Here is a 72,089-nt window from a genome sequence, read left to right on the forward strand (position 1 = left end):
ATTCAACTCTCAGATTTCATATCCAAAGGCATATACCTATTTGTCCCACAGCGTTACCTCTCCCTTTCATCAGATACATAATTACTTGTTGCGTCACTGTCTAGCTGCACTTGATTAGAGACCTAGAAATGAGAAGATCTGTATCCCATTATCTATCCCCTGGTCCACCTACTCATCTTCAAGCAATTTCAATTGCAATGGACTTTAGTAAAGGAAATTCTATCTTTTCTATGTATATGTTAGATTTACTGTAACTAGGTAACTGGTGTATTGGTTTATTTCAATCTTCTCAGTTGGGTTCCATGTGAGGGGGCTGGAACACAATTAAAGCGAGCTCTAAAGATGAATGGCTTTTGTGCAGGAGTGGAGAAAGTTTCTTCACCCATTTGGGGTCTATCTGCTGTGTGCGTCAGACAAGTTTGAAAGCCCTTTTTCATGTTTTATCAGTATAGCTTACCTTTGTTATGAACAGTTGCTCGAAAAGACTCAGTTAACTGACTTTGTTTCAAAGAATTGCATAAATATATTGAAAGCTGCGCTCAGAATCACCAGTGCTCTGTCTTGAGCAACCATTTAAAAAGATCTGGACCATGATGACTCAAGCAGTAATGGTGAATGTGACTGTAGAACTTTCAGTGTTTAATAATATAATGTTGAAAGGTCTCCAGACAGATTTAGTATTGGAAAGGAATATATAAACAGATGGAATAATGCACCCTGTTTTACTCTAGTCAGTGTATTATAGGCTAATATGTTCTAATGACTTATAAAATGATTCCCTTCTGTGCTTGCTCCTGAGCTACCAGGTTATTTTGAGTTTGCAATCTTCCTGGACTCTGGAGATAGTTCCCTCAGCTTTCATTGGGCCAAAAACAAAGTGATGGCAACAAATATATTGTGCTTTAATCCAGTGCCAGTCCTTCTCTCCTCTCCGCTAAGCAGTTGTGTACATGCTAAAATAGCTACACACTGTCCTTAATTTTACAACTTCAGTGCACCCTAGACATTCAAGGCACAACCATAAAAGCAGCATCTGTCCTACGGGGTAGTTGGCCAAACTTCCTTGATGATTTGTATGGTACGGCAGATGCCACCCCTTTAGTTTCATTCAAGGGATCTAGTTATCCTGTGAAGAGTGGGAGATTCATGAAACTCCATGACATTAATGGGGAACCGTGGACTCTAAATCTCTCTGCCAGCAATGGAAGAACCCACCTCAATGTACTACTAATATACATGACTAGAGAAAACCTTGCCATTTAAATAGACTAATTAGTTAAGTTTAATAGCCCATAGTTTCATATTTCTGAATTGTTAGGAATTTCAACAGGATTAGAAAGGTGAGGAAATGGGTTAGTATTACATTACTTAAGATTATATGGCAAATAGCGTTTTCACACCAGATTTGAGACATTTGTACTAAATTTTGAGCGTGAGCTGAAATTGTCATTCTATAAAGACCGCTCTCCAGATAGGCTAATTTGTCTACATGTGTTCCATTTTAGGGCTTGATTTTAACTTTTGGATGATTCCCGCGAATGCCAAAGACAGGGTAGGAAATCCATTATATATCTACAAGAGCGACTGAAATGGAAAATTCCCAAAGAAACCCTATTAGAGTTTTTTTCCATCAAACCACCATTACAGACTTCTTATGCTTTTCTTAATTATACATTGATATTAACTGGACTGTTGCATGATTTAAATCTGGCTCTTAATCTCAGCTATTCTGTGCCGCTGTAGTTTTTATGACATCCAACTAACAACTGCTTTATGCACTAATCTATCTAGAAAACCACCTTAATATTTTTTGGTCTTTTTTTAGAAGAAAAAAGACCCCAAGAATTAAATGAAAGCTTTTGGGTTCAGCCATTAGCAATTTTCTGCTTAGTATTTGAAAAATTGCTTATTTTAATTGCTTCACAAAAGAAAAAGATATCAAAGCTGCTGTTCTCTATTTCCAAACTTTGTAATTATTTCATACAGTCATTTGAAATGGCTTAAAAGTATTTTCATTGAAATGTAGATTTCTTCCATTTCAAATGTACTTTTATTCTCCAGTGTTTCTTTTCCTTTCTTTTGGTTACTTTTTCTCTGGTCTCCACGACAGCCAACCTTCAGCCTCTGGAACCAAAAGCAGAGAGATCCATGTCTGTGTTCACACACGCATGTATATCCCCATTGTTTAAATGCATCATCTCCATCAGAAGTCCATCCTCTTCATGCTCTAAGGACTGCAATAATGATATCTACCTCTTTTACAGCACTTTTCATCAGTCAATCTCAAAACTTTTTACCAAAGAGGTAAGTATCATTTATCCCCACTTTACAGATGTGGAAACTGAGGCACAGAGAGATTAAAGTGACTGGTCTAAGGTCAGCCAACGCACAAGTGGCAAAGCCAGGAATAGACCTCAGATCTGCTGAATCCCACTCCAGTGCTCTGTCCACTAGGGAACACTATCTCCCAAGTCACATTTCATTCCTACACTTCATATCTACTAGTTTTAGGGAGACCGTCATACCAGGTGATGAATAAAGACACAGAGCCAGAATCTCAACTGATGTGAATTGGCATCTGAAGTCAACAAAGCTCTGCCAATTAGCTCCATTATTATTTACTATTTCTATTGCGGTAGTGCCTAAGGACCCCAGCCAGGGATCAGGGCCCACCGGGCTAGGCACTGTACCAACAAATAAGACAGTCCCTGCCCCAGAAAACTCGCAAGCCCAAATTGTCAAAAATAGGAGCCTACAGTTAGTCTCTCCTAAATTCACATTTAGGTTTCTAAGAGTATAATTTTCATTAAGAGCATAAGTAACATTCACTTCAATGGATCAGGTGTGTGTACATAAATTAGATACAACAGTGGTCTCAGTAGTCACAGGCTCACCAGCCTAGTCATCCCCAGTGAAGGATCTGCCCCTAAAGTCTTTCCCTCTGGAATCTGCACCAGTTAACTGAGCCTTCAGATAAACCAAATAGTGGCTTCAAAAGCTTCAGATAAACCAAATAGTGGCTCCAAAAACAACAGTAAAAAGAATCCCCATGAAAGCCCCAGACACAAAGGAGAGACATTTTGCTGAGGATGCCATACGATTTTCTCTGTCTCAATCTGCTGTTGGCTTTCTCCTCAGCTGCATACCTACATCTGCCATATGCAAGGACAGATTTCCCACATTGACATTAAAGATATTTAAATCTCTAAGATTAGCCCCCAAACACACTTACTTGAACCTGGAAAAATGTGAAACTTGATGTTCATAGGCATCTATGACTCAAGAATAAATATCTTTCTAAGAGATATGAGCTAACAACTCCACCAGAAATTATGTGCTTGATGCAGAAATTATTGGGTGTATTTCTGTGTTCCAAGATATGCTGGAATTCAGACTAGATGATCATAATGGGGTCTTCTGGCCTTCAAATTTCTGAAACACATTATCTTTGGTTTCAATGCATGAAGATCACACTCTCCCCCATTTTACTCCAAGTTTCATGTTTAGAATGGATTCAATATCTCAGAGCCTAACTCGTTCTAAAATCTGCTGGGTATTTGGCCTGATCTTAATGTCAAAACCATAAGAATCTACCATGGGTGATGGTTTGGCTTAGGTTCATTTGAAAGATTTATGAACTTCAGTGAATATTTCACTGAACCTACACTGAGTTTGGGGTTTGTGATGAAATCTGGGGACAGGTGAGTTCCATGTGGTTTTAGGCAGTACAAACCCTGCATGTCTGAGTCTGTGAAGAAATTTACTAACTAAACCCTGCATTTGTGTTTCACTGAAGTTGACCATCAGTCACAAAGCCTTGGGGTCTTGTTGGACTCACCACTGATCCTGGATATCAAGGCAGCAACAGGGGCAAGAAATTATTTCCTCCTCCGATAGTTTGACAGGAAACTACACTACTTACTCTTAGATGAGGATCTGGCCACAATGATCTATGTGTTCATCATTTCTAGGCTGGGCCTTAGCAGTTCTCAGTATCCAGAGTTGAAGATGGAGGTTACTAAACTCACTTATGCAGAATGCAGCAGCTTTCCTCCTGAGCAGGAAAAGACAGAGAGAAAAAATCATATGATATTCAAATGGGCTGACGCCTGGTTACACCAGAGAGTGTCCTCTAGTGACAGCTGTGTTTCTCTGGGATGATGCACCTACAGTCGGCTAGACAAAACTCACAGGAGCCAGAGTTAAGGTGTTCTTGGTTTCTGTGTCCTCAGCTGTGGAACAAAAGTACTGGAAGGGATAAGACTGAATCCAAACAAAACATTCTCCATATTCAGGTTTTACAAAAGCTTTTTAGCAATAACCAAAGACAAGGAATGAGAACAGCAAAAATGAAAGAAAAAGAGAAAGAGGCAGGGGCAAAGCTTCCTAAGGAAGAGGCAGAGTTCCTATAGAAATCTCTTTGTAGAATTACTGTGTTTTGTGCTCCGGGTGCTACAATACTAGATACTACATCCTAGATATAACTAAATAGATTAACTTCTTGCCCACAACAAAAATTAATGCTCCCTTTCTTACCTTAAATGTCTTCAGAGATAGTTCCAGGACTTGTTGAGGATAGAGAGAGGAAGAAAGGGAGGCAGAATGTTTGGAAGCTTCTCAACAATGCAAATACCCTCAGGTCATGTTGGCCAGACTTCAGTGAATGCATCAAACCCTCTAGAAGTTAGAAAGGCTTTGAGTCTTGATACTAGATCTAGTTGTGTTGCTATCTCTACCTCCTACATACAACCTTGTCATTGTCTGGGCAGCCCTCTGTGTATTACCTGCAGACACACAAAGTGAAATCTGAGGCTCTTCATTGGAAGATTTAGATGGGTAGATAGAATGAATGTTAGCTGGGGCAAGAATAACCCTTCATGATACCCAGGATAGGACAAATCACATAGTCAAAGAAAGAAAGAATTATATTAGTAGTTTTGCTATTTCAAATAATGCATTTAAATATTTAAATAAGTCAAAACTACTTAATAAAGTTTGTTCCAAGTAGCAATAGTAATAACAGTTACTAGAGGGCTAAATTGTGCAACCTTAACTCACATTGAGTAGAACTGTGCTCCCAAGGAGTTCCATTGATTTCAACAGTACACATTAGTTATGCCATTTCTTGCTTCTTGATTTTGATGGGACAGCAAAGGTATGAGGCCAACATGAGTGCAGGTCTCACAATCTAGACTGGAATGACAGCTGCCAAAGAAGAGACTGTAATGCATGTAAGTTGTGTCCATATTATATGCTAAGATTTATTTTTTTTCATCTTTGTATTATTTCCTTGCAACATCCTAAGATATTCAAATAAAATGCAAGGAAATGTTTCAATGCACTGTAAAATACAAATAGCATAACAAAATTACTCAACCCATCAGAAGGTAGAGTTTGCATAACTAATGTGTATTATAGGATCCCTTACAAGTGAAATGCTAAATTCCAAGGGGCTGAACTGATAAAATATTTTGATGTATAAATGATGCAGCTGTTGCTATGATAACAATATATGCTTTATTGAATAGAACAAGAAATGGTCAAGCAAAGCGTTATGGCTGGGCTGGGGATTAAAGATAGACTTTGGCACTGGGGAAACTCCAACTTGAACATGAATCCACTTGCCCTGAAATTTTACTCTTGCTCTAATTGTGCCTAAATTTGGAGCTTTTTCCTTCAGAACCCAACTTTATTTCCCTCTTGATCCCAGAGTGAAATAATAATAATACTAAATAGTGAATAAATTATGTATTTGTCTTTGCAGTGAATCAAGCCCCAGCCATTGTGATAATTCCAAGACGGTGAGAACTCCCATCTGAAATCTTCTTTCGGTATAAAAATGAATCATTTCCTGCCACGTGAATATGCCTGTTTTACTTCAGTCCTTGCTTACCTTCTAGTCTTTAATTTTCTCCTTTCAATGGATTACTCATACCTGTTCCTTGGCTGAAGGTGGGGATTGGGCAACAAGAACTTGCACCTTATTGGCTGAAAATGGAAAGCAAGAGTATTTGTGATTCAAAAGCTGTTGCTATCACAGTGTTACAAACATATCATGCAAAGAGCAAATGCAAACTTCAAAGAGAGTCTCTCAGTCAGAAACAGCAAAGAGAAAAAGTGAAGGGGAGTCTTTCCGGCTCAGTCTGAGAATACAGGTTCATTCAAGCTAGACCAATTCCAGTTAATTAGGATCAGTGTTGGTTTGTGAGACTGTAGGAAAATTAACGGATGCGTCCTGGTTAGGCCCATCCTTTTCCAGTTCTCAGTACATTCAAGCAACAGAAGTGGATTCTCTTCAATATAAAAATACAAACATTGCATAGGTTTCTCATTGCTTCTATAATATATTACAAAGATTTTTATGTTGCTGTTTTCTTATCCCCCACCTTCTTCCTCAGTAAAGTAAAGGAACTTTGAATGCTGTTTAATGTCAACCCATTTGTATGGATACCTCATCTGGATTTTTGTTCTGTTATCCCTTGATCCCTTGTGACAATGCCTGATTGCGAACATCTAGACAAGGATGATATCAGCATTTCAAGGTATTTTTGACTGCAAGTTTTTTGTTGTTAAATGACTCAGGCATAGGCACTGGTGTATACAACATGAACGCACATCAAAGACATACACATTTCCATTGTATCTCCACTTCTCTCCCTTTCAATGGAGGGTAGGATGCAAGAGTGCTCCTCCTCCCCAATAACTGGTACTAAGTTGCTTTCCAGACTGTATTGCATTAAATGCATAACATACAAATAAGAGAACTGCACACTGGCAATTTGTGGTGTTTTTCTTTTCCTAAAGGTTAGACAACGAGAACAAAGCAGTGTCTTAAAGAAATTTTCAGTCTCCCTCCTGTGGACTCTCTTTGCATAGGGAGAATCTTTGGGCATCATAGCTGGCATCATAGCTGGCGGAGCTCTCTCTTCACAATGTATATGTCATAGAATCATCTAAATATAGGGCTGGAAGTGACCTAGAGAGGTCATCCCCTCTTGCTGCGGCAGGACCAAGTATACGTAGATCATCCCTGACAGGAGTTTGTCTAGCCTGTTCATAAATACCTCCAATGATGGGTATTACATAATCTCCCTTGGTAACCCTTTCCAGTACTCAACTATCCTTATAAACATTTTTCCTAATATCTAACCTAAATCTCCTTTGCTGCAGATTAAGCCAATTACTCTTTGTCCAACAGGTGTCATCTATGTTGGTGTCATGTACATGGTAGGGACCGAGAGAGCATATCCAGAGCACATTGTGCTTTAGTAATCCTGCCCAGCACAGTGACCCCTAGAAAGACGTTGTTTCTGGTGTACTTTAGAGTATCTCTGAGGCGGCTCTAAATTACTCCACAGGCTAATCTGACCTTGAGATGCCCTGAGGAAAGGTAAAATGGACTTAGATCCATCTTCTCCTTCCTTAGAAGTTTTTAAGGTCAGGCTTGACAAAGCCCTGGCTGGGATGATTTAGTTGGGGATTGGTCCTGCTTTGAGCAGGGGGTTGGACTAGATGACCTCCTGAGGTCCCTTCCAACCCTGATATTCTATGATTCTATGATTCTCCTGGTACCCATCACTCAAATCATGCCCCAAGCACAGCTTCATCAGACATAAGTAGAAGAATAATGGATATTTTGAGAACATCTTACATAGTCTTGCCTCTCCTCCCTATAAAACATTAAGCTTGTTTGGAAACTGGAGCACTGATTGCCATTATTTTTCAGGCATGAGGCCGTGTGTTGTAATGCAACGGCACATTGCTCATCTCATCCTGGGAAATGGGTACGGCACACCCTGCAGGGTCCCTGTGAACCTGTTAGAACACCTAGCTACTTACAATTCACTAGTTAGCTGTACTCTTAAGGTCTGCATGCTTTACAGACATGCCTCCTCGAGGAGATATGAGGGAACAGAATGGTGCCGAGAAGGGAACGCCAAAGGTAATGTAATGGATATTGCAGGTGGTTTTTAATTATCAGAAAATCAGGCTGGTTTTTAAGTGTTCTAGAGCGGCCACTGCAACATTGCTACAGCCAACTTCAGTGTTGCTTTAAGGCAGCTGCTACAAATAAGCGTTCACAATTGCAGATGTTTCCTCTTTTTTTTTCACTCCTTGCTTAACACGGGCTGGAAGTGTTTGTTTATTTATCTTAATGAAGTGTCTGTTCAGGGGACTGGATAGCCCAATGGCTTTGTAATGCAATATATTGCCTTTCATCTCTAGCTCACGAGTTCAAATCCAGCACAGCTGGTCAGGGTCCAAAGGCCATTACTATCCAGAGGCTGTTTGGTGACCAGTGTGAAATGACAGGTTTCAGCCGTGTTAGTCTGTAGCCGCAAAAAGAAAAGGAGGACTTGTGGCACCTTAGAGACTAACCAATTTATTTGAGCATGAGCTTTCGTGATGCATCCGATGAAGTGAGCTGTAGCTCACGAAAGCTTATGCTCAAATAAATGTGTTAGTCTCTAAGGTGCCACAAGTCCTCCTTTTCTTAGTGTGAAATGAGTTAGGCCAACTTTGTCTGTTTACTGATAGATAAGTGCCAGCTTCACCATAAAAAGTGACTCAGTTAGTACTAATGATCACCCATTTTTGACTTTCTTAGGAGCGAGGCTAAGGACATGGGTGGGCCATGAAGACGTAGCCACCCACTCATCCACAGTGATGAGTCTTGTTAGGTCAAGATTTGAGGCACATGGACAAAGAAGCTTGCACGCCCGCAAACCATGCTGTTCCTTTTCTCTTAATAGGGAATTTAAAATCAGAAGTTTGCAAACCGGGCTGGCTGATATTAGGCTCCTAAATCTATATTTAGACACCTAGATGTAAGTGGCCTGGTTTTCAAATGTGCAGAGCACCCATAAATGTCAATGAAGTCAGTGGGAGCTGAAGAGATGCAGCATCTGTGAACTTTTATTTGGGTGCTTTAAAAGGCACATTTAGCTCTTACGGTATCAAGTATTTCCAGCCAGGCTGGAAATGGAATATACATACTGATACAGTATATCATTCAGCCCTCATAGAGTTAATATGTTGGGAATTAGCTCGAATGCATCTCTTCAGGTGCTGATCAGGAAAACACTGCACGGGCTATTAAAATAGCTGCTTTTGGTAGGGTTGCAGGTCAGGGGTAGCTTACTCCCATATCCTCCCTTGTAGCCTGACCTGTGCACCACTCTTTTTAAGGTCAGGCCCTTAACATCAGGAACCTGTTAGAAAGAAAGATGGATCGTTTTTAAAGCTGTTGCCATTCTTAGGGTTAAGTTTGGAGAGGGGATAAGGCCCAATAAACTTTTATCAATTGAAAAATAAACCTTGCCTAAATTTGAATCACAAACTCATTCAAACCTGTGAGACCTGGCCAAAAAGTCAACAAGCTTGATCTTGCCCACAATGCAACAGCCACCAGGATTCGTTTCGAACCATGCTTTGCGGCCCTAACGGTAACATTCTCATCTGTTAGTTACAGTTTCATCTGTAATATCTTGATAAATGGGGTAAAATTGGTATACCTGTGTTAATTAAACAGGAGATAGCAGAGACAGCTTTCATTTCCGAAATTCTTTTGTGTAGATTATTTCCCAGGGCTTCACAGCTGGGGGAAAAATAACAAATCCAGATACATTATGCATAATTTTTCAGCCTAACTGATAAAGCTATTTTACTCATATAATGATCCATGATCTTTTTTGTATCATGGAATATTTAATTATTTTGCTGCCACATGGCAGTTTCCTTTACTCTGCTTTTCTCTGTGTGTGTGTGTGCGTGCGTGCATGTGTGCACTTTTGTAACAATGTTTTCCTGTTAATCACAAGGAAATGTGCACATGCATAAGTGCCAGGACTGGGGGGAAAAATGTTACAAGTTCATGAATTGTAATTTTCAAACTCTGTCTGCAGATTAGTATGTGTAAACATAAGTCTGCCCCTCTTCATTTTGGATAATTGGTCACAAATGCTACTTGACACTTTTCAAAGCAGACACTTTACATACTTCTGAATCATTGCTGAACTTTTTGGCAGGAATTCATTTGCTTTCTAACTCAGCCACTCATTCATGGTCCAATCCTGCCGTTCTTATTCCACCAATTTCAGTGCAGTGTTCTGACAGAGTAAAAGAAGCAAAAGCAGGCCCAGATCCTTAACTGGTGTAAGCCAGCATAGCTCCATTGGATTCCATGGGAGCTACATCAGTTTACACCAGCCTTTGCCAATACTCATTAACCAGGGGATTTTATTCTTAAACTTCTCTTTATATATTTAAACTTTCAGACTACACTGTATATATATTGTAGCATCATGGATATCTGAAGGAATGAGATGACACCACATTGTCAGAAAACACAACAAACAATCATTCATCTATAGCTATCACACAGCAATACCAGCATCCTCTAGAGCTAGCCACGGGTGGCCCTGTGTTTCAATTCTCATTCTCCCAGCCTCTCTTTCAAACCGCACCCATGTACAACTCAGCTTGTGGCAGAGGGGAAGCCCATTAATATATATAGACCTATATTCATGTGCGGATATAAAGTTTAAATTATTCCACATAATTTTGTGCTGTTAATCAGTCCATTCTTTGTGATGACATTCTGTGACTGCTGTGTGTTTACTTAACATGCACAGTTACTGTAAGAACTGAGCAGACTGCACAGCCCACTTAGAAGTGCTTGCCAGATCCCAGGGAGTGTTTCTGTGTGTAATTCCAGTGTTATTTTTAGGTAGGAGCATGGTCCCCTAAGAGTGTCACTGGGAACATTTTATTTTATCTGATGACTTATTTCAGTTTTATTCCAGCAGTCTCTGACCACAATAGTCTTCCATGCACATGCACATCCATTAACACTCAGTGTAAAATATGGGCTTTCCATTTATGGTATTTGTTTATTTTTCAGTGTATTAAGCATGCACCCATTGCACTTTTCAGGTTTTGAAGCAGGATTCATTATGGTGCAACACCACTACATTGCTTTCTTCATCCAGAAAATGGATAGAAAAGGAACAGATTGAGTTTAGTTTGAGAAGCAGGTGTAGGTTCAGGTGGAGACTTATTTGATCTGAAATGTCTTGCTCATCTCTAATATTAAACCTATTTGTTAGATGTAGCCTGGACAGTGCACTAATTTTTGCAGGAAGTATTTGGTTCATACTGTACCTTATCAAGACCCAACTTATATCCAGTCAATGGACCAACTTCTCCCTGAGCTTCACTGGGTTCACACTAAGGGCAGATGAGGGGAGGCGGCAAAGGTACATTTGTGCCACCCCGGTCTTTTGTGTCAGCTGGGAGCTGAATCATCACCTGTCACAAGTTATAGCAGTAGCTGGAATGACAGTTCCTTTGGCCTTGTATGCCTTGGTCCCACACCCGCCAGTCCCTGTCACAGTCCCTTCTCACCACCAGCCCAAACCTGAACACTCCCATCCTACAGTAGGGGAACAGATGATGTAAAGACTGCTAAACCAGCTTCATAATGCAGAGGGATTCTCCTATGTCAAGGGAACCCTTAACTGCCCTATTGGTGCAGCTTGACACTGGGCTTGTGTTGGAGCAGTGCAAAGGAGAACTTAGGGTAGGCCATGGATCTGTCCCCTTGACTTCAAAGGGACTGCATGGCAGAATTCAGCCATATTTTTATTACATGAGGGCTCACTAGTACTGTGTTTGTTAAGGATTTAGGTCCTAGGTCTTATAGAGTCCGACGTGAAGTAACACATGAAGCCCCATGTACAACTAGTCCTATGGCGCAACAACTGTTGCCAGGGCCAGGGATTTCCCTACACACACCCACACCCGAACTCCCTCATAGGTCAACAGTTCCAGTGTTGCCAGTTTAGTCATTTTCCAACTCTTCCCCCACCACCACCCCGAAATTCAAATAGCCCCTCTAATTTCAATTCCCTAGCCTGTGTGTGAGGACTCTGTATAAGCAGGGCTCTAACTGGCAAGAGAGGCGTCATATATAAAGTTAGCCTTCAAGCCCAAATCTTTGACTTAGAAGCATTTGAAATAGTTTGCCTAGTTTCAGGATAGAAGAGAGCAAGTACTGGCTGTGGTCTTCTAGGACTGTCACTGATAGAAATGTTGGTAATTACTCCCAAGGAGTAATAGTTGGTGTTATTAAGAAAAGAAAAGAAGAAAAGAAAAGAAAATTAAGTGTGGTAAAGGACTGCTTCACACTCTTAATCAACATATTTTCTGTGTCAGTGTGCATGCTTGCTAGATATGAGTGGCTCAGTAATGCCACAAGTGATGAAGGAGAACCCACAGCATGTCAGTGATTCTAGTGCCAAGTACATACAGGCCATGAGTCAAAGCCCAAAAAGGCCCGACTTAGCACTACATCACCATAAAGGGATATTTCCACACTCATGGTCATTAGGCTCCAAACTCTCACCAACTTTCATTGGGATTTGGATGACTAACTGCTCTTTGGGCCTTTAAAAAGTCCCCCATAAGCTTTGCTTCAGGGACTTGCAGCAAGAGTACAAATAACTCTTTGATCCTGATACAGTATAAACATTTTTTTTCTATCCGTATGCATTAACAAAATTTTCCCCTACCCTCAAAAAGAATGACAACAAAAATCCTTGCCTAGGCTAAAGATCTGACTTAAACCCACAAAAGAGCATTCAGAGTTAAGGATGATCCTCCATCTTGAACTCACAACATTGTGCCTCAAATAGGGCAGCCAGCAGGAGTACATAAGGTTACCCACTGATGTAAGCCATCTGTTGCAATGCCTCATGAATGCCGTTATTGAAAGTGAGTAAACTGTTGCTTCAATGGGCAAAAATTTTCTTGGTGTACTCATAGTGTTGTGGCCAAATTCCAGTGTTGGTAATTACATTCTGCCTAACTGCAGAATATGTGTGTGGGGAAGAAGGGGGAGATTCCTTCCTTTCTCACGATTCTAAATTGTAGTCTAGTGTGATATCCACTGTAAAACAGTTGTTGAGTTTTCCTGTATTTGTGAATCAAATGATCTGTGTACACGCAAAACTGTTTTTTTGAATCCAGCTGTGTAATCCAATTGTATTACTTAAAAGTGATCTGATTATTACAAGATGTCTATATTAAAAAGAACAAGTGAAATTTATCTCTAGTGCACTTCCATAGTCGTCTGTGGCATTACACCAGAGATAAAATGGGCCATCCATAGTAATAAGCATCATGACTTAGTTTTTTAAAATCACTGGCTAACTTGTATCTTGAATGATTGGATTCAAAAACTAGTAGGGTTGCAAGTAGGCCTTTTTGTTTACCTGTTATGCAAGAAATAAAACAATATTTAATTATGACAAATCAAACATCTGAATCTCTGAGTGTAGCGTATATTAATTTGCAGTACTAATGTAGTAAAGGCTAGATTAAAAAGCTTGGTTTATTTGGAAACGTACTTATTCCTAAAAGCACGTATCCAGATCATTTTTAAATTGGATCTCTTGTCCCCCAAGGGCCACATCACATAACTGGATGCCAATGAAATGTCTGCAAATGATAAAAACTAAAAAAACCACCATTTTCTTTTTGGTCCCTGGAGAGCTGGGAGAGGGGACAGCGAGAGAGAAGGTACCTGCAGTGGGCAGGGATTCTGTCTGCTAAAATTCATCATCAAATCTGTCCAGCCTCTGGGACTTCATTTGAGTGCCCCAAGTGTCCAGCTCAGAGGATGTGACATGAACTTTGGAAAGATGAAAGATATGAGGAACATTTAATATTCCAAAATGATAGGTTATTGCAGTCGGTGGATTAGGGATGAGACGACTGGGGAACCAGATTGGTGCACCTTTGGGTCAGTTCACTTCTCATGTCGTCAACATTTTGTTTAATTTAGGAGGAAACAGTTCTGAGCTGAGATAAAAACTACAAAAAAAAAAAATCACTAAATCACTAGACAGGCTAACATAACAATTTAATCTAGCCTGTGCTTCCCCTAGCTTTATACCTACGGACTGATTTCTTCTTCTTCTGTTTCTGACATCTATTTTTATTTTACTGGGCTAACCTTAACTTGGAAGCTTAAGGAGCTGAGTGGTTTCATTCTGGGTACAGTTAGCCAATATACAAGTTCATTTATGACCAACAATAATGGGTCTGATCTTGAAGTCACTAGAACTTCAGTGGGAACATTAGCAGGACAAATATTTGTATTATATGTGCTAAAGGATCAGTAATTAAATCTCTTGTTTTGGGGCATTAGGTGGTCATAGCGGATGTCACAAAGTGTTTTTCCCCCATGTTCAGCACTGGCCATGTGCATTATGAATATATTCTTCCTCTGGTGTATCGGGCACAGGACACTTGCTGGAGCCAGAATACTGAAATTAATGGACTTATAGTTCACCCTGTTGTATCAGATCAGTATTTAGCTAGTTCCAGTTCTGCATTTAGGGATTTATTCTTCCCTTACTGCTACTGTGAGGGGCAGGAAATATAAAGTTTAGACCAGGCCTGATTAAAATCATGGGCACCGAGCTCTTACCCTTAAAAAACCATTTTACACAATCAGTCTCGGAGCCCTGAGTCTCCTAATGAATATTTGGCTAGGTAAGAGAGCAAATTTAATATTCAGAACCTTGGCCTGTCTTGATTCATCCCCCATTGGTGGTGTGGGAACTACCCTTAGAGGGCAAATGGTATGTTTCAGTGATTAAACAGAATCAGCAGAAATAGTTTAAAATGCTAGTGGAGTGTCTGGAAAGGGACACAGGGCCAGATGTTTAAAGGTATTTAGGCACCTAAATATGAGGGTAAACACCTAGTAGGGTTTTCAAAAACACTTGGGTGCCTATCTCCATCTTTAGGTACCTAACTACCATTAAAATCTAGCCCATAGACTTTTGGAGGATGCAACATGATGTGGGTCACACAATAAAAGTATCCCAAGCTGCGGCCCAGGATGCTTCAAAGGAATGCTGTTTCAGGTCTGCTCTGATTTCTAATTAGATAATGAATGATGTAGGATTCTAAAGCCAACCTGGAATTTGTGTTAGCACTTTGCATGTATGAATGACAAAGGAACACTGATTTCATATTGATTTAAATGATCCAGCGAAAGAATGTTTAAACATCATGTGCTTGATGCCCAGCTATGCCAGAGCACCTGGAAATATCAACTTAATTCCAGATGTTCTGCCAATGACAAACTTCTTTATTTTACAGCCACACCACATGCACACACTCACCATGTGACTTCCAGTTCCACAAATAAGACTGAGCCGTTTCTGCTCCTGGTCCCTTGATAACTCTGATTTGCAAGTGCTGGAAAGAATTTTAATCTACATAGTTTTAAAAGAGAGGGGGCTTTTAAATATGCTGCAAACAATTTGTGATGGTCATCTCTAAAATGCAGTTCCATTATCCTTTTCCATTTGGAATGAATGAGGCTAATTAATTTCAGGCCATACTTGATGAGGTCAGCACCATGCGAAGGGTGCGTGCTAGACATTGCTAATCTCTTTCAGCTGAGAGTGATGAATTAAAGATGAAGCATGCCTTTGCAGGCCTAATTTAGAATGTATATCAAAAACCTACAGCAAATAATACTATACCCTACAACAAAGGAAAACTTGTTCTCTCAGGCTCCCATGTAGTGTTGATTTTAAAGCCATTTTCATTTCACTTTGGAATTCCAGCTGTGGATGGGTGAAACAGTTCAGAGAAATCAGGGTTTCTCAGCCTGCATGGACAAAGTGATGGTGGGGGGAAGAACTAGTCAGTGTTTGATCCTGTATGTATTGTGATTCTAACTGTATGCATTACATTTAGTAAAGCTGTCGGAGTCCTGCATTCCCCAAGTTAATAGTACCTGTGACATATTACCCCTGTGCACCAAAGGAGTTTTCCTAATATATTTTACAGTCTAAAGGGAAAGCAATAAATTTGTTAATGATGGTTCTTATCAATTTTTACTGGGTTTTCTATGTTGCCCCTGTTCTATAGGCATGGCATTTAATTTCTGTTGGGACAATAATAAAAATACACAAGCCTCCAGGCCAACAAAGAGCAAGATCTCTCCACTCTTACTCACATTGAGTAGTACCTTCCTTCTTGAATAGTCCCATTTGCTTACATCAGTAAGGGTAGCAGAATTTGGCCCAAAAGGTTGCTATGAAAGTCACTGTTAAACTAACCAGGCCCGATCCTCAGGCCGTCTAAATTGGTGCAGATCCATTTAATTCAATGTAGTTATGCTGATTTATGACTGACTCAGGTCTCATCCATGGCCAAGTCTTTCCATACTTAGGCAAAACTCAGACTGAAATCAACAGAAGTTTTGCCTGAGTAAGAGACTGCAGGATTTGGCCCCATATGCAGCAAGAAATTAGACATAATTGTCATTGCTGTAAAACAGATAATATGAAATGTAAATCTGTTCTCTGGAGGGAGAGGTTGAAAACAATAGACCTCCAGCTACCCCAGCACTGTGTTTCTTAGTACCTAGCGATTAGCTGAAATTCTTGACAGGTTATTGTAATGAATCAAAGTTCCCAACTGGTGGCCATAACCGGCTGCTGTCTTTGTATCCCAGTAGTCCTCATTAGAACAAAGCTGCTTCGAATTAAATCCAATCTACATGCCGAATCAATCTTTCAACCCTTTGATTGCTTCTGAAAATATTTATATTTCTTAATAATGCACATTTTGTCCCGCAGCCTGTGATTAAACCCAGACAAGGTCTAGAAAAGCCTAGAGTGTATATGGAAGGGGTTATTTGGGACAGGAAAGGAGAGATAAAGAACACAGGTTTTTCCCATTGTGGAACCATTAGAGTGTATAAATCTAGCAAATTTAGTTGTATAAGCATCAGAGTGGGTTGGTAATAAATACAGATTGGAGTATTATAGTAACCAAATGGAGTGTATGGATTATGTTCAGTAGTTCATAATTCTCCAATGCTGCACTCTAGCTAGCTTCTCACTGCACTGAACTTTATTAATATTCTCTTTGCATGTTTCCTGCTGAAAAGTTAAAGATTGCAATGATACTCTACATAATACCAACATATTTAAAGGATCTTCCCCTACAACTAATTTCAGGGAATGGTTTTTAAAGGGTTTAATTAGAAGAAACAGATGCTGTAAATCAGCTACTAACTCCATTAAAAGTCACCAATTTACACCAATTGTGGATCTGGCCTTAAGTTCATGAAAATCAGAATTTGAACATAAACAAGTAAACCACTATTACTACTTATCCAATTAATTTTGTAGGTGGTCAATGAGGGGCTCTGGGGTGGGAAACACAAAGGCTTTCCAGCTGCAGCCCATGGTAAACAGCATGTAATATGTTTAGTAAAAGGTGATGTAAACTACAGGTAAGATAAGGTGGCAGGGTAAAGATGGATATATTCCTTGGCTGAGAAGTTATTGAATGATTATTAAAATTTGCATAGCTAGGTCCTGATTCTGCATAATGGGAATTATGCCCTTGCTTGGGAACATAGATCAGATGAGGGAAAATTCCTTGGCATTCCTCCCTAAACATAAGTGACTCTTCTTAGCTATAATAATAATGAAAAGGTGCCAGAGGGAGCTGACTTTTTAGAAACATGTAAGAATAAATCAGCTGGGCAAAATTATTACTATCCCTGGGTAAAGAGAAGAAATTTCTCAGAACTGAATGAAAAATATATTGTTTAATTATAATAATCAAGATGGTAAAGGAAGATCTAGTAGATTTGGTCCCTTTGCTGGTAAATTTTCATTATAGTTATTCAAGTCTTCAGTAAAGGATGGAAGCAAAAATTCTTGCTCAACATGCTTTTCAGTCAGTCAACACACATTTCATTGTATTAAGCTGCCATTTCCTAAATATGTTATTTATGATCATTACTTATCTTATTAATTATAATTATTATTTATTATTATTTATTTATTATATCATGAGTCTTGACCAATATTCGGCATTAAAATGTGGTTAGGATACATGGTCTTCCAAAGTAGGGGAACCTATGCATTATCACCAGGGGGGGCAAAAATCCTTGTGTCAGAGATATAGGACCTGATCCAAAGCCTGCTGAACTTAATAGAAAGACTCCCATTAACTTTAGTAGATTTTGGATCAGGCTTTTAGTAAAGATATTATATGATGAAGCTGATATTTTATGACTAACTTCTTCTGTTATTTGACAAGCCCAATTGTACACTGCATTTGGAGTTCATTATTGAAAAGAAGCCTTTTGTGTGAGAACTTTAAAATATATCCTTTAGTGAAGAGACACACAAAACACAGAAAGTATTGTCTTCTGGGGTGCTTTTATTCAAGAGTTCCAGCCTAAAGGTGTATGCCTATTTTTAAAAGAAATTTTCTGATTGTAGATAACGGCTCAATTTGATTTAGTGTCGAATGATAGTGATGGGGTTGATAACTGAGCATTCATCGGTAATTCATCTTGTGCTAGTAGAAATTTACAGCAAAGCAGTGCTTTCCCAACACTGACAAGTCCTATTAATCTTCTTCAGACACATTTCAATAGGTGTCTCCATCTGTGCCCAACATCTAAACGCTCTGGCATCACTAGGGACTTTGAGACACCTTCATTTCAGGTTACGCTAGTAAAAATGTGATACTAGATTGCACTCTATTTTTTAACCTAATTCTCTCTTTTCATTCAATTAGCCTTTCTTGCCTGAATTTTTCAACTTATGTGTAATATCCTTTTTCCCAGAAAGAGCTCATATGGAGATTTTATTTCTTATAGAAACAAAATATACTATGTTGAGAGCAGCCAAAACCTTTAACTTTTAAAACAGCATAATACAGTTCACAGTTACTGTGGAACTAGAGATACTGGCTGCAAAAGTGTCTTCTGTATAGCATGCCCACAAGGCAAACTATATCTGTCATAATGCAACTCTTACAGGCATTATTAGGCCTGGATAGAGGAAGGACTGAAATTGAGTTTATTCTTTTTCCAGGTTACCAATTTTTTAAACAGTTCATTGCACACCACTTTGGTTTTGAAGTCCAATACAATCCCAAAAGCATCCATGTGTGCTCAGCTATGTATAGATCACCACCATATAACACACCTCTCTTTACATGTGCAGCTAATGCATGAACAAACATTGCGCAGTCAAATTAGAGCAGTAACATTTATGGGTGGATTATGCTCACTCTTCCTTGCTTGTTACTGAAAGAAAAGTAATTTGCAAACCACATGGACAAAGTATATGTAAAATGTATGTGAATTTCACCCCAGAAATGAACGTTGTTAGCTTCACTTTCAAACCTGCAATGACTTTGTTAGCAGAGACAGCATAACTTTAAAGATTATTTATTTCAAAAAACCGAGTCACTTACTCCACATGGACATTTCAGTTATGTTTTAAAAGAAAAGCTAGAGATGTTTTCCTAATTTTGATCTCTGAGTAGCTGCTTCATTTCCCACAAAAATCTTGTCGTGAACTTTCTCCTTAACGGATCCAAACAATGAGTAAAATGCATAAATATGTAGCAGCATTCTAGAACTAGGACAGAGTCTCAGACGTTGTTTCTTGCTTCTATGAAGTTCTCTAAAACCATCCTGTGAGTCATGTTATAGATCTAAATGACCTTATTGTAGGTGGCAAGTTTAAATGTGCCATATTAATAACTTGTTATCCAAGACAAATTAAGTCCTTATGTGTCAAAAGCACTCTGCTCTGGATTACCTACAAGACAAGTATTTATTGAATAAACGTTGGATCCAATTTCATTTTAATGTGACTGACTGTATGCTTCAGCCTTTTAGAATGAGATAAAAACACTCAAACCTATAACTCTGTTGCAACATTACACCTAACTTGTCTATTTCTATTATTGTCTCTTAAAGTGGGATATGGATAGGGTTTTTTGTTTTGTTTTGTTTTAAAGGTTTTATTATTATTATCATTCTGAAGAGCAAGGGGAGAGATAGAAAAAAGGCTGGCATTCAGCCTAAAGAGAAATCATTGAAACAAATTAATCCTATGCCGTTTAAATTGACATGGTAATCCATCATCAGCAAAGGCAAACTCTGAAAGCAATCTAGAATCTGCAGTGTTCTTTCACTGGCCCTGAGGCACAAAGACAGATAGTAAAAGAGGAGGAAAAAAAATCATAAAAGTTAGCAATGCCTTGGAAAAGAGAAGGGGGGGCTGGGGGAAAGAAACAGCTTTCACTTTTCCTCCTTCTAAATATCCAGTTCAGAAAAGAATCCTGATTAACCTTCAACAGTTGTTTACTAAGCTGAGTGTCAAGTCATCATCAGCTGCAAAGCAGGGAGTGTTTTTCATATAGTGTCCAGCCTTTATCAACTCTACCATGCAAAACTATACCAAACATCAACTTTGGCAATTCTCTCCATTTGTGCCTTATATCAGCTTAAATTTAGTTATTCCAAATGGACAAAACTGTGCTTTTTCTTCATAACATTGTACTGGCATCAAAATTTAATAGTCTTGATCTGTAAACAGTTGATGGAAAAGGCTTGTTTGATAATCTAGTCCCCACCCCTGTCTGTACAGGATTGTCCACTAAACTATATTTCCTTGGGCTTTGTCTAATCTAGTTTTAAATACCTCTAGTGATGGGACCTTTTGCATTTTTAACATTTAGAACACATGCTGCAAGGGAACAATTTAAAGGTCTCAGGCCTTGGAAGCCAGTTGTACTGAAGCCGCTACCATCATCATATAAAGTTATCTACCACTCAGCCAGAACTGAGCTATCTAAGAACAGCTTCTACTGCTCCTACTTTTCTTTTAAGCTAACAGATCCGTAACTTTTATCCAAAGCTTCTCCTCACTAACTGGGTCTAGCAATCCAAAGAGTAGAATGTTTGTTATTGAATTAATACTTTGGATTTTAGACAGTAAAATAACATAAAATAAAAGTAGAAAGCTCGGGAAGGAATAATACCTTAGAGTTAGAAACTGACATAGTATGAAGAAAAAGTCAGGCACCTTTGTGCCAAAGGCAAAGAGGTGAAAGGCTGGATAATCTGACCCATACCCAACATCTGCCCTATTTTAATTTAGCTGGGATAAAGTTTCTTGTTTATTATTAAGAAAACTTTATGTGGTAGAGAAGCCCATGAGCAATGTTATCAAATCTGTTTTATTGGTGTATGACATGCTGTACTATTGCGGGTGGGTTTTTTGGGTTTTGTTTTGGTTTTTTTTAGGGATCCCCTCCCATTCTAAAGCAACCCAGTTCTCAGGTTCTACTATTTGGATGACAATTTCATCTCCCTATGAAGCACTGCAACTGGATCTGAAACACATTGGGCAGGTTAACTGCTCAGTGTCGGTCAAAAGGATTCATTTTTAGGTGAAGAACTGTGCAAGGTTTAAAAGTGCCAAAATGACATTTGCAAGTCACTGTCAGAGATGTTTGCTGAATATAAGTGTAAAGAATGGCTGAAGTAAATAACTGTATTCTGCATAACACTAAATTGCTAGTGTCGAAAATGATCTCACTCGATTTATGAATTTATTTTCCCTCTTGTAGCAAGACTTCTTAGATTTAGTAACAAAATATACTATAATATAAAGGGGTAAATATAGGGACTGAAATGACTCCACTGACTTCAGCTACCTGGTCTGTGTCTGAAGGAGGCTGAATACTTAAGTATACCTAAGATTAGGATATGATTAAAACCATAAAATTTTTATAAGCACTAATATATTTAAAATCCAAAATAGGGTTATTTCATTATCAGATAATACTTAGATCAAATTAAATACTGTAGCTGGAAATAAAGTTGTATGTAATTGTTTGCTATTAAAACCTAAAACTGGTCCTAGTTTTTAAAATTTGTTCTTCCTGGCTCTTGATATAAGGCAAGCTTTTCACGAAAGGCCACACCTGCCATTTTTCACTGTTTTCTGGTATCCCCTTGCTTTAATGTTTTCAGTTTAGTTTAATTCTTTAACATGATAAAATCTCATTCAATTTATCTCAAACACAAAGGATTTTTTTATAAGACTGATTAATTCCTTATAAATAGAAATTAGACTTTCATACAAAACTAGCACCATTTAAAAAATGGTGTCTGCAAAAATAAGGGAGGAAATGTGAAGAAATGTATAACTAGATTGATAGGCAGTACAGAGAAGGATTTCACTATTGAGTAAAATAGCTCATCTTAATTCAGTTCAGAACACAGAGTCTAAAATATGCATTTAAAATATTTCCAAGAAAGCTTCAGCCTTTAAGAGGAGGGGAAGTTTTAATTAAGAGGCTATAAATAGGTAATTGATAAAAAAAATTTCCTAAATTCATGTCATGTGGTTCAGCTGTGGTTATGTGTGTACATCTGTCTGTCCCTGTCTAGGCTTATTGGATATTTCTGATAGCTGTATTTCTATTTATGTAATGCCTAATGCAGACCCTAAAATGTAGTAACTGCTTCCCTAAATAATCTGTTTCTGTTTAAAAAAAAAAAAAAAAAAAAAAACTAAAAGAACCTCAGAATGTTTATAAATAAAACTAAAGCTTTCCTTTTTTATATTTGATAATGTTATTTTAAAGCTGAATATTTAATAAGTATATGATTCTATACTGCCTAAGATTCTGCTAATTATTTTGGACTTGTCTCTTAAAAATCACAAGCCACAAGAAAGACTTCATTATTAGGTCAGTTGAAAGGAAGACAAGTAAAAATAGAAGGTAATGATTACTATTATTGGGGCGGTTTACATTTTTTTTTAAATTTTTGTTTAGCAGAGTGATGGATTAAAATCTAGTTATATTCTAAAATCAGAGTGTGTTAAATAGACAGGAACATATTACAGTTATCATTCATATTCTTTGCTATTCCAGTTATATTGTTAATTTGAAAATAACATAAAAGTACGCAGAGATCATATTTAAACATACTCACCAAAAATGTACCCACCTGCCTCAGCAGTTAAAAGATTTCTATCTTCATACTGGGAAAAAGCAAACAAGCAAATAAAAAAAACCCAATTCAAATGTATAGGTTAAGATTTGTATATGACAAATATTGTGTGAAATACATAGAAACCTGCAAACAATTTATTTGCTTAAAAAGTAGTTTGATAGCATTCAAAGATACAATTCAATATCATGTTAAAAGATTTAAGAACAGAGAATATGAAGCAAAAATGCAAATTTCTACAGTGTTATTCTGTGTGTGTAAATACGTATATCGGCATGTAGATACAATCTGAGAGTTATTAACTTTCAACATCAATGATTAATCTTGAATCAATACACTGCAACTACCTATTAATATATCAGCCAGGTGTGCTAGCAGGCAAATATACTTTGAGAATTATTTCTAGATTTCTTCTTTAAAAGTTATAATTTGACTATGGAGAGCAATCTAAAGCGATTGTTTTGGAGCTGGTAAATATACTTTTCTTTTTGCAATATCTGACATTTTTAGAATACTTCATTTACTCCACGTTTTAAAAGTAGGGAAAAAGAAAATTTGCAATGAAGTAAATCAAAAATATTGTTTTACCGAAGTGTGCATATATTTATAAGGTTTATGCATGGATGTTATATATGTATACGCAGGCAGGCAAAACAGTTTTCTTTCCATTTCCATTTTCCTTCGTACTAGAGAAAAAAGGAATAAGAAGGATCAGAGTTCTTAAACCTTGCAGCCACACTGAACCTCACACTACTGCAATCTCCTTTCTTCCCTAGCATCTCTCTCTCTCTCACACACACACACACACACACACCCTTTAGATTAGCGTAGTTAACCTTGGTTCTGTGCTGGAGCGGGAAGGGTTAATGAAACCAAGCTCTTTACGACCTCGAGGGTCAGACTCTTCCTATCTGCAATCTAAGGAATTAGGTAAAGAGGTTATAAGATTATAGTGGGAGGCGTTATAGGCCCTGCTGGCCTCACACCTGAACATATTGGTCTAATCCACTGGGATTCTTAAAAACCGCTTCAGCTATGGAAAACTGTTAATTAGTCTGTGTCTATCCTGGGGTTTCCTGTTGCATTAGTGATCCAACAGGGCAGTATGAACCCCGTAGCCTTAGTTTAGGGAGAAAATAGCGTTTGGATTAAGGGCACACAAAGGAATGAAAAGCCATTTTTTTCGGCCACTTCTTAGATATTAAGTAACCAGTTGCCTGTTCCTAGCTGTTGCTAACTCCAGTGCTTGTTCCCGGTAGCAAAATTAGCACTTGGAGAAGTGAAAAGCCATTTTCCCATCAGTTCTGCTCTGAGGCTCCTAGTTTAAGGTGCCTCCATCCTTCTCAGAAAATAGCATCATTCGAGCTGCTTCTAAAAACTTTCTCTCGGTCGTATTGACTTAGTTCTATTCAGTGACACCCTGTTTGGGTTTTTCCCCCAAAGAAAAGATATCCGCGGCAGCTAGTCCCTTTAATAGGGAGACAATAACACTTACTCTATGCAAAAATTCACCAGACTCTTTAAATAGTCTACCTTAGGGTTGATTGGCAGAGTCATTGTCGAGTTATAGCTTTGTATACTTTGCTACTTGCCATGACTGTCTGAAGCAGAGTTGTACATAACCTACCACCACACATCAACTGATATGATTGTACCTGAGACAGAATTGAATAGTCCTTTAAAAACTGCTGGGATTGAAGACCCTGCATTAGAATCCCCATCCGAATTAAAATACTCATACGTGTAGAGCAGAGTTTAATCATGTTGTCTTTTTCAGAAGTGCCATTCGTGGTTACCTTAGAAATGCAGTAATCTCTAGATTACAGACTAGACGAGCTGTTATTACAGTATAACGCGCTGTGGTTAAACACTAAAATCTATTTTATTCACCACGTTTATTTTAGGGGGTGGGAACAAAATCCCACCACTGAGATGAATTGGCTGTAGCTGCTGTTATTAAAGACATTCCTGCCTGACGGAGATAGATAACTGAAGTCCCTTCAACTTGATCTCAAAGTCTGACCATCATATACTCCAAGCCTCTCCTTTTTATTCTCGCTGTTATGTCTTTTGTCACCATTTTCTCAGTGTTTCAGTCATTGCTTTACATGTGGGTGGGGCAAACTTTTATGTCCTTCTCCTAGTTGTATTTTCCTTATAGAATTCCTATTCGCCTCCTATTTGTCTATTTCATGTGTGCTCCTGATTCCTCTGCCTAGCTGATAGGGATCATTTTAGAAATGTGGGTCTTATTCTTCCTACCTTCTTCGGGTTGATTGGGTATTATTTTTTCATTGGTTCTGCTACAATGGGTTCCTCCCTTTAATCTCCCGATATATTTTTCTTTTCTTTTCCCCATCCCGGTATAGCCAAATCCATGAAATTCACAGCCTCTCTCTACTGGGTCGCCTAATCACTTGATATCGATTTCCCTAACTCTTTTCATCCAGCTGAAGACACATCTTAAAACACTCCAAGCCAGAGTGTGCTCTTTGCTTTATACACACTAATAAAATGATTTACCCTTCTCTCTCTACTCTCCTCACAGGAGAAAATCGTTCAAGTCCCGGCTATTTGTGTGTGATCAGTAAATATTTAGTGTGGTGACATCTTCGGCTCCTCTCCTGATCAATACCCAGCCCAACAGGAGGTGGACTTTTGTCCGGGAGGAGACTTGCTGAGAGCTCCTTTAGATGAGTTCTTTGCCTCTCCTACAGTTATGTTATGATTTCTTCTTGAATGTACCCAGTAAAGAGAGAAATATAGGGTTTTAAATGGTCTGTTCTCAACCTGTTTACTTTGACATTAAACCACCTACGCATCACCATATCTCCCATCTCCCTGTAATGTCCTAAACTCTTTCCAACTGCAGCTGCAAAATGAATCTCGATCAAGCCACCAGACACACTCCATTTGCCATTCTGTACCCCCTCTTTTTTCTCTCTCCTCGCTTAACAATTCACTGTCGAGTGAGGGGGGGACGTGGGTGAGGGGTCTGTTTCCTCAGTCCCACTTGTGCAGGAATCAGGATGTCTCGCTGTAAGGGTTTCACTCCCTAGCAAAGTCATGCTCAGCGTCGTTCTTCGGAAGTGCCTGGGAATACAAGGTGCCTCAGGAACTTCACATCCATCCATACGCTTCTTCTCCTTGCAATCTGAGGCTATGTCCCCCCAACCCCCTTTAATAGATTAAAATGAGTCAGGGCTGGGATATGGAAACTGCCTTTAAAACAATTAACAACGGACTAGATATTAAACCCTATTTTCTATAACTACCCACGTTAGAGAGCTTTCTCTAAGGTACTAAAATGGCCAGAAAGAGGAGTTCATGAGTGCTTCTTCTGATCTGTTATTTCATCCCAGGGAAAGCCCGTGCCTGGAATGTGAAATATTTTCTGTTGTAAATGATTAAATCAGTATATAATATGTGTATGTTTATACTAGTGCAGAGATAGGTGTATGTGTATACACGTGTGTATAAAATATAATACATGAATACACAACCATATTTTAGATTTAGCATGTGTTTATATGATCCATATTTTATACACAGCTATATATTTCATTATATGTCTGTATTTAGTCATCTGTCTCTATATTAGCTGAATATTACTTGCATTTATATATATAATTGAAGTACCCTTACTGCACATATATAATTTACAGCTATATAGCCATGTTATATATATAGCCGTAATTATGCATGTGTACTACAATTAAATATTCTACTATACAAACAACTACATCCACATGTTAACTTTGTTTATAAAGCACTCTAACTAATGGCTTTTAACTAATTTATCCAGTGCCTTATTCAGGTAAACGAGACGACTGGGGGAGGAGGGGGAGGAATCCATATCAAAAGGTGTTACACCCTCTCTGCCGGAGGAACTTTGCACATCTTGTATAGAGCGATTATCTCCAGAATATATCTTTATACTAATGCATACTTAATTGGTCTGTCTTGACTGTCCATATAAAACAATTTAATTAGGGTGCTTTCTGCTTTGGAAAGAAGAAAAAAAAATCTGCCCAGCATTTATTGTATTTAGCACCAATACAGGCAGAAAATGTTGCACAAGGTTTTGGTTGAAAGAGCACCTATGTGACCATTGAAGGGCGTTGATCCGAAAAGACAGAGAGGACAAGTAAAATCGATTTGAAGCGACCCTCTCTGTCCCTTTCACACCATTCAGACACTCCATTCCTTCTAAGACAAAGACCTAGCGCCTTGGGAATGCTTGCAAAAAAAAAAAAAAAAAAAAAAAAAAAACCTCCAATCCCACAGGCAAAGGGAGCACTTTGAGAAATTCCTTGATATTGCTGTTATTTTAAAAAAAAAAAAAAAAAATGATCCACCCCAAGATATTCTTACCCGGCGTCTAACATTTCTTCTGCAGGAATGCCCCTGGAATGGGTGGAGGTAATTATGGCTATTAGTATTGCAAGTCTAGTTTCAACCTTGGTCTTTCGCAGGCTTTTAGGGTTAAAATAGCCCTCACCTCTGACCCCTGAAGAGCAGAGTTGTGGCTGTCGCTACAACTTGGGCCAAAGTTTTCAAACGCTGAGCTGCACAGCAGAGGGAAAACGTCTCCCTGGAATTATTTTTTATTTTAGATTTAAAACATCTTTAGCCGGTTTAATTAAATCCCCTCCATGCAGCACCTTGGAGGGGGGGCGGGAACGGGGTGTGTGGGGGGGGGGAGAATCCTTAAAGGTATAGTCCACAATCTCTCTCTCTCTTCCTTGTTTCCTTATGGGCAGTTTGTTTTCAAGCACGAAAATTGTTATCATAAAACTGAATTATTAGGTCATCCTTTCATCCTTGGATTGCAAGGATAAACCCGGGGGGAGGTTTAATTCTCCCGTCCTCTGCCCCCCTCCCTCCCAACCCTTGGGATTGATAGAAAAGGAACATTTGGGAAAGATGGTGTGTGGGGAGGGGGAGGCGTGGGCTAAGGGAGGAAATTACTTTACTACGTATCATATGCTTGTCAGCACACCTTAAGAATTCTCACCCGTAAGGGGTTTATTTTGCAGAGTGGGGAGGACTGCATGGGGGTGAGGGAAGTCTGAATGTCCCTCTGGCAATAATAAAAATTCATTCAACAGGGCTGTGTCTCCATCTCCCATGTACTGATCAGACTTCACAGGAGTGGAAACTTGTGTCGACAATAGTTAGGGTATTCATGAACAGTTAAAAGATTTCCCATTTTGGGCAATATTGTGCATTTATTCCTCCCCTCAGGCTGTGATGATAGTTGCCTTCATCGTTTTTTCATCCTTGTTTGAGGAGCTAAAACCCATTCGTAATTTTCATTAGCTCAGTAAACATGCAATTAACATTCAGAACTGTGGTGAACTTAATTCCTGTTTTAAGGCAAAGACAAGTAAGAGTGGAAGAAGGTTTGTTCCATTTGTCAAGTCTGACACACTTCTTACCATAACAGCTTCCTAAAATAAAAGATCTGTCTGTGTGTGTGTGTGTGTGTGTGTGTGTGTGTGTGTGTATGTGTGTGTGTGTGTGTGTGTCCCATTCTTTTCTTAAAACAAAAAGGAAGAAACAGGAATCCATTAAGTTTAAAACTGTACTAGACTGCCAAATGCAGCATAATGTATTCCAAATTGTCCCAAACTCTCCCTGAGCTAGCGTCTCGTTCATTAGGAAAGGAGGAAGGACTGTTTTTTTTTTGGGGGGGGGTAGAAAATGGGAGTAATCTCAGGTTTGCAACAGGAGCCTCAATTTTTAAAAAAAAAAAAATTAACAAAGTAAAACCGCGACGCCTCGCTTTGCATTTCTAAAGTTGCCATGTTTGTGAAGGGCTGTGGAAATGTCTTTCTAGGGGTTTTAATGAGCAACAGCGGGTTTTATAGATGGACTTGTTTTTTTTTTCCCCATTTTAAAATAACTATGTGGAGTAAGTCCTTCTAGCTGGGATTTCAGGGGCAGAGAGAGAGAGAGATTCCCTGGTTAGCTCCGATTCTTTTCCAGCTTGCTTTAGCATGTGCTTGCGTTCCCTACCGACCCTTCCCAGGACACTATCCCTTCACCACCCACCCCCCCACCCCCCAATTCCCTCTCTGTGCATGTGCTGATCGCTCGCCTGCAGCTGTTTGCGGTTTTTCTCTTGGCGGGTTTGAAATCGGGGGCATACATCCGACCACAACACTCACGAAGTTAGGAGATTTCACTCTTATTTATCTATATTGTTTCCGGCTGGACTGGGGGCGGGGGGGCTGTGGGGTTGTTGTTGTCCCCCCCCCCCTTTGTTTTGGTTTGGTTTTTAAGTCTCGGGTCTTTTCAGCTCCAAACAAGGTGTAGCAAGACGCTCTTCCTTCTAAGGAATGAGATGAGAGACAAGGATCACTCAAAGACATCTCTCCTACCTTGGGTTTGGGTGTTTTTTTTTTTTTTTTTTTTCCTCTCTTAAAGGCGAGGCGCACATTCCTAATAGCTATGTACAAAGCTCTCCCTCAAACCCTGTCTGGGCAAAGTTAGAGTGAGTGTTCAGTTGTTGTTTCCCCCCCCCCCAAGGCTGAACGCTAATAACACACGGAAATCACTTCCCTTTAGGTTGGGGGAGATCTATTCCCTTCACCTTCCTTCTTTCTCCCCCCACCCCCGAAGGCTGTAGCGTCCTTTTCTTTTATTTATTGATTTACTTTCTTTTTTTTATCAGTTTGCACAATCGCTTAGATAAACACCCAGAAGGAGATTCTCGTTAATTACCCAACGCACCTCTTTTCAGGGGGGCAAACAGCGGTTTTTTGGGTTTGTTTGTTTCACCTGCCAAACTAAAGGAGAGGTAGAAAAAGAAGATGCAAGCGATTTGGGACCTTGAACAAGGCAAATATGGTTTTGGTATGTTTACTTATAGTTTCTTCTTCTTTCTCACTCTTTTTTTTTTTTTAAATGTGTTGTGATCTTGTGTTTCTCTTAAGAAAACAATTGTTAGATAACTTGCGTATTAAACTAGCGTTTCTAAGGTTACGTGGGTTGCTCGAAAGGGGTGGCGGGGGGGGGGAGAGGGAAGAGACCCAGTGTCTGCAATTACAGCACCATCAGTTATCACGTCCTTTAGTAAAAATAAACAAAACGACCCCAAATCAGATTCAAAAGCTAATATACAAACGTGCATCAAAGTCATTTCAAACAAGAGTGAAGAACGAATAGCCCTTCTGTGAAAGGGTACTTGGTTATAGTAACTGACTAATTCTACTTTGTTATAGTAACTGACTATTAGGGATGGGGGGACTAAGTCTCTAACTTCAGTTCTAGGGATTCTGCACGGACTTTTGTAATCGTGTGAAGCTAGCAGCGTTTTTTATTAATTCTTATTATTACTATTATTATTTATTATTATTTTGAGAAAGGTCGGTGTTGAATATGTTAGCGCTGAGAACCCGTCTCTCCCACCAGAAACAATTTCGGTTTTAAGCAAGTACAATGAGAAGAAGCAGGAATATATACTCACCATCGAAAGGTGCGGTTGGCAGCTGGTCTGCAGCTTTAAGGCAAATATTTATCCTTCTTTATGGCAAAAGGTGCAGATCTGACTTTAAGCAGCAAAACTGCTCTGTTCTGACAAAAGCGTGAGAGGCATGGCTTCTCATTTAAAAAAAAAATCACAAACCAATCACCCCCCCCCCGTCCCCCCCGCTTAAAAATACCTATTCAACACAGGGCTTGGGAGAAACCCTGATGCAGAAATCTTACTGTCCGATCTAGGAGTGTCCAAGCCAATTAATTTTAAATCCTTAGGAATTAATCAGATTAAAATGCACAGAAGTTTCATTCTCGTATGTATACGTGAGCCAAAAGTCGTTTCCCTTTAAGAGATCCTTTTCTTTTAAAGTTGAATTTTAGGCAGATAAGAGACTTACACTAGGGGGCAGACAGATACTGTACTTGCTCCAATCTTAAGCAATTTTTTTCCCCTCTCTCACAGCATATGCTCTGATTTAGCACTGTAAATTTTTCAGAGGACCCAACTCTGACAGCCCCTGGTGATTTTCAAAGTACCACAAGCCAGTGGTTAAAAATTGCATTGACTTGGAAGTTCAGAGGCACACAATAGGAGCCACTTTCCCTATTCATGGAACTTCAGTGTGGTGGAAGAGAAAAACACACACATACTATATTCAGGGAGAAGAGGAATTCATTGCATTCTGTTAGACGTAACTGCTTTCCACTGAGTTCAGAGTGAAACTCGGTATTTGTTCGGTGCTGTATTCCTATTGCGATTTAATCTATAAAGAATTAGAGGACTATTAGGCAAGTTTCTGCCAGAAAAACAGATCTCCCCCTCTTATCTAACGATTTACACGGAGGCTATCCCAAACTTTATTTTAGTAAACATAAATCTTTCCGCCCTCCGCTCATTAAAATAAATTTACATCTGCAGTAAAATGGCAGGAGGGATTTATTCTTTTTTGTAAACAATAATAAATAATAGAATAATAATGATTAATAATACCATCCTACTTTCGAAATATAACTGTGCTATTATGACTTAGCTCTGATAAGGACATTTTAGAATCTTCCTCTATCAGCGATACACTCATTTTTCAAATATTATTCAGCAAAATTAGCTGCAGTTCATCATTATATTCATCTATTCCACATCAGCCTACATCGCAGGGGTGTTTTCAAATAAATAGCAAACTACCTAATAAATAGTTGTATTCTTGTATCCCTCGAAGAGCAAATAGTTAATCGGGGGTATTCTTCATTATGGTTTGAGTAATCCGAATATACTGGAGCTTTTAAGCATACATAGGTAGATCAAATATTCAAACTATTCATAATGTGGACTCTGTTAAAAAAATAAACGCTCTTTCTGCACTTGTTAAGATGTTAATGTTTTTAGATGATGAATTATCCCTGTGTACTTTATAAGATTTGAGAGAGGAAACCTTTTCCAAGACATACCACATAAACTACATTCAACAACTATGTTTTATATTCTCAACCAAAAGGTGTGACCCCTAATGTCTGCGTTATTTGGAAATCATAAGGCAGCTCTCCACATTTTAACCGTAAAAGGTCCCTTCCCCCAACCCCTTTCTTTCTGTCTCCCCCTCGATTACTATTTAAGTTAAGGGTTTATATTGCTACATCATGATCAATTGGAATTCTACAGCCTGCCTTTGAAATTGACCAGGCGCGCATCTTTGTTGGTGGAATCTTATTATATTCCAGGTTTATAAACAGGACAGTGTCAAGTCTAGGTGCTTTTTACAACTTTCCAATCATCTCAGCACCTGCGGCTTTAGAGACATATATTATTTCTGCGGCAGAAGGGGTGTGCATGTGGCAACATGAAAAAGTGTGTGCGGAGGGGGAAAGCTGCTGCAATTAATCCTGAATATAGTTTTGTACGCATCTGTGTCCCCATGTTTCTACTTAGTTTGACTGTATGTGTATAAGTCCCCATCTCACACATGTGTTTATATGTATGTGTATATTTGTATAGAAGCAACTGTCTCCCTGTCCATTTATCTATGTATTTTAAAATTGATTTCTATCTATCCATGCGTTTGTCTGTTCTGGTGCTTGCTGCAGATATTCAATAGAAAATAAACTAACTATCTCTGTTATGGTGCTTAGTACCCAGGTTCAATAGGATATAAACAATTGCCCCTGTGTACTTAGATCGGTTACCTATTTAGAGTTGCTCCGTGTATACTACAGAGGTTGTGCTACCGAGTCACAATGCCACCGAATCCCTGTGTGTTATCCGTGAATTTCTGCTTAGCCTAAAACAAAAAGAATAAAGTTGAATAGCTAGAAATGTATTACGTTATGACCAAACCGCCTCGGTTTCTGATAAAAGAAAAGAAATTCATATTCTGGAAAGCAGCATTGAATTTTTCCAACATAATGAATGTAAGATATGCTGTTCTTGATTAAATCATTGCTATTTCTGTAAACCCGGGGCAACTCAGAATAAATGTGTGGGTATGTGTTCACATATATAGATATTCAGACATGTGTGGTGTGTATTTGTATGCTAATTATTTCCAGTGTATGTTTGGGTGTTTGATGAAAAGAATGGTTCTCGAAATGCCAGAGCAGTCAAGAAACAATGAAGTCTATACTCAACTATTCTGTGATCAAGTACCATATTCACTGATGTCTCTGTCTATATACATTGATAGATGTATATCTAATATATATGTAGCATACATACAGACATTACACTAATGTGTATGGTATGAATACAGGTATCTCTACCTTTGCAAATAATCACTCACAATAGTTAGCTAGGGCTGCAGATACTGAAATTATAGTTTACAGCTAACTCCATTTTAGAGGGTTTTTTTTTTTAAATGATGCTGAATAAGGGTCATGATCATGTCTTTTAACTGCAGCATCCGAGTGACACAGTTATCTTTTTGTCAGCATCCTCTCCACGGATTGAGCAATTAAAAGTTAAATCTACATACCTGTGAAACTTTAACCCTAAAGGGAGAAGGTAGTCACTGAAGAATATCAATTCTGAAAGCCCTCCTTCCCCAATTTTTGATTTATAAGAATCGCATCCGATCACCTTATTTAGCACAGTAGCTGTTATTTTTACCCTCCCCCCCCCTTGGGAAAAAATCCATCAGGAATTTATTTTTATGACATTATCACCACAATGGGGAACAGGAAAATGTAATTTAACTCTCTTGCTTACAGGTGATGATATGATCAGATTTTTTTTTCCTCGTGCCTGATCAAAGAGTTAATAAAGTCTGAGCGCTACAAAGACTATTTCAGTCTCATTTTGCCATGGATATTTATCTGGGTCTCCAGCCTTATTCCCCCCAACCCTTCCCATTCTTATGAAAGTTCCTGCAACTAAGGCAAAGTGAAAGTGCAAAGATATAATAACAATCATATTTTTTAAAAAAATCACCCCCACCCCCACCCCAGGCCTCCGTTCTAAGCTGTCCGCGAAGCGTTCTCCCTTTAGGACCGGGCAGCGCGCTTCGGCAGCCATGCCAGCCAGCGCAAGGCAGAGCGGCCCAATGAGAGGCGAGGGGAGGTCCGGGCGCTTTTGACCAGTCAAACACCGTCTGCTGCCTTATAAGGCGAGCGGTCGCCATGGTAACGTGTGCTAAGTTGCAGCAGTCGTGTCAAAGTTCACTATATAGAGAGCTCGGCGAGCTGATCGCAGGGAAAGCACTCACCACTCTGCCAGCCCCGCTCCTATACACCGCAGTCACTCCCTACCCCCCTTCTTAGCATATTTGATCACTTTGATTCGCAGTTCTTTTGCTTTTGCTTTTTTTTTTTTTTTTGCTTTTTTTTTTTTTTTTTTGCTGGGGGGGGCTGATTGTCCCTCCTGTGCCTCTTCTCGTCTTGCCTTTTTTTTTTTTTTTTTTTTTTTGCATGAAGAACGATGCAGTTTTCTAGGTTGTGATCCGTCTTTCCCTCCTCCTCTTCCTCCTCCTCCTCCTTGCTCTCCTCTTTTATCATTATCACTGGCTGAGCTCTAAGCTGGAGAGTTGACTCTTTCCCTTCACCTCCCCCTTCCCCCTCCCCCCCCCTCCCCTCCACCCCATGTGTTGTGTGAACCAACTGCGCTAAGAGCCCCACTTGCAAAGAAGGAGACGCGGCACAAGGCAGCGAGCAGCGGCAGCGTCAGCAGCGGCAGCAGGAGGAGAAGAAGCAGCAGCAAAATAAAGAAAAGAAAAGAAAAGAAAAGAGAGAAAGAGAGAGCAGGAGAAAGAAGCAGCGGAAAGAAAGGGGCGGGGGGGGGGGAAAGCCAAGCTGATCTCGGTTGATGTTTCCACAACCTGGACTTCAAAAAACTACAGCGAAGCCCTCCGCTTTCTGCGCCCAGAAAAGTCTTTTCAGTTGTGCAATTTTTTTTTTCCCCTTTGCAGCCTGTGTGTCATCTGTAACCTTTTCTCCATTCTTATTTTGATGGCTTTCCTGAATGGCTAACTGTGAGCTTCCCTGGACCTGGCCCCCCGACACTCGCCTCTCCTCCTTCAACTCCTCTGCAGCAGATCAGCTCTAAGAGAGGGAGAGAGGGAGATCTTTGAAGAGATTTTTTTTCCTCTCTCTCTCTCTCTCTCTCTCTCTCTCCCCTACCCCTACCACCCCCTTACTTTTCTGTCTTTACGCCAGACAATCGACTCGCAATCTGCCCCCCCCCCAACACCCCTCGTTCTCCGCCTTCGCTGGCATTTTTTTCTGTCCCCTCATCCCCCCTTTTCTCCTTTTTTAAGGGGAAAAAAAAAGAGGGAGAGAGAGAGAGAAACTGCTGCAAAGCTGATCTGAAAACCAAGCAAACAAACTTTAAAAATAAAGGGGGGACAGGCAGTTTGGAAACGGTGTCCAATAGATATGGCAATGGTAGTTGGTGCGTGGCGAGACCCCCAGGACGATGTACCCGGAGCTCAGGGAACTCAGCCTGCTCAAGCCCCTCCAGTGCAAGGACCACCCGCTGGGGCCCCTCATACACCACAAACCCCGGGACAAGGAGGGCCCCCCAGCACTCCAGCCCAGACCAACCAGCCAAGCCAGCAGAGCCAAGGAGGAGACAAGCAGCAGCAGCAACAGCACATTGAGTGTGTGGTTTGTGGGGACAAGTCTAGTGGCAAACATTATGGCCAATTTACCTGCGAGGGTTGCAAGAGTTTCTTCAAGCGGAGTGTCCGGAGGAACCTGAGCTACACTTGCCGTGCCAACAGGAACTGTCCCATTGACCAGCACCACCGCAATCAGTGTCAGTACTGCCGGCTCAAAAAATGCCTCAAAGTTGGCATGAGACGGGAAGGTATTGGGATTTCATTTGTTTTCCAATTTTCAGTCACTGCATTTTGCTTTTCTGTTATTCCCCCCCCCCCCTTCAAACAAATCTGTTTCTTTTTAAGAAAGGAAAAAAAAAAAGCCAAATCAACAATAAACAGTGAGTGAGAGAAACTTTCCCTTAATTCAGAAAGAGGTGTTGGGGGCTGGGGGGGGGGGGGGGGCTTGCCTGCTTTCTCCGGCCCTCCTCATTGATGTGTGTGATTTGGCTGATGGAGGTTCATTGGAAGTGGATAGTTTAGGTTCAGCTGTTTAAGGAGGGAGATGGATCGTCTGAGGCGTGGTTACTTTTTTAATGTTTCCTCCTGCATGGGCAGCATTACACCCACCCCCCACCTCCCCAATTCGTGTGTGTATGAATTTATAGATAGAGAGATGAATACCTACCCCCATCACCCATCCTTACACAGGAGGTTCGAATTACTGTAGCAATGTAGCTCGCATCCCTGCAGGGCTCTTCTGCATTCCACTGTGGATTCGCAGTCTGGTTTTTTAAAATAAACCCGTCTTTTTATTAATTATTAATTATTATTATTTATTATTTTCTTCCCCACCCACCCCCAGGAGAGACAGCGAGAATGTGGTAAAAGGGACGGGAGAGGGAGGAAAGAAATAAGTAGCTGAGGGGTTCCTGATCCGTGCAAATCGAGTCTTTGTGATATAAAATTAGACGAGAAATATGAGCCTCCAGTCTTGCAATGGCGTGTTCTGTGTCTGGACGCTGCTATGTAGGTTAAGGGTTAGGGGGCTCTGGACTGCCTGGCTTGTCTTTTGTGTGTCTACAGGAGTAACTAACCTTGGCATATGCTAAATAACAAATCTAAGCCACGCACATTTCAGCCACTCTCCCTTCCTTCTGCATCTCTGGCTATTATTCCCTTTCCCTCTCGCTGTCACCATGTAAATTTATTAACAAAATGAAAGGCCCACTTTCCATGAGCAGCTGATAAAGGTGCTTTTCAGTAATAACCCTCGCCCGTCGCCTGGCCGTAGCTACCCGTCTATGTGTTGCAGGGGAATTTTACCTTTTTAAAGGATTGTAGAATAGTCAATAAATGCTGTCTGGGACGAGCACTTTGGATTTCGAAAGGTGCCTGCGCCCTCCCCACGCTGCAGCCCTAAATCAATAAGCAATATCAGCTGTAATGAAGAGGACCCCCCCCCACCACACACACACACAGACGTTCGGTACATATGAGGAGGTGGGGGGGGGGTGAATTCTTGTGTGTTTAGGAACTGAGAATCCGTAGTGTCCTTAAAGCAGTTCAGAGCAGCAGCCTTGAGGCATGTACCCAGCGTTGCTTAGCTTTTATTGCTGCTTTTACTTTAATCAGGAACTGCAGAGCCCTGAACCAGACGCAGGCTGCACTCTGTCTGGAAAATGCATGTCGTCCCCCCCCTCCCCACCCAGAAGCTGCCTTTACCCAGGGTCACACACAAAGTAGAACTTGATTGGAAAAGGATCGTAGCAATTCAGATATTAATTGCTGTAGTTTCTTCTTTATTTACTGCAGCCGTCCAGAGGGGCAGAATGCCACCCACACAGCCAACTCATGGTCAGTTCGCCTTGACAAATGGGGACCCTCTCAACTGCCATTCCTACCTATCCGGATATATCTCCCTTCTCCTGCGAGCAGAACCTTACCCAACCTCCCGCTTTGGCAGTCAATGCATGCAACCCAACAACATCATGGGCATCGAGAACATTTGTGAACTGGCAGCCAGGATGCTCTTCAGTGCGGTGGAGTGGGCCAGGAATATCCCCTTCTTCCCAGACCTCCAGATCACAGACCAGGTGGCCCTCCTCAGGCTGACCTGGAGCGAGTTATTTGTCCTCAATGCCGCCCAGTGCTCCATGCCCCTCCACGTAGCTCCTCTCCTGGCCGCTGCTGGCCTCCACGCTTCGCCGATGTCTGCTGACCGAGTGGTCGCCTTTATGGACCACATACGAATCTTCCAAGAGCAAGTAGAAAAACTGAAAGCATTGCATGTCGACTCTGCAGAATATAGCTGTTTAAAGGCCATAGTCCTCTTCACCTCAGGTAGGCAGCATTTATTTGCACTCTTCCCACCCCCAGCCGCCCCCTTTGAAATCGGTTCACTCTGGCAAAGTGTAAGAAGCTGGAAACCCCACCAGAATCATTGCTACATGTGTCCTTTTAGAAAAATGGTATGTGTTTCTGGAAGGAAGGCCTGGCCTATAAGCACCCTTAGAGGGAGCCTTCAAATAGTTTTAACAATGATGGGGGGGGGGGGGAGACTTTTAAGCACCAATAAGACATGTGAGCCTCTGCCTTCCCCAGTGAAAAGAATATTTGATTTAACAGTATAGCTCTGGCATTTAACGACACCAATCCGAACAGCAGCAAAAGCTGTCTGATGTTGTTAAAAGCAAGTCTTCCCATCCCTGAAAAAAAAGGATCATTTTATGGGCAACCACAAAACAACAACAACAAAAGCAGCCCTGTGATTTAAAAAGTGAATTAAAAAAAAAAAAGTTAAGCGGTGAAAAGCTGAATTTAAAATACATTCGCTTCCATCCCATGAAATAAAATAAATCATATTTCCCAAAGAGCTGTCTCTGAGTGAAATAGAATATGGCAAGGAGCAGTGCTGTGTCGTTTAATGGAAGGGGGGAAGTTTGTAGTTACACACAGCAGGAGTGGTATGGTCCAAAGTAAGTAGCGGTTTGTAAAAGATAATTCTCCAGTACATACATCGTAATAATATGAAAAAGTAACAGGAAAGGATTCTTAGCTGGGGCTTACAAATTTAATTCTATGGTTACACAGCTATTTCTCTGGAAGGAAATAATCAAAGCAGTAAGGTGTTTCTTAGATAATTAAAAGTGGAAAATACGTGCCAACTTTTCCTGCATATAAATAGTATATGAGTTATAAAACAATCATTGAATGCATTGTGAAATCTAATTAACTTGCACCGTAGTTTAACCTCTGTGAGTAATAGACTTGATTTTAACTCTGGAGGCTATATATATAGAGAGAGATGTATGTATATGTATATATATTTAAATACATGCTTTCTAATTTGGGCACTACATTAGTCGAGGCTGCTAACTTTAAGGCGCAGCCGGTGACCCACTGTCTTGGACCTCTAGAAGTTTTGGATTAAGGTGGTTTTGTTTTCTTAAATGATTTCTTTTGTAACTAATTTGAAAGCTTGGGAAAGTGGCCACGTGATAAACATATGAATGGAAGCAGGACTTGTAAAATAATTACTCATCCAAGTTTTTTAAAGCCTGATATCAGGAAACAGAAGAAAAAAAATGTCGTTTCTGTGGAGTGGGGGGAGGAGGACTCACAATCCATTCCTTGTTGTGTTAAAGGGGGTCTGGGGAACCAAGTCATTTTCTGGACTTTGTCCAGGTTCTGGGTCGTGACCTAAACTTCCTTTTATATATTATTGCTTTGCAAGTAAAACTTTTTTTAAAAAAAGAAATTACTTTTGCTAAAGTCCTTAGGTGATCAATTAGCAGGGAGCATCTAGCCGTAGGAAAAGCAGAATGTACCGTTTGTTTGTGGGATGGTTATTTTATTTTCCTGTCATTTTTCAAGGATGCATTTTATTCTTCGCTCAAATTTTCAGCTCGGATTTCCCCCACCCCCCGCACACACACTCCCCAAAACAACCCTGATGAGTTTATTTCAAATGCCGGATTTCTAAAGAGCACTTTTTTAGCCTTTCAAGAAAACAATCGTCCGACACTGTCGTAACTGTTAAATTTATTACTATTTGCAAAATGTGAGGCCTGGCATGCAAATTGCCTCCCAACTAGATAAAGGTTTCTGTTATCTGATTTTTGTGGAAATACACACATGCAAATATAGGGTTATGCATGCAGCTTCTCAGATGCCCCAATAACGCTCAATGATGTAAAACAGACACTCACATAGATGTATATGATGTTTGCGTTTTTATTTGTTCCCCCTTTTTTTTTTCTTTATTGAAAATCTGGGTCCTAATGACTTGCAGAATATGCATGTGTTAGCCCTATGCCTAAGAAGCCACAGAGAGGTCAGGTCACACACCCTGTGCTCTTTCAGAACAGACGTCTCTGATTTAAAGGGAACTGATTGTATTTTAGCGTATCAGAAAAATGTCCAGACCATATCAGTGAGTTTTCGTCTTGTAGAGGATTTGGGTGTAAAAGAAAAGAAAAAGAAAAAGTGAGAAAAAGAAAAAGAAAGTGGGGAGGACAGCTCAAACGAACAGAGAGATCACAGTTTGCATGGCTGCCTCTGAATAGGCTAAACTGACAAGATCAGTTTTAAAGGGCCACTTAAATCAGTTTCAAAGACTGAAGAAAAACGCGTTGTCTTCTTTGGGGGAGAATCTGTTGCTGGATCTGGGGCGCCGTTATGCTTTGCTGGGCCAGTTTTTATTATTAATTATTATTGCTAATAATTATCATTCCTTCTAGCCATATGATGAGACTCTTCCCAATTATTTTCCGAGTGGGAAAGAAATAGTGGCTTATTCCCCGCACGCTTTTCAACCTTTGCAAATTAATAATAAATAATAATGAAAAAATGCCACTTTCCCAGCATCTCAGTATCAACACCTAGGTCAGTAGTGCAATCAACCCCTCAGATCTTGAAGCTGTGTTTAATTCTAGAGCAGACCCCTCCGGAAGGTGGAATATATATATTCACCTTTTGCTAAAAACGTGCTTAGCTCTGAGGGCGACATGATCAACCACTATCTACGCCTAATTTTACCAGGTTTTTTTTTTTTTTTAAAAAAAACAATCTTCTTTAAACTGATTGTTTTCTTTTTTTGTTTTTTTTTTTTTTTAACCTTTCTTCCAGATGCCTGTGGTCTCTCTGATGTAGCCCATGTTGAAAGTTTACAGGAGAAGTCACAGTGTGCTTTGGAAGAATACGTTAGGAGCCAGTATCCCAACCAACCAACGCGATTCGGGAAGTTACTACTACGTCTTCCCTCCCTGCGCACTGTCTCATCTTCTGTCATAGAGCAATTGTTTTTCGTCCGTTTGGTAGGTAAAACCCCAATAGAAACCCTAATCAGGGATATGTTACTGTCTGGCAGCAGTTTTAACTGGCCTTATATGTCCATTCAATAAAATATTGGAGAAAAAAATTAAAATATATATATATTGAGAAGGGAGATGAAAGAGAGGGAAAGGAAAGCAAATGACATTTGGGTTCTGGTGGTTGCTTATATTTCCTTCTGCTAAGGATGTTACAAGTTTGCTAAAAGAAGACAGGGGAAAAATAATGGACTGTGAATTTTAAAAAAAAAAAAGACTCTCAAATGAACTTTTACAGAATGCATTAAAAACTCCCGTGTCATTAAGAGAAAAAAACTTGCTACTTGTCATTTCTTTTGTTTAAAAAATAAAGGGGAAAGAAAAGTAAAAGAAAAAAAGAAAGAAGGAAGGAAATACATTAGGGTGGGTTTTTCTTTTTTCTTTTCTTTTTCTTTTCTTTTGTGGGGTAAACTTTTTAAAGAAAAATATCTCGCTGAAAGTGCTTTTAAAGGAAATTTGGAGAAAATTAGCAATGGAAAAAAGTAAGTCTTTTTTTTTTTTTTCCAAATTATTAATTGTCCTATGTGTCTATGTACCTATAGTTGTTCTTTTTTGTATTTTTCTGGTTTCAAACCAGGTTATTCTGTGGTTCTATAATAATTTTTTGATATAATCTTGGCTTCTTTAAAAAAAGTGTATCCTTAAAATATATGTTCTGAAAGAATTAAAACTGAGTCCATGAAAGTATCATAGGAATAAAGGAAAAGAAAAGGAAAAAACCCCTCAACAACACAATGATGGAAGCGCACTTAGAGGTGGTGACCCAAAATTTAGCTTGAAGCTGAGAGAGAGAGCTATAATTATATAGGCCCGAATGAACCACATGTCACTTAACTACCCCAAAAAACTAGGTTTTTGATATTTTCAGACAGAAAATGAACTGTGGGGATTTATTGTAGGTAGAATGAATTGTGTCCAAGACACATTATGGTTTTGATTAAAAAAACAAAAACTAAAAACTAAAAACAAAAAAAACAAAAAAAACAAAGTGAACTTTTGTAATTTGGATTGGGTTCCACATAGTTCTTCATGAATTGTTATTAAACTCCTCTATCTGTTTGTATATTTGCAAGCCCTTTGTATTATAATAATTGTTGATATTTTCCCTTTTTAAAAAAATATCATTGAAATCAGCATGACAAAATAACACTGTTGGCACTTATAGATAACGTGATTGATTCAGTATCTTAGAGTTTACAGTTTTGTGTTTAAAAAAACTGAAGGTTTTTTTTTTAAGTGCAACATTTCTGTATACTGTAAAAGTTATAATAACTGAACTGTTTGGTCGAGTCTTTGTGTGTTATATTCCAAGGAAAATTGAAAGTATTCAGAAATTAAAATATTATTTGATATCTGAAACTTGTTTGGCTGTCATAAATGTCTTTCAGAAACCACATTACTTCTCTATAGTTTGTAGTCATATAAATCCATAGGCAATTGATTTGTTTACTTGTCACAATAAGTTTGTAGCAGACTTATAGTAGTGTATTTACCTGTTTAATTCGGGAGTGGGGTTGGGGGACTTAAATTCATGGTTTATCTTTGGTTTAGGAAGTACTATATTGAAATGGTAAACCATTGCCCCCCATTCATCTAATCCTCCTGTTAATTAAAAATGGATTTTCTAGAGAAGGCTCTTATTTTTGTCACACTTAAGTGCCTGCATAGGAAAGGTATTGTTGTGAAAAAGTATTAGAATTCTGAAGATCAGTATCTATTTTATGATCAGAATGGGAGGAAAAATCTTTTGTAAATTTCTGACATACACGCACAAGATCACTGGAGCAAGGTAATAGCAGTATTGTAAATACAGGTCAGTTGTTTGCAATGAGTTTTCTTTAAGCATGTGTGATTTTTTATAATACTCTGTAACTGCCATCTATCGTTGTCATTGAGAGGTCTTCAAATGGAGTGACTTAGCTTGTAGGACTGAGGAGACTGTTTTTAATGTGTATATATAATAGCAAGTGGGTTTAAAAAAAATTGGTCAGTGAAAGCATGGCCAGAGGTTCGCAACATATTTTACATTTGAGATATGTGAATGTATATATACCTCTGCTTACAAACATACATCTGCAGGGCCCTATATTGCAATCCTCCCGCAGGCAAAGGTCCCATTCAGGTCAGTGGGAATTTTGTCTGCGTAAGTGCTGCAGGATCGGATACACAATTTGTGTATTTAATACTTACTATCCCTTGTCATCGCAAATAAAATTTGAAGGAAGGAAAGACACAAAGCAGGGTGATCTGATTTTGAAAGCGGTTGCTTTCTTTTTTCTGTGCATGTGTGAGTGTGTGTGTCCCGTCCCCCACCTATGGTCTATAGCAGATGCTTTGTATATGAAAGCTTGCAATTCTGTCCTTGTGTGAGGCTTCCCACCCCCTCTACCACAAGTTACTACACCATGTTGTGGTTTAAAAAAAAAAAAAAAAAAAAAGCAAGAGAGATAATTCTGTAAAGTCGATTAAACCCTGATCTTCCGCCCAGTTAGACCCATCTGTGGAGGGGTGGGGGGGGAATGAAATATATAATTGTGAATTTGAGCAGTTTTACACCCGAACCACGGCTGATTTTATATATATAAATTGCGTGTGTGTGCGTGTGTTACTGAAGGGGATTGCTGACCTCTGGATTTAGCTTTTTCTATTGCAAGTGCTCTCCATGTGAGTGAGTGTGTGTGAAGTTTTTATTCCAGCTAAGACCACAGGATCTTTACTTGTTTGTTTTGTGTTAGTTTATTGTAAGCAACCGTTTGCTGTACATTGTTATTGGCATTAAATTATAATTTATGATTTTCAAATCAAAAGACATTCCCTGGTTGTTGTTTTTTTATGTTTGAAAACCTGTAAGCTATCTATAGAGATCTCTGTTTTTGCAGCTAGCTTTGGTTCACAAAAAATAAGAGTAAACAGAAAATGCATAGGGTTAAACAAAAAAACTCATGTATATATGTTTGGAATGCTCAGAGGAGGATTTGTTTAGGGACTTGCATTAGGTTTAAGTTTATAGCATTTAAAGAAAGTTTTTCTTTTCATGCTGAGTTAGAACAAAAGACCTATCCAACGACTGAGTTGGACAAAAGAGGAGGGCTGGGAATGAGAGGCTTGTTCTATGTGAAATTGACGAGATCTTTTTTTAAAAAAAAAAAGCTGTTAAACATGGCGACTCTTTCCTCTTAAGTGTCTATTCCCCCCCCCCCTTTTGCGGGGTTTTTTATCTGATCTGAATTCGCTGTTTCTGCCACCTCCACCAGTGCTTGGGATGGAAGGGAAACAAACAGCCCAACGCGAACCACAATAGTAAAAGCAAAGAGGCGATCGCTTGCTTTTAAGACACTTTAAAACATGTCTCGAGAAGGACTCCCCCACCCCCTCTTACCTCCAAACCTTTCCCAGTTAGCTTCACTCCCCATGGCTGGGCAGGGGGAGGTTTATCTCAAAAGTTAACACAAAGCGGGTTAAAGGACGGGCATCGAGGATCGGACCAGACCGAGCCGGGGGCGAGAGGGGGGGGCTTGCACTTTAGTTTAAAACGCTGGCTGCAAAGTGCCCTGCGCCGCTGGCGCGGCGCTGAATTCCCCCTTTAACCCTCCCCAAATAGCGCGGGGGTTCTGGTTCCTCTAAGCCGGGATGTGCGCGCTCAGTGGGATTTCGGGGGTGCGTGGTAGGGGAGACGAAGCGCGTGGAAGTATCCCTTGAAGCCTGCTTTTGACTTGGTGTCCTATTAGCTCAGCCAACATGGCGTCTCCCAGTAGTGCACTACAAGAGCCTGGGCTGAGCTGCGAAGCAAAGGCAGCGCTTTAGTAATAGGAAACACATTGGGTGCAAAATATAAGAGACAGCAGAGAAACAAAAGGAAAAGCGAAGGGCCGGTCCGTCTGTAACCAGAAAACCGCCGTGGAAAACTCCAGGCGAAGCAAGTAAACGCAGGTCCGAAGTGATTCTGTAATTAACCAAGCAGGGATCTAATCAGAGAAAACATTAACGACGTCCCTCTCCAGTCAGCGCCCCCCGCCCCCCAATCCAGTGGATTTGAATGAACGCTTTTTCCCCCTCCCTCCCCTCCTAACAAACAGGTTTGAAAAGCCGGTATCAGAAACCGATCTCTCTGCCTGGATGGTGTATTGAAAGTGTGTGTGTGTGTGTTTTCGGGGAGGTGCAGAATAATTTAAAAACAACAACAGCCCACCACCAAAGACAGTCCCCTATCAATTCTCATTCATCCATGAGCTGTGTTTGGTATTTGTATGTGTTGTAGGTAGTAGGACATTTGCATACCCAGGCGTTTGGTGAAGGAGTTAAAAGAGATCCTTTAGTATAGGTGGGTTCAGAACATTAGAAGACTTATAGCCAGACACGTGTAGGTAAATTTATACATCTGCAGAGAGATCTCCCATCCAGAGATGGTATACAGTCTGAATATAAATTACCTGTGGAAAAATCTCTCCCAAACAAGCTTTTGCCTCCTCTTCAGCTCAATGGCCATTGAAATCAAATAAGATCTATTCAGAGTGTTACATCAGGGCTTGTTCTTCATAGAGAAAGGGGTTCTCGAGAAGGTTCATTTGGGGGAAAAAAATGTCAAGACACTTCCTAACCCCTGTCATATGCACGGACAGCAAGCAGGATTTAAAAATATACATGGATTTTTTTAAAAAAAATTAAAACTTTATTGGGTCCTGCGAATCATCCTTTGCTTCACTTCGCTTTGTACAGGGGAAAGAGAGATTCGGAGAAATTCAGGCCTGGTCAGGATTTATTGAAGTTGGGTTTAAAAAAACGTGCTTCAGATGATTTTTCCCATTTTCTCAGATTTCAAAGGCTCCCCGCAGTGCGGCTGCCTAATTAATGGTGAAATTCAGCTAAATCTAATTATGCAGTAATTTTAAAGCAGTTAGTCCTGGGCGTTGGTTTGTAATAGGACCCTAGGTTTTTTGTTGTTGTTGTTGTTGTTTTGTTTTTTTTTTTTTTTTTTTTAAGTTTGCTTAATGTGTTGGTTTAGGGAGGGTGGGAGAGCAGCCTTTTGTGTAGCGCAGATATGCAAAAAAAATACAAAAATACCTAGCGAGGGGGAGAAACGTGCTTTAAATCGTAGGCGACAGGAGGATTGAATAAGACGCACCAGAAAAAGTGTAAATAACACACTAGTTAATAGGTGACCATAAAGGTATTTTTGGCCTATGGATTTCCAAGCCCCAGCTATTGTGGATGCTACAGTCAATGTAAATACAGGGACAACACAATCTCTTCCTATTTCTCCCATTGAACGTCTACTGTCATTACAGCAAGAGGTTTGTGCTCACGAAGTTATAAATCTTATCGCCCTTTTGATAACGCACTTGTAATCAGTTAGCATCGTATTCAAACCCAATTGTAAAACTGCCTAATTTAATATGTCATAGGTGTCATTAAAACTTTGTGGTTTTTTTCCTCACTCCCGCCTGCCCCCCATAAGTAAAACGTCAACAGCTCTAGCGTGGTAGCTCGGAGGACCGATTGCTCAGGGACCTGGCTTGGTTTTGAGAGAGATTCAATTTTTATTATTATTATTTATTGATTGTTATTAAAATTATTGTTGACTCTCCCCATCGAGGTATTCGGAAGCGTTTATATGATATTAGGACGGGTGAGGACAATAATGGAATCCTTCTCTTTCCTCCCCAGTTGCAAGCTCCAAAAGGAGTTCTTTTTGACAAAAACTTGTCTTACGATTAGCTAAGCAAACACATCTGCTTTCCTAGTTTGGGCTGAGTTAATTATCAAAACAAAGGGCCCGCTTTTCTTTTACCTTGCTGGAAAGAATATGTTATTTCAGGAGTCCTCTTGTCCACTCCCCCACCCCCTTTCCAAGCCCTTCCATTGCGGCAGCAAGTTAAAATTATTGGGATTACTGCTGGGGAAATGAGTTTGCGCAGTCTTCCTAATGTAAAGCTTGATCATTACCCTCCTTGGAACAAGATTTTTCCACTGAATATCCTTTCTACTAGGAGGAGGTAGGGGGAAGAAGGGAGTTAGGATTGCGGGCCAAGTTAGCAGCAATCTGAATCAAGCTTGCACTGGGTTGATTTTAGTTGACAGAGAGTGTGAAGCTGAACTCCATAATTTGCACTTCTGTTCTTTTATTAGGGTTGGACAACGAACTAATGAGCTTTCCCCCAGCACAGTGTCACTTGTATTAATTTTCTTATGGAAACTTTTAGGTAGTGGAAGTGTTCTTTAAAGGGGGGGGGGAAATGTGGAGGAGGGACGGTTTTTGAGTATTTTCTTAAAATTCGGATACCGGCTGTGTGTTTTAGGCTTCAGGTCTTTGGTTAAAGGAAGCCCACAGTGTGTTAAGAAGAATAAACTCCAATCTAGTGCGTGAATTTTAGTCAATATAGCCGCTTGTTCTATACCTGAGTGTTCAATTGTTGGGAATCGAATTTAGAATCCCTACCAGTCCATATTCTACACATACACAGAAAGAGAGAGAGTTAGTATCCGTAGTTATCATTCTAATAAAAAAAAATGAGGAAATATACGTGGGATCAAAGCGGTGGAAAGGTAGCAATGCCAACGGAATTTGACCAGATCTCAGCTGGGGACAGCTGACTTTGTAGACCGAAGAGGTGACTTTTAAAACCTACCTGAACGCTAGTAAAACAAGGATCTTCTAGTAAGAAATATAAAGGCACAAGGCAAAATGAAGGATTCCCACAAAAAGAAGGGCGAAGTCTTTACAACTCCGTCCCAACCAACGCGTGAAACGGAATAAATCGTCTCAACCCTGCCATATATGCGAGCCTTGCAATATTTTGACTTTGGATTCCAGTGTGTTTTCTTTGAAGTGGGCCCTTCGGTTTATTAAGGCAGTGAGAGGAACTCAGCAATCCTCTTTGAACCCCGCTTGGTTTAACTATTTTACACAAGTTTGCCCAGGTCCCTGGAGATTCTTCAATTGAAGAAGATTGAAATTAGAGTTAAAAGCTGGAAGGCGGGCGGGGGCTTGTGTGAAAGAGTGTGATGAGTCTATTGCAAATGGTCATATATCGTTTGATGTTATAGAAAGAAACAAAAAATATACAGAGCTTTGTCTGATACAGACAAATAAATGTCACTATTAGACTCCTAAGGCGTGCCAGGAAAATATAGTATTTAGGTCATATGTGAACATGCTTATGTGGCAGTTTTACTCCAAAACTTTGTCTTTTTCTCTTTTCCTTTCCTTTCTTTTTCTAGTAAATTGGTGTTAACGTGTGTCTTTATGTTCTGTCTATAACTAGGATGTAATCAGGCGCCCCATGTCTCTCTCTAAAAGCATTTAATAAATGTCTATTAAAGCGCTACAAATGTAAGATAAATTTAGTGGCGCTGCTGTCTCCCTGTATCCAAACGATAATGATGGATTTATCAACAGGGATTCGCCTTCAGCGCAGTGAGAGAGATTTACTCAACAAATAGTCGGAAAAGCACCCACCCAAATACAATTATTTATACGGGAACGGATTTCTTACAGCGCCATATATTCTGAACCAAATTCGCTTTCTTTCTTTCTTTCTTTCTTTCTTTCTTTCTTTCTTTCTTTCTTTCTTTCTTTCTTTCTTTCTTTCTTTCTTCATACTAAATGGAGCCACGATGTATCTTCTGTTTCTCTGCTTTTGGAGATGTTTCGCTGTCTGTGGTTAGTGGTGTTTCGCAGCCTATGATAAACTGTATCTCGATGGATAATTGTGCACTTTGCTTTGCTTTACACTTTCTCTCCCCCCCCCCCGCCCCCTTTTGCTTGTTTCCTTTGCTTTAGCAAAAATGACGATGACGTGTGTATTTGGTATCGCAAGTCGTTAAGTTTCCGAGTACGAGACGGACGATAAAAGGGCAAAGATAACCTTCGAATTTCTATGTCTCCCTAAATATTTGCGATCCGCTCTTAGGAAACCGATCTCCCCAAAATGATTCCGTGTACCCCTGTTTAAATTTCAACTTTAATGTGCTTAACTCTTGTATTAGTCCTCCCTCACCTTTTATTTGAACTCCTCTATTCCTGCAAATGTGAACGAGAGAAAGAAAAAGAGCCACCTTAATTCCAGAACTGTCAAATCCTGAAAAATTTTCTCCATCGTTATAAAACTTTAGATTATTTCTGCTTTCTAGAAACTGTATCATAAACTCAGATGTTCCCGTCTGTCCCCGTGTCCCTATTTCTCCGATTCCCCTGAAAGATGTTTGTGCTGATTTGGTGGAGTTTGAACAACGGAATTGTAACAGCTGTCTTCATTCTGAAACATTTAACCTTAATTTCTTACTTTCTTTCCTGACCATAGCTGCTCATATTTAATTATGCTGGACACCCGAATTAAGTATACATCATTCGATGAACCACATCGACTTGTTAGGAGAGTACTTATTTTATTTTATTTTATTTTTATTGTACATTTTTTAAAAAAAAGCCGAGATCTTGTATTTTCCTTTGCAGAGAGTTTTTATTCTTCTCTAGAAATTTCATTGAGATGTCTCTGTACTTTGCTTGTCAGTTATCTTTGTTCCTTTTAAATAAAGGGCTTTTAAATGGACTTATTGCTCCCAGCGTGGGTTCTTCTTTCTAAATGTTAGAAAATTGTGCCATCTACCCGCTATTCTAAGTACTGTCACACTCAGAGACCTCCAAGGACCTTCAAGCCCCGACTTCAATACAGCGGTGTCAAAGGGTGGGTTAGTATTGAGAAGAGAAAGGTTTACGTGGATTTTACAGATTTCCAGCTTGAATCGTTCTCTGAAACGCCAAAGAGATCTACAAAGATGCAATAGGTCTCTGCTTGCTGCTTCTCCCTCCTCTGCCCAAACCAAGCCCTTTACAATAATTAATGAATCCTCTGTGCTAGCCACATTTCACTTTCTATCCAGTGCATAGTTGTCCTGCTACTTTTAGACATGAAAAGCGTGGGCGGCTAGGGGGAAAAGGGAATGAATCCTCTACCATGTTTTTAAAAGAAATACTCTGTTATTTATAACCATTGCCTCTAATGATCAAAATATATTCTTCTTAATTGGAAAAGTTGGCTTGCTAAGGTTGGTTTTGGCTGGTTAGCGATTATCGCTGCTGGCTGGGGTTAGTAAATCAGGGATCAGAAACATGTATATAAACTTTAAAAACTTATTTAACTCCATCCAAATACTTTTTAGAGCCTCTTGGATGGTTTGTAAAGAGGGGATCTGTTGTTTCCTTTCAGCAGGCGAGAATCTGAAAAGAATGCCTGTTTTCAAATACATTTCGAAATCTCCCTTGGTCGTGGGAGACTAGAAATAGGTTTATCTCCACCCCTCCAAAAAAAAAAAATCATAACTGCCTTCTAAATCAGTTAAAACGGATTAACGGTTTCCAATTTTATGATGTAGTTACATGTCTTTGAAATTATTTTGTACCCCTTAGGAGTATTAAGAAAGATTTCCAAGTGTCGGTTGAGTATTTATGGTTGGGGGGAGAAAAACAGTGATACGCTTTATGACTTTTATGACTTGTTTCACACTGTTCAAGAAATGGAGTTTTAAGCAACATACAATTAAAACTATATTGCTCTTTGGATAAATTCCAAGAAACTCCAGAATCAATTAGTTTAGATCTTTGGATACTTGTTGCAAAAAAATCAAACTGCAAAAACGTCAGTTTTCCTCCAGATGTATTTTTTTTTTAAAGTTCTTGCTATAGAAACTATGCAAGATTCAGAGAGTTATCTCTCGGATGTCCCTAACTTTGCATTTATTCCTATTTGGATGCCCAGTTTTCATAGATTCATTTTTCCCTATTATTTCTATCTATGTTCACACTTGACTCTTCCTTCATCGTTTTGTGGTTTAGTTCTAATTTATTTTTCCCCTTTCATTCTTCCATTTTTTTAAAAAAAAAATGTCACATACCAAGGTTAAACCTTTGTTCTTTATTAACCACTACCTAGAGCGTCACATGCAAAGGTAAATTAATCTTCTATTAACCCCAACACTAAAGAATTAACCTAATGTTTTTAAAACGCAGATTTTACTAAGCAATATCTCTCACACTGAATGCAAACTGTTTACTCCTATAAAGCATGATCTTCCTCCTTTTCAGACAAATAATTCTACATACTTAATGAGACTCAATTTGCTTTTGGATTAGGATTAAAAAATTGGATATATTTAACTAGATGCAAGTGCAGTAGTAATGGTTTTTTTTTTTTTCTGGGGGGGTCAAGTTAGTCATTTGAAGAGATATTATGCATTTCAACCCAAACCTGCTGTACTCCTGGCATATGAAGTGGTCATATTTCTTGTTGTTTATTTCACTGAGCTCACTGTCTGTCTCTATTCTATAGAAGGTTTATTTTTCTTGACAAGAAAGGCATTCTCGATTTTGTAGACTAATGGATTCCGCACACAGGTTTTTCCTTCCTACATAATCTAATCTCACCCAACAAGTTAGTGCCTTAACTCCAGCAACATTACTAATTAACGATTCTTTGGAAATTAACTCTACCCTGGCCTAAAAATTCATTCTGTCACTAGACAGCAAGACTTAGCCTGCCTTTCTCTGTTGCTCTCTCTAAGAATATGCAGACTGGCTTTCCAAGAAAGACTTCCCCAAAACAAAAGAGATATTTCAGAACAATCCTAGTTTTCCTTCTAGTAGGGATGAAATTCAAACAGCAGGAGAAAGAAACAATTGCCAGATAGCAAGTTTGGTATAGTTTATTCAGACAGAAACTCGAGCCTGCTGTCACTGTGGTCAGTGAAAAATTTCTGCAATAGCAGACAGGTCAGAGCCCATCTACTGTCCATATTGCTTCTTGGAACATAGAGATAACAATGCTACTCTGTTGATCTCTTCTTTATTAAGATCTAGGCTCTTCTTTCCCCCTTATTTTCTATTTCCTGCTCCTTTTCCAACATCATAATTCATTTTGCGTGGTCACTGTTACTAATATGGAGGGTTTTCTGATGTCTTATTTAGAGACAAAGAAATAGAGGAGCAACTGCAACAGTCCCACGCCAATGGTATCATTGTCCTATGCGGATTGCTTTTAAGGCAGCATTTCTCCCCTTCTAAGCCATTCATCTTCCCATATGTTTTATTTCGAGTTTTCACTGAAAACATTCAAACCAGAAAGGTCAATCTCTTTGCTGAACCAAACTGTCTCTGAAAATACTTCCCCACTTATAACTCTAAGCTTCTTCAACGCTCCCTTTCCCCTGGGTCTGTTGTTAAAAAGCTGATGGGCCTGAAAGTTTGCACGCCGAATAAATCACTTATTTTCTCTACTCCGAATCCAAAAGCTGCCCCAAAGTCCAGGTTTCCCATTGCTTTCCACCCATAGATGGGATGCTCCCTTTCTTCCTGCTCTAAACAAAAGAATAATTTCTTCAGTCATGAGAGGAATTTCTGGTGATAAAATCAGAGGATTGCAATGAGGTTTGCGGTGCTGTCTCTGTTCGGGACAGAGAGAAGAAAGCGACATGAAGACATTCCTAATTTCAAGGCATATCCTTTTTGCATGAATGCCCCGAAGTGCGAATGGCAACCCATGTAAACACCTTTTAGCGGTTTATCTCCTGGCACTTTATTTAAAGGGCTGCTTTTTTCCCCCTTCATTTTAAATGATTATTTTCATATTTCTCCCTGTGTGTCTCGGCACCAGTGTGTTTCAGGGCGATTATCTCATATCTTTCCTACAGAAGTAAGCTATCCCTTCAGCCCCTGGGTCAGGCATTGATCTCTCTGCAATGTAACAAACGGCCGGGTTAATTTTCCTTCATTAGCATTTCCATAGTTCAGGCTCCACACACAGGATTCTGCCCCATAGCTTCAGAGCGTTTGTCTGTCTGTCTGTCTCTCTCTCTCTGTGTCTCTCGCACATACACATACTCGCACAGAAAGACAGACCGACACATGTGTGTGTCATGACAACATTCTACGCCTCACACCCTGTTGGGAGGAGTGGGGGGAGAGGGTGCAAACTTTAAACAATCTAAACCAATCTATTAGCTTCAGATGTGTTTGTTTCCTTGCCTATCATTTATCCCTTTCCTTATTTTTTTTCTTTGCATGGATCTTTCTTGCTTTTTTTGGGGGGAGGGGGGTTCCTATTATATTTAAAAACGTTCTTCTGATCACTATAAATTAGAAGGTTGGGGGATTTTTTTTTTTTTTTTGCTCACCCAGTTTACTCCCCCCCCACCCCTTCCCTAGAGTCTTTTCATTCACTGGTTGCAAAAGAAGAGGGGGTTGGTCAACACCAAAATGGCAAAGTTCAGCTTGGAAAAAAAAAAATCCTCCCGCTACCTACAAAGGGGCTCAGGGCTTTGTAAGGGCAGAAAGAAACAAAAATGAAAAGAAAATTGCCGTTGAGACTAAAGTGTGAGAGTGTGTTTGTGTGTATGTGTATCTGTGTGTATTTTTAAAGGGTTCTTTGAACTGCCTTTGTGCTGACTAGGCAAAGCTTCTTGCCAATGCTAGTCACGGTTTAAGGAACTTTGAGTTAACCTCTTATATCGAATGAATCTTTTCATTTGGAAACCAATAAATCTCAATCTCTAGCCACCTTTTGTAGAACATGCTGGGGCTTACCAAGGCAAGGCTACAGCTTATAATAAAGAAGAGATAAAGTTTGCCAAAGTTTCCCCCCCACCCCTTCTTCTTCTCTTGTAAATAAAGTTTTGGAGATGGCAGCACTTGGGAAGCAATCCGGAGAAGGACTTGGATCTATGCATTGTTTCACAGTAAGCGTATTTACTTAAATAGAGTCTTCAAGGTTTCAACCAGGAAAATGATTTATAGTTTTCCCAACAAGTCATTCTTTGGGGCAGTTTTTTTTTTTTAGGGTGGGGGTGAAGAAAAAGAGGGTGGGATGGTCCATAGAGTGTAATAATCAATGTGTGTCTGTGGGGAAGGAAAAGGGAGGAGTGTTGTAGTAGATGTAAAGATAGGTAGGGTTAACACTATAAACATTAAAGACAATTGAGTTTCCCTCTCTGATCGGAAGTTTGGGAGAAGGGGTCTTTCGTCACATAAAAAAAAAAAAAAAGAGAGAGAGAGAGAGAGAGAAAGAGACACACATTTCTCAAATCAGTTTGGAGTTACTTCTTGATATCTGCCATGCACTGTTCCTACTGGGTGTAATTTCTCTAAAACACTTTGCAGTCCAACACTGCGTTTAATCTTTGGACGATAGATGTGACTTCTGTAATCAATGCTCTGAATTATTTTTTTCTGTACCTGTTTCCTGTTTGGCTTTTATCTGTCTCTGTGTATGTGTTCATATTTACATCCCCATGTAGCTATCTTTTAAAAGAATCATTTTTATGTTTTCTGGCCCTGACACATAACTCACTTTCAACCCCTTTCTTTATTCCATTTGTATGTAAAGACAGTGTGCTTTTCGTTTCCAAATTGTTCCCATCCAAGAATTATTAATTACTCTTACAAGGCGAGAGATTCTTAACTAATAACAAAGTTGTAAATTACCACCTTCTCTCGAATATTTCTCATTTGTCAACCTTGATTGATTTGATTAATATTCCACTAGTTGAGATCATTTCAAGCTGTACTTTATTATCAGCCATACCAATGCTGCTAAGCTTCTGCTTTCGGAAGGGAATTCCTACAACCTTTAAACCGAAGTGTATTTTCTATTTGCAACAGAGAAGGCAAAAGTGGAACTATCTCTAAAAGGTCCTTAAGACAGGCTGCAATTTGTGTCCTGAAATAAAATGAACCATGTGGGTCCGTTTATTGAGAAAACTAACAATTCTACAAAAGAAATTATAAATGACATATAACCCAATGTGAATTCTAACCCAATGTTTCGTATTGCTTTGCTTCCAGAATGCCACAAACAAACAGTTAGGACTTCGGTGTATGTATAGGGATAAGAACACAATATAAAACAAGCACACCCTTAAATAACAGACAAACTTAGCTTCGTGCTCTTACTCTTCTCTGAATGTAACTGAATTTCTTGGGCAAGGGCATCATAATGACTTAATTATCTGTCTGCAAATAATCTATCAGTTTTCTTCTCCATATATGAAGTAATACGGTGTTGTTTATCAGAGGGCAGTTTAAGAAAACACACACACACAGAGAGAGACGTCCAGAATATTCAGAATGTTATTCTTGCAAGCCATCAATATATGTTCCCTCCAATACCACTTGAGTTGTAATCTTAATTATATTAACTGAAGTACAGGGCTGTCATAGAACTGAACATGATGCATGACGTCTGCCTATTAAACGATCGATTGTTAATATCGCTCCTATCGCATCTCTCACTAGTCACAATATGTCTTATCTCACGCTGGCAACGTTGCGCCACTTTTTAATGTAAAAATGATAGACTACAGTGAAATAACATTTCGTCCAGTCACCTGCAATTCAGTGTGCACACCAGAGACGCCGATGTATATGAGACGATTTTAATTATGATTAGGAGACACACTCTGAGACAGAGAATAGATTTGGAGGGGTGGGTGGGGAAGGAGCCTTAATGAAATCTTTCCTGGCAATACTAAAAGAAACAAGTGGTTGATACAATGAAGGTGATTTGTCATAAAGCCCTAAAAGGGGGAGAGAATCATATCTGATGATCATTCCTGCTTCCCCTTTGAAGCAAAATAACGTGTCATGATGGCTGCTTAGCAGGCAGATCTGCAGTCCACGCCTATGCTTGGCCGTGACACCCAATTTCGATATTAAGTTACCCCTTTACCCCCCAAAAAAATTAAAGTAGAGCTGCAGCCTTCTTAGGGACTCCCTCTATAATGTGGAGTCAGATCCCTAGGCCTAAAGTAGATTGTATTTGTGCACGTGGAACCTTTTGTCTTGGCCTTCATAGCCAAGACACAGTTCAGGGTCACTGGTAATTTCCAGCCCCAGTGGTATAAAGGTGGTGGGGGGGGGGGAGGGATGGCAGGCCAGGGTGAGCCTTGAAAGCGAGCCCGCTATCACCAAGCTCCAGTGCTGGGTCGAGGTTAGGATACTAGGAGCCCAAGCGAGGGCACCGCACTGGTGGAAGGAAGCAAAGAGGAACGGGGAACTGGATTGGCTGGAAAGAAACCTACCTTTCGCATGCTTCTTTCGGGGGCAAGTGTGTGCCTTTCGTTTGCGGGACAAGGGGGTTAACGTTTATAAATAACATGGGGTCAAGCTTCCGCCAGCATTTCACACCGAGCACCTGTTTGCAGCAAGGTTCGCAAGCCGGTTGGAATGGAACAGCCTCCTGGCCCTTTCTCCAGAATAAAGATGCTCCCAGGAGAGCTGCTGTGGTCCCCTGGTCCTGGCTCTAGCGCGCGGTGGGCTAAGGTGTTCACGGGGGCTTCGGGAACTTACAGATGGATCCGAAATGCTGCCTACTTGGCACTCCAATGTCACCAGCGTTCAATTTACACGCCGGCGAAAGGAAGAAGAACCTGTCCGGATTAAACAGCCCTGAGAGAGCTATTGTTATGATTATTCCTAAAAGAAATAGGAGTTTAAATAAAATCCTTTCCAGCCTCGCTGGAGTCCTGATGCTAAATGTAGCCAGGGGTGTTAAAAAACAAACACACACACACACAACTCGAGGGGCTTTTAATCTTTCATTCAATTGCATTTCTTCTTACTGGGGGTTGTTTACATCGAACAAGCTCCCACATCCCATCGATAAGGCTCTGCAAAAGGCATCTATTTTTCACAGGATGTTACTTCCAAGTGTGGGAGTGTGAATCTGTTCTCGTTATGTTTGTGCCCTTCAGTATCTCTAAGTGAGTGTGAGGGGATTTTTCCCCCCTCTCGTATAAATTAACCCAGATTAAAGCCAGCAGATTGCTCCAACCAGCCTAACTCTTTATTACTTGATTTTTAAAACTTTACTGCCACACTAGCAATCTGACAACACCTGTTTCCTATGCACCGAGACCCTAGAAGCCCACCAGACCTCATAAATGTAGCTTTTTTTAAAGGGATGGCGTAAATATGGTGAGAGGGCGGGGAGAAAGCAGATGTAATTAGGTTATATTTAAAACTTTTATTTTTCCTTCTCTTCATAATAGCTCTGGCTAGGAAAGATCGTTTGGACCCCTCCCCTACCCCATCTTGATCGTCCCTGGCTGCTATTTCTCGGCACTGCTCAGTTCAAGTTGAGAAGTTTGCTTTTCAGGCTTGGGCAGCAGGCACAGCCCGCCAGTCGCGTTCCCATTTCGGCGTGGGGTGTTGCAACAAACACCGCCTTCGGTGTGACTGTTGGTTGGCGCACTGGGGGAGGATGCAAAGCGCCGGGCCCCTTAAACGTCTCAGATGAACGCTAAAGACTGCAAAAGATACCTACGTGTCTTCCACTCCCCTCCCTCTCCGATGATTGCGCCAGAGTTCGTGTCCTTTGGTCAGTCCCTTGTATCTGTAAAGCCACCAGACTGACTCATCCAGTACCTGCAATCTCCGTTCTCCCTCTAAGGTTGATCTTTTACAAGCACACTGATTCGTCTCTCTCTCTCCGCACACACGCACTCGATGGCTTTGCTGAAAACCATATTTTGTTCATATTCCACCCGCAGATCCAACGATTAAAGTGGCTTTCGGGCCAAGGATCAATATCAATGAGGCCTGATCTTGAATCTTTTGAAACAAGCCTGTGATCCTAAACAAGGACATTAATTACAATATTGGAGAGGAAGCGATGTCGGGGGAGGAGGGGATGAAAACTGAAGGCATTAAAACTAGTTGGAACCTGCAATTGTATCTATAATATCATTCCCCTCTAAGGAAGCAAAATATAGAGATGTTAAATGAGTGTTCCAGAGGTGGCTGTCCACAAACAAAGGCCAGGAGAGTGGGATAGAATCGTATGCCTGTTTGAGTCACTCACCTGGATCCGATCAGGGGGTTTGGGTTACACCAGAGAGGACATTTCAGTGTAAAAGGTAGAGGACATGCAGCGCCGGGAGCTGGTTTGCTGGCACCTAAACCAGGGTGACCGAAACGCTTCAGGTTTCCCTGGGTGCCATTATTCTCTTAGTTAAGGACCCGCAGGGGTGAGGCGCCGCGGAGTAAATGATCGGCGGCCACACCCAACAAATGAACCTGCCTTCTAATCCTGGTTACTTTACGGCGTGAATATGCAAACTGACTCCTGCCTTCTTTATCCAACCTGCCCCATTTATATTCCCTCGGAGTAACCCCGCTGCCGCAGCTGTGTGAAATAGCCTTGGCATGGCTAGTCACCTCTAAAGCCCCAGCTTCCCGACCCACCCACCTCCCGGGAGTAAGCAGGACGCGCAGTGCTCGGCTTTGTGCTCCTTTTAAAAAGGACACACGTCTTGTCCAAGGTAGAAAAGCTGCCTCTGGAGCCCGCCGCCAGCCTTGCTGGAGAGGACGCGCCCGTTTGCAAGGAAATGCCAGACCCCGGGCTAACGGGCAGCTGACCGGTGGGGAGCGGAATCCAGCCCTGCAGGGAGCGGAGACGCCCACACGCCGGTCATTGCGATCTCTCGTGGGACGGACGCCCCACTCCGAGCATTAGAGGGGTGGCGTCACCCTGAGGATCACAGCTCTTAAGGACCCCCACGTTCATTTCCAGGGAGCAGACAGCCGCCCGCCACAAACCAGCTCCATTTCTCGAGCCCCCCCCCCCCCACACACCTCTTTTTATTATTTGGCTACGGGCCGCCGTGACTCTTCCCTGTGGCTGGCGTCCTCAGAGGCCCAGGTCACTGAACCCGGATCAAGCAACCCTCCTGCCCCCTTCGCGACTGCAGCCCTTAAGTCTCCATTCCTATTTATTTATGAATGAAGAGAGTGTGCGTGCATCTTCCCTCCCAGGCCTTGGAGGACATAATATGAGGGGAGAGTCCAAAGGGAAGATTTCAATTCCCTCCTCTTGTATTCCCCCCCGCCTAAGTATATACATATATAAGAGAAATACTATATATATATGGAACTCCCTCCCTCCCCCCCAAGCCCTCTCAATATTCCAGTGGAGCAGAAACAGAAGAAGGATTCAGGCCTGCACCCTTTAGCAGAGACAAACGAGTGAATTTCAGACTGGTAACTTCTGACCACGTACTTCTGCCCTCTCTCGCTTTGAATCATCCCTGATCGTTCCCCAAAAGCATGTTGTTGGAAGGAAGAGACAATAAGAGAAAAAAAGGGACCCAGCCCCACCCCCCCTTTTCCTGGTATCATCTCGCTCCCAGTTTCCACCACAATTTCTTAGACCCTGAGCAGCTCTTCATCTTTTTTTATTTGATTTGATTTTAATATTTTTGGCTGTGACAAGTTACTTGCCGATAGTCATCCCGTCGAAGGGAAAAGCCGCTAGATCCCAGTACATTCTCCCCCACCCCTCCAAAAAAGTTTGATGCTGACTCTCTCAAAGAGACTACGCAAATGAATAGGATGTAAACATAATTAATAGGGAGAATATGCAAAACGTTTGCGGTGCTTAAAAGGCTCATGACAGATCTCTGCGTGCATGTGGGGGACTGAGACAGATATTCCGTTGCCCGATATTAATGGTTCGTTTTTACATTGCTTTTTATTATATGGAACCAGCCTCTCTCTCTCTCTCTAATCCAGGAATCATTAGCAACCCCCTCTGGCTACATGTTTTGCATCAGCGAAACATTATGACATAGTTGTAATACAAACTCCACTGACTTGCTTTGCATCTTGCGGTAGGAAGTGCAATAGCAATAAAATCATGTTGTTTTTTTTAAAGTCTGCAGGCATTAAATTGTCTAACAGAAAACCCGACCTCTTAACCCAAAAGAAAGGGGAAAAAACCCCAGACAAGTTCCCAAACTTCTGCGAACTCCAGGTGACGTCGGAAATCAAATAGAGTGAAATAAAATAGAGTTTTCAAGTATTTTTCCTCCTCTTTTTTTTTTTTTTTTTGCAATTAGCATTAAAGGTTTGTTGCTTCCTTCAATAAACCCGGCCAAGGTGCCTTTGAATCCTCTGCTATTAACATAACTGGACTTTGCATGTTATCTCTCTATGTTAATTGTAGACCGGAACCATTGCGCAATTATGTCTCTTCCACCTGTCGCAGCTCTTTGGTCATATTGTTTCGAGTATAAATTCTGGCTGGATATTTCCCCCCCTCCTGTTCTGTTGTCTTTGAACTAGTTCCCCGGTATTAATGCTGGGGAGAGGACAGCCCGAATAAGAATTGTACCTTGCCTCTTGCTCATGAGCTAATATTCTCTAGTTTCTGGTAAAGTCAAACAGCCCTGAATAGCTCTCTGTATTCTCGGAATAACCCGGAGATGTTCTTAATCAATACTTAATAGCATGTTTCACGCTAAACAACTCACGTGTACAACGTGAGCCCACCGAGCTTGTCTACAAGTGAAGGCGGGCGCTGCCGTGCGTTTGAGAACCAGGCGAAAAGTTGGCCATTTATTGCTAGCCAAACCAAGTGTTGCGGCGGTCAAAAACAAAACAAAACAAAACAGAAAAAAAAAAAAACCAAGGAAAAGTTGCTTTCTGGCTCCACTTTCCTGTGTCCTCCACACGTGTTACCCGTTTCCGAAGCTGGTACCTGCAGAGGAGCGCTCCGCATCTCAGATTCAATACAAATCTTAACGGGACCACACAACCACGTCCCTGCAACAACGACCTGTGATAGTTCAAAAATACAGTCCCATGAAGTCCTTGGCAAATGTGCCCGTGACCTTGGCTCCCTTGCTAGAGATGAGTTTTTAATAGTTTACGAAATCTTCACTGAAGAGGCGAAAATGTGTCCCTTTTGCGTTGGCGTTTTCTTTCTTACCTTTGCTTCTAAAACATTCTCCTTTGGCCACAGGAAAAAAATGGAATGGTACCAGTTAGGTCTGATTTATTTGCTAGAATTTACTTTCATTCAGTTGGATAAACAGATTTTTTTTGGGGGGGGGGGGGGAGGGAATGGGAAACGAGGAAATGTAATATTTTGTAGTTTGTATAACGAGCTCAATATTTTGTGCTGATATTTAAGTGTGAAATAGTTAAAGACCACCATTGGAGCCTGATCTTAAAATATCAAAGATACTTCGTATGTCATTGCATGACTGATTGTAATTATTTGATTTTGCACGTCTTAATTGAATATGCAAGTCTCCTATAGCTGTTTGTGTTACCAGATAACTTTGCATTCAACATACCTCTGAGGTTAGTTACCTACAAAATAAAAATTGGGTCTTAAATTGTAGGCACGGTGAGAAAAACTATCTGTTATTTTATATCTCATGTTAAACATTGCAGCTTGTGTTACAACTTCAGTCTTTGTGAAATTGTACACTCTGGTTTTGTCTTTCTCTCTTTCTTTTTTCACGCACATTGGGATACTATAGAAGATACTGAGCAAAGATATAATGTCTCGTAAACTATTAGTAGCAAGTACTTTCGAGTGTCCTGGTCTATTAGGTTTCTGATTATAAAAAGCTAGTGTATTCAGTGTATGTATTTTCTGCCGTGCAGATATAGTTTAAGCAGCACGGTGGCGCTCTAAGGTACGGAAGTGTGGCTGAATTATACAGAAGCCCATTAGCACGACTTTTGCAGTGGTAATGGAGTTTGTAGAAGAATACAATTAAACTAGGCATTTCAAAAGAAAAGCCATAATAAATCAAACAAATGTTAAAACAGTCTTATACCAGTAAAGCCCAGCAAGTTGAGGCTATCAATATTCAATAGTTAGAACAAATCACAGTAAAGTGTGTTGCTAAGAATTTGCCTCTAGAAATATTTCAGCCTTATATAGCTCATAAATACCCAGTTAACATTTGCAATATTTGGTCCATTGCAATCTAGACATTAAAATCGATTACTGATATTGGAATGACACTGTATTACTAATTGGGAACTGAAGTGTTGCTTATTAAAGCGGTGTTATGTGGATGTGTATATCTGTATCTATATAGTGATGGACTGAAACCAAAACCAAAGCAACATAGGCTCCTATTTTTAGCTAGTTAAATGCAAATTTATGTTTCCACTTATTTGAACGAAGTTCGAAATCTATTTTTTATTTTTTCATTGGTCACTATTATTTCAAAGACAGAAAAAAAATCAAGCCAAGTAATCTCTATATTTTGGTAGAAATTCATTTCTGAGTTATTGCTATTTTTCCAAAAGCTGCATTCCTGCCATTTCAGATTGGGCGCATTTATATTACTATACATATGCAAAATGTAATAGCTTGAAGATAAGATGCGCTTTTAAAAAAATAAAATGAAAAGCCATGCAAATATACAGTCCAATGATCTCATGTACACACAAAACTAAACTATTTTAATGTGGTCAGCTAAGTTTCTGTATTATCTGATTAGTCTTCTTATTCCGAATTTCTCTCTAATGTATCTGTTTGTTTATATTTTTGGCAGATCTAAACCAGTAAAGATAGGTTATCTTTATGTGTATGTCCTTTGAAGTAGAATATTTACAATATTGTTTAACACGCTTTCAAAATTTTTAGTTCCACAGTCAGTTAACATGAATGTCCTAATAATGCACGGAAAATATCACTGGAGTAAACATATATTAAAGCCATGCTTGTTTGTTTCATTGCACATTTTAAACAGAGGAAAAAAGTTACGCATAGCTAAGCCTTTGTGTGTGCGTGAACCATATGTGTATATTACACATGCTGCCTTATAATTGTGTGTGTTTGGTCTGTGCACTGCTTTTCCTCTGTTTTCCTCACACTTTCTCCCTTTTCTGTAACTTTTGCAGCCTGAACTGGTGATTTTATTTTACTCCTAACATTAGACGTAGAGGTAACTAAAGCAGGTCAGGTCATTAGGAATGTTAACGTCCAGACAAAGAATTATAAACATGATCTAAAAGTCTTTCTCAATTCATTTCTTCAAGTGTTTTATTTGGTTTCAGTGATGAAAAGTGACAGTTCTGAAATAGACAGCTTTTAAAAGCAATGAAGTCAGATGACGCTTTAACCTGTCGATTGCTATAAATCAACGTTGAAAAAGATGAATGAACAATATTATTTGCCAGTTTAACTAGTAGTTAATACAGAGGAAACCAGTCTCGTTTCCACTGCTTTTATTACGGATCCTCGGAGGAAAATACGTATTTTTGTGGTCCACTGTGTAAAGCTGAGAAATGGAGGAACGTTTATATTTTCTCTTTGATTTTTAGAGGCCTTTGAAAGCAGCTATTGCCTGGTTTATATATGTCGTAAGGCCAATCTGATCTGACTAATCATTCCACCTCTGTAAGACACGCACTTAGTAACATTTTCAAAATAAATGTGGGCCATTGCGTATCTCTGATCTGATTAACCTGTTACCAGACTATTCGTACGTCACGTTTAAAAAGTCTAAGAAAAAGGACGATTCTTTTAAGGGAACATATTCTCAGGTGTAGCAAAGAGAGTCTTTCATTGTAGCAACTGACGGTGTGTTCGAAACCGGGATATATTCTGTGATTCTTCACCTCCGTTGATGGGATCGTACGCAACCCTAAAAATATTGCAAAGAAAGCAATTAATACTACGTTAGAATGGATCCTGTGTTGTGATCACATTTGCCGATAGGTTCCTTTTGCAGATCCACCCTGTGCTATTCTGTTATCATATTTCACCCTGTTTTAAGCAAAACAGACCCTATTATGAAAAATGCGAGCTGTCCATTCTAAGTGTTACATTCCGGGCTTAAAAGAAGCAAACACACAAAACTTCCTTTGATAACTGAAAACACAGATATTCAGATATTTCCAGTATTTTTGTTGTGTTTTACGGTTGTTAAATCCAATGTGTAAAATGATTTTAGAAATGAGTTATAGGGGGAAATAATTGAACTGATGTTCAGTATGTCATGCAGTTATATGATGTATTTTCTGTCCTTTTTTAAAGAAAAGATAAGAAAAGTCAATGGATTTACATCCATTCCTTATCACTCTTACCCTTCCCGCGTTTTTTTTTTTTTCATTTTTAAACAGTGTAATATAATCTCAGATCCTTAAATACGTTTGTGTGTAGAGAAATGTGCCTTTCTCTCTGTCTGTAAGCTGTACCATATTGTTACTAAGGCAGTGTTTATGAAATGCAGCTGTTAAACATGAATAAATGTCTATAATGTGAAATGCATTTTTGCTTGGGATTCTTCTATCAATTGTTATCGATTTTATGCATGTCTGGGCGTTCTTACTTCTAGAGAAAACTAGGAACAGAGAACCCAGGGAGAAGTTTGCCTAATACTTTAAAGGTGACCCATTTTAATGCTTTTCATTTTTCTTTTTACCACGGAAGAACTTCATTTGACTTTACCCAGCTGACTACATTATCTCTCCCAACTGAACCCGTCTATTACATTGCCCCTCACAAGTTGCTTTCTCCTTGAAATATTCTGAGGAAAATGCATTTCCCCACCCACCCACCCACTTTTAAAACAATTGATCCCTGTATAGGAAGCTTTCAAAAATAGCCTCTTTCTTTTGCTAGGACCCTTGGAGACAGGTACAATATCCCCATACCTGTTGCAAGTATCTGTGGATATTTTCTCCACATTCCCCCCCCCCCCGCCCCGGAATCCAACTATAAACATGTGAATGGAATCTCTTGCATAGTTCTATCAGAGTGATGATCCATTGTTATGTCACCACTCTGTACTCTGCCTTTTCTTTCTAATATAGTATTTTCTTTACTCTGCATATGATTGCTGCTTCCCTTTCCCCTTGATCAATTGCAATGGTGTTATGAAAATGGCTGAGGTATTAACTGTTAAATGGGAATTCACATCGTGACCACACGCCGATGGACAGAAACACATATTCTGTATGCCCAAGCACCTCATAGGGAATCCGAATTTTGATCTGCAAACTTTCCATGAAGAAAAGGAGGACTTGTGTCATCTTAGAGACTAACCAATTTATCTGAGCATAAGCTTTCGTGAGCTACAGCTCACTTCATCGGATGCATTCCACTGAATGCATCCGATGAAGTGAGCTGTAGCTCACGAAAGCTTATGCTCAAATAAATTGGTTAGTCTCTAAGGTGACACAAGTCCTCCTTTTCTTTTTGCGAATACAGACTAACACGGCTGCTACTCTGAAAAATTTCCATGGGAAGTCTGCAAATGAATTATTGGATAATCTTTAAATAAGTGGTCGGCGGATGGTCCTCACTTTAATTTTGGACGCAGTCTCAGAGCTGTTTGAGAAAGCTGTCAAACCCCATTACAACACAGCCCTGTGAGATGCAAGCCCAAAAGCTTTGAAGGGTTTTAAGATATCTCCCCAACCCTCCATAACAAGTAGGGACAGAAATGAGAGCTTCAGTTTGCAAATACTTTATGGTGATTCGAACCGTTTGGCTTTATTCTATTACATCTTCTCCCGGCTGAAGGGGAGAGGAAAGGCGAAGATTTATTTTAAGATCTTAACGAGAAAAAGCAACCAATCGTCAAGAAGTCCCCTTTATTTCTCTGTCCCGCCAAATTAAAATCTAATTTTTAGTTGGAGTACGCAACCGGATTTTGAGGTTGGCCATCTGAGTGGGTTCAAGAAGGGGGGAGGAGAACTTCCACTGTATTAACCTGTTACCGTTGAGTGAAGGTGTAATGCAAATCCTCGGAAAATGTTACATAGCCCTGTGCCCTTTTGGGCAAAAGTTTCCAGGAAAGCCTGATGGAGGTGGTACCGCGGGGACACACCCACAGACAGAGAGAGATCCTTCCTTTGATGGCACGTGGAGTGGTGTGATAAGGCGAGCCCGAAAATAATATAACCCATTTGTGGACATAAACTATTCTCTCTTCCTATAATGTTACCAAAAGCATTTAAATTAATTAGTCCGAGCCTTACCGCTGTTAATGAGACTCGTCACTGGGAAGCTAAAAAAGACAGTGCTTGGTAGGTATCAATGAGAACTGTGTAGGTAAGTAGTTCACACACACACAAACACACACACAGAGTATTGGGTTGTTTGTTTGATGGAAATACACTGGGGCTGGGGGGGGGGGAGGGGGAGATGAGGGGTGTTTTCTTTGCCTTCAGTATTTTCTCACTCCAAAGCCGGTGGGCAAGTGTTTAAGGGAAGACTTTCACTTCCAGCAAGCCACCAAACGGGGAGGTTGTATTGGCGTGCGGGAAGGGTCACATCAATTCTTTTGACTTATGAAAGACTGCCACAGTCCACGAAACCGAAGGCATTCTTGCCTTCCAAAGTGGCCTGACCGATGCCTGCCCACCCCCTAAAAAACGCACAGTTCAGGGGATAATTAGATTATAAAAATCATTAAGGTTGTTTTATTGATTTCCATGTAGATCTAGACACAGTGTGGGAATGGGAGCTGAAAGCAAAGGGCTGGGTTTTTTTTCTTTTCTTAATTGCTTGGATCTCGCGAGAAACCTGCGAGAGTTTGACTTCTCTCCCCCCTCCCCCCCACGCCCTCATCCCCCAGACAAAGTTTTGCTGAAAGAGTCGGGGAGGGGGGGGGGAACCAACCACAAGTTATTTCCCCTACTCCCGGATCATGTTACCACGTTGCACCGGAGTTTTCACGTGTCCCTCCTAAATCGAGCTCTTCCGAATTTTCCTCTGGGGGGTGGGGGTGGGGGCAATGCCAGGGCCAGGGTTAAAGAGCATTCCCCAAAGTTACCAGGAAGGTCCCGCATCCTCATATACTCCCTCTGAAAGAGACAAGAAGCCCCTAGGAGAGAGATGCTCTTCCTGACGCAGGCTCTGGGATGCTGCAGTGCTTGCTAGACTGAAAGCTCACCCCCTCGAGAGAACAGGTAACTGATTGAGAGGTGGTTTGGGAGAAGACGTCACCACGCTCCTTCGAAATAAAGCAAACCGGGGGTCAAAAAAAGCAACGTGTTCATATGTACGTTTTTTTATTAATATCATACAACAGACGTGGTTCATCATCCTGCCATCTGGCAGATCCAAAGTTCTGGCGTCCACAAGAGTGGATTTATGTCAATCCAGACTCAGGTGAAACACCCTCCCTGAGTCATCAGCCCTACTCAGCGTTCAGCTGTTATTTTATTTTGTAGTAGGGCGATTCCTGATGGCTTCGCAGGTTTACTGGCTGGGTGGGTTGGAGGGGGGAAGGGAATGGAAAATCTCCCCTTTACCCGGTGGTGGTGGCGGGAGATCTGGGGGAGAGAGTGGTGAATTAGTGTGAAGTGAGTGGGATTATTGCCCTAATTTTGGACAATGATAGCCCAATGAGGTAAAAACAAAACTCTGCTTCATTATATAGAACAAAATGTAATTTATACCCAGGGATGGCTGTCCACTGCGATTTCCATCATTTGCTGATAGCGATCATACTTATTACTTTTCTTCAAAGTCTTTCCCCCCCCTTAAAAAAAAAAAAGAAAAAGAAAGAAAAGAGGGCATTTGTGCTAAATTGCCCAACGCGAGTGTGATAACTGTCAAAAGTTTGACATCAAAGGGAACTAATATTATTCAGTTACCAGAGGAGCTGTCTATCTAAATAAGAATATCTTAATTACTGAATCACAACGGTAGAAAAGGGAACAGATCTGAAAAGGAGAAGGGGTGTGGGGGGGCTTTTCAGTCTGTTCCTTTTTGATGAACCATCTATATTAGGCCACTGTGCAATTCTTAATCATGTTTAGTGGTTTTACCCTTTCTCTCTCCTCATCGGTCCTCTGAACTTTATAACTATATGTAAACACGTTGTCAGTTTGAAAATAATCTTCTCTGGGTTCTTATTAGAAGAAATTTCAATCTTCTTCAGTTCTAGATTAGGCAGTCTAGTTTTCTCTATCAGTGAATGGACTGGGGTTTCTTGGACAATAATGTGCCAATTGTTGATGGTTTGTGACCCATAAAATGTGAGGGTGACTATTCTGGCTTTGGTATGTAATTATGCAAAACACTTTCTATAAAGGCTTGCCATCTGATCTAATGACAGTCCCTGCGGTCTATTTCAAAAAGGGAGGGTCTATGTATATACAGCTCCTGAGAGAAAGAAAAGTAACATTTTGTTTTAATACAAGTTTTATGGGAAAAAATGGATAAATACAGAAACATGTGAACACACAGGCAGGCGTTTGCTAAGCAAATTAAACTAATGATGAGTTATTTTAATAAGTTAATCGTAGCAACAGAACGAACCTATGTCCAAAGGGAGGGGGGAAAGTAATGTGAAATCTATAAAAAATATCTGCCACATAAAAGACACCTTTGCAAATATTTAAAGATTACCATTTAAATAGACCCCTATGTCGCATGTGGCTAGAAGTTTGGAGGGCAGGGCTGCGTTGGAGAGGCATGTACACACTTGAACAGCACCTACTTTGTAAGATCTTAAACATTTCATCACTTTCGGATTTTAAAACTGAAAATAGAATTTGTGATCGTTACTTCCAATTAGAACTCTCACCTAACCAGGTCAGTTAAAATAAACCTAACATTCTGAATGACAACGATCCTGATGATTGAAATACAGCATTTCGACTGATAAATTAAATGCCAGGGTCCAGAGTTACCACATCCGTCTCTTTTGAAAGATAAACAATCTAGGCGCGGTAGAATGTTCAGTTAAACAGGTGAATGGGAAGGGACTGACACCTGGGATTCTAGAAAGTTAGCGAAGTTTGCAAGGAAAATATAAAGGCTTTGAGCTTCTCTGGTTCATACCAAATGGCAATTTATTACGTCACAAGACAGAACTTAAACACAGCTGTAAATGGCCTGTTATAGATTAATAAGAGATGAAGTATACTAACCACTGGGATTGCAATGGCAGTAACAGTTATTGGATTGTACTGTTTCCAAAGCACACACACACACAGCTAGCTAGCAATAAAGAGCAAATAAGATATAGTTATAACTATACATCGCCACATGATGGGAGTCCAGTGTACATCTCCACATAGTCATGATGTGTGTCCGGTGTGACATGTTTAATTCCCCTGTGGAATCAAGTAATACGATTTTTGTAAAGACTGATTAAAAGGGAGAATAAACAAACTATCAACATGACACAGAGAGGAAGGTGGAATCGATAATTAGAAGCAAAAAAAGCTCAGGTAATTATGATCTGAAATTAAATATCATGTTTAAGAAGCCTCCTTTGTAATGTAGTGAAGATTTCGGATTCATATACATAATAAACACTCAGGTTGTCATCTGGAGGTGCAAATCTGAAAGCTATTCCAGCAAATGAAGTGCTGGCAGAGAGAGGTATAAAGGGATCTACGTCTGTCAGGGGTCAGACAGCCTGAGATTGCTTCTAGAGATCTTTTGAAAATTCCACACGATTGAAGGCTTAGGGGCTTTACTGCGTTCGCATTTCAAACTCAGATCAGTGAGATCACAATGAAAAATAGAGGTCTGGAAAATTTTGATGCAAAGATGGCCATAGGCATCAGTGATTTTTTTTTTTTTCCCAGAGACAAACACCCTGACATGACTATGATCCCTGGGATGACAGAGTTGTCAGAAAAGAAAGAGAAAATTGCATCTTGTCTTGTAACTTCCTATCAGTCAAAAGGAATTTAGGATCCTCTTTCTTTAAAAGACAGAGGAGAAAAGAGAGAGAGAGAGATGAGGCTTTCCTACCAAGCGAACAAAAGTGAAGACTTCTGTGTTTTATAATTAATGTTCCACACCTAGACATTTTTCTAAGCTTTCCTTTTCATTGGCCCCAAACCATCAGAATGAGTGCCTCATAATTTCCATCCCTGATCAATTTATATCCCCTCCAAATAATTTCCACATGATTTTGCCTACATTAAATTCTTTAAAAATATATTTGACTTTGGTTTTCATTTTGAGTTGCGCTCCATATTCAGGGGGTTTGCGACAAGTATGTCAGATTATTATTGTTTCGTACATAGGAAAACATTTTTAAAAGTCAGTGCTGCCTGGAGTGTAGTTAACAGTGTGAGACACGCAGACTAGCTGGGTGGAAATAATACAGTCGCTATCTATTCGAAAAAGTGTCCTGCCAAGAACTTTGGGATGGTAAAAGAAGGCTATATAGGTAAGAAAGGGATGGACTGTAGGCAAAAAAAAAAAAAAAAAAAAATGTTCGATATACTCAATGGGCAACGCATTTGGAGAAGTCAGTGCAATAGCAAGTTTATTATAATCTGAATCATTTTAAATGAATTGATATTGATTTTCTGAGGATAATGAAGAGGAGTTAAATGCAGTGATTTATAATTACTGTGCGGGTTTAAAAAAATTACATGGGTAACTTTGACAAATGAACAAGGTGTTTTTGGAAATAGCAATTTGGAGTATATTTTTTCTTAATTAGCTCAAGGCCAAAGGTTTAGAGAGCTCGAATTATGTCCAGGTTATCTCAGTTGCACATTAGGATCCGTTAGGTTTTACGCAAGCAATAAAAATTAAGAAATAGCATAAAATACGTTGTGTTCCGCCTCCCTGCTTGATTTTTGTTTATTTATTTATTTAGCTGATTCGCTTTTGTAGTTGGATGTTCTTTCTTAGGTGAGAAAAAGGCAAGAAAATAGAATACATTTAGTTTTAACAGTTTTACGGGATGGAAACAATTATTAAAAGAAAAGATGGTTGCTTGTATAAAAAAGGATGAACAAAAAAGATTTGGACCAAACTGTAGAGAAAACGATGTATTAAAAAAAAAATCTCCAGAAATAAATAAATGCCAGGTCCCTCTGAGAGGAGAAACGATCTCAGGCAAAATATGTAACATGGTAAGGTTTTAATTTCTTAAATTACCATTAGAAAACCTATTAAGATTTTATTTTTAAAAAGCTTTCCAATCTCGCTCTTCTCCCTCCCTCCCCACGCCCCTTCCGCTCCTTGCAATTGACAAAGATACCTTCAGTAGAATGACATCCTAGTAATTAACACAATAGAAAATGTGTGTATTTTTTTACCATCAAAAGTAACTAGATAATTAACAAATAACCCATAATTATCTACAGATCTCACCTTTCCTAAATGAGGATTGACATTTTAAGAAGAAAAATAAAATCGAACACACAACTTGCAAAAAAACCCAAAACAAACATTAAAAAAAACTTTTGAAAGACGTGTTTGATGTGCATTGTCCTTTGGTGTGAATATTTATGCCAATGACACAAACATAATTTTACAGAAATTGTATTTAAGATATTAAGCATCTGAAGGACTTTCAAGAAAATAATACAAATCTTCAGTGATGAGTTCCCTTACCAGAATTTCAGAAACCCGTTCTTCAAAAGATTAGACAATATAAGGAAGATTTGTATTTTGGGAGGAGGGGGGGTTATGCCTACATTTTCGTTCAGATATGTCAGAGTTTTCAAGATATTGTATCAATAATTAGGTTAAATTCTTCGGGAACACCTTTCTAAGTTGAGAAGAAAGAACAGGATGGAATAACGAAGGAGAAAGAAACTAGTAATATTGAGAGTATTTTGGGTTCTGCAGGAAAAATATAAGAAGACAGGTTTGGAGGAACGAAATTCCCTTGCTGGAGGAAAAAATAAAGTGTAATTTTGGTCACAAAAATTAATTTCAGGCTTTATCTCACTTTCTTGTTTCCTGAAGTTTTTTAACTGAACAAAACTATATTTTGGGGGATAAATCACAAAAGTTTATTTAAGTTTTAGATAGATATAAATAGTCTATACAAGTTTCATATATATGTGGGTGATTGTGCGCCTCTCTGTAAAATCGTTGTCTATGAAACAATCAAGTCAAACTGAAATAAAAGGAAATAACAGGTTTGGGGCTCTGGGTTAAAATAGAAAGGGAAGTTAATATGCAATCAGAAATCCGAGACGCAAACAAAAAATAATCAAAACGAACTTTCCAAAACGCAAATAATTTTGCTTCCTGACAAATAAATTACGAGAAAGTTTAATGCTCACATTTTTACGATGCACTGGGGAATATCTGGGACTATTTTAAAATGGAATATTGAACACACAACTGTCTCTTTAACAGAATCTTGGTTGGTGTATTTACTTTGTTATTGTTTTATCCCTCCTTCAGGTTTTTTAATGGCGATATGGAAGATGGGACTCAAAGAGTTTGTTTTTCTTTCTTTTTTATTTTTTTTAAATATTCTCCTTTTATCACTTGCAAAAGGGCAGCTGAGGTTTTAAACTTGGGTTATCTGCGAAACCAGGATTTTTTTTATTGTTTAGATATAGATGTTTTGATCAACAAGGTTTACAAATTATGCTACCATTAAAAACAAAAACGACAACCAAGAAGCCAAAATCATCTCGCTAATAGATTTGTAAAGAAATTGATTCCTATGAGCAGCTACAGTCCAGGTCAATGATAAGAGCAAGGGGCCCGATTCTGCTTTCCTTGGTCAGAAAATACGTCTGGATCTACCCCTAGCTTTTTATTTATTGTTTTTATTGTTGTTAATATCCCAGTCCGGGAT

The 72,089-nt window shown here is 39.8% G+C and overlaps 1 protein-coding gene across 3 annotated transcripts; it reads left to right on the forward strand.

The window, feature by feature from the left end:
• Positions 1–29,697: 29,697 nt before the first annotated feature.
• On the forward strand, positions 29,698–40,840 carry NR2F2 (nuclear receptor subfamily 2 group F member 2). Of its 3 annotated transcripts, none has more exons than XM_077828215.1 (3): positions 29,698–29,740; positions 37,201–37,728; positions 40,516–40,840. In XM_077828215.1, the coding sequence occupies exons 1-3, from the start codon at positions 29,698–29,700 to the stop codon at positions 40,788–40,790; spliced, it is 846 nt and encodes a 281-aa protein (XP_077684341.1). In that variant the 3' UTR covers positions 40,791–40,840. The 3 variants fall into 3 exon arrangements, with proteins under 3 accessions (XP_077684341.1, XP_077684339.1, XP_077684340.1); XM_077828213.1 differs by lacking the exon at positions 29,698–29,740 and adding an exon at positions 35,121–35,654 and having other exon boundaries at positions 37,180–37,728; XM_077828214.1 differs by lacking the exon at positions 29,698–29,740 and adding an exon at positions 35,121–35,654.
• The last annotated feature ends 31,249 nt before the right edge of the window (positions 40,841–72,089 follow it).

This window comes from Eretmochelys imbricata, chromosome 10 (genome assembly GCF_965152235.1).
Source record: "Eretmochelys imbricata isolate rEreImb1 chromosome 10, rEreImb1.hap1, whole genome shotgun sequence".
Lineage (NCBI taxonomy): Eukaryota > Metazoa > Chordata > Testudines > Cheloniidae > Eretmochelys > Eretmochelys imbricata.

Coding starts and splice junctions, on each gene's coding strand:
- NR2F2 (XM_077828213.1), top strand. CDS start 35,222: ATGGCAATGGTAGTTGGTGCGTGGCGAGACCCCCAGGACGATGTACCC. Junction 35,655..37,179: donor AGTTGGCATGAGACGGGAAG/GTATTGGGATTT, acceptor TAATTGCTGTAG/TTTCTTCTTTATTTACTGCA. Junction 37,729..40,515: donor CATAGTCCTCTTCACCTCAG/GTAGGCAGCATT, acceptor CCTTTCTTCCAG/ATGCCTGTGGTCTCTCTGAT.